General features: G+C 38.9%; 3 protein-coding genes across 7 annotated transcripts in view; 2 read left to right on the top strand and 1 right to left on the bottom strand.

Moving 5' to 3' along the window:
* Positions 1 to 10,389, bottom strand: part of LOC108716204 (calcium-activated potassium channel subunit beta-3) — a 14,511-nt gene extending 4,122 nt beyond the window's left edge. The window contains exon 1 of the mRNA XM_018262328.2: positions 9,308 to 10,389. Within this exon, the coding sequence (XP_018117817.2) occupies positions 9,308 to 9,432 (125 nt within the window). The 5' untranslated portion in view covers positions 9,433 to 10,389. The remainder of the gene's footprint in view (positions 1 to 9,307) is intronic.
* A 21,314-nt stretch (positions 10,390 to 31,703) lies between these two features.
* Positions 31,704 to 40,504, top strand: znf639.L (zinc finger protein 639 L homeolog). The gene is given in 5 exon segments (NM_001092753.1): positions 31,704 to 31,832; positions 33,794 to 33,861; positions 34,887 to 34,982; positions 37,577 to 37,684; positions 39,110 to 40,504. Coding segments are annotated over 3 exon segments (1,290 nt in total). The 5' UTR covers positions 31,704 to 31,832; positions 33,794 to 33,861; positions 34,887 to 34,897; the 3' UTR covers positions 40,207 to 40,504.
* A 2,124-nt stretch (positions 40,505 to 42,628) lies between these two features.
* mfn1.L (mitofusin 1 L homeolog) lies at positions 42,629 to 69,022 on the top strand. 5 transcript variants are annotated; one of them, NM_001092063.1, is given in 19 exon segments: positions 42,938 to 42,953; positions 46,305 to 46,309; positions 47,035 to 47,156; positions 47,808 to 47,943; positions 48,265 to 48,427; positions 49,073 to 49,197; positions 49,705 to 49,813; positions 50,746 to 50,853; positions 51,925 to 52,078; positions 52,406 to 52,473; positions 54,323 to 54,444; positions 57,298 to 57,424; positions 59,665 to 59,769; positions 61,527 to 61,629; positions 61,857 to 62,083; positions 63,028 to 63,180; positions 64,831 to 65,027; positions 65,446 to 65,580; positions 67,007 to 67,412. In NM_001092063.1, coding segments are annotated over 17 exon segments (2,217 nt in total). In that variant the 5' UTR covers positions 42,938 to 42,953; positions 46,305 to 46,309; positions 47,035 to 47,041; the 3' UTR covers positions 67,077 to 67,412.
* Positions 69,023 to 72,089: the final 3,067 nt, after the last annotated feature.

The following is a 72,089-nucleotide window of genomic DNA, read 5'->3' as shown; positions in this document are numbered from 1 at the left end:
CCCTCTAGTTACGTTACTGCTTCTAAATGCGGTATATGAAATTTGATGGCTTGCATTTCAGTAGATGCACATACAAACACATATAAGAGCCATTAATCTGTCTCTATTTTACACAAAAAGCTAATTTTAGCATACAGACAGAAGCAGTCTACTAGCTCAGTACTGTTGGTACAGAGGGAGACAAATAACTTTTGAATAAAGGTTGAAAAGTAGAAGAGAAACAGCAAAGCCACAAAGGAAGGCAGAGAGCAAAGGGAGAAAGAAATAAAGGTAAGGGATAGTGACAATGAAAAAGGAGGTAAAAGAATAATTTTAAATGTAGAAACAGCTCTAGAGAGACACTGGCAACATACAATATCTCAAATTCAGTGAGGGGGCCACAAAGAAATGAATTCTAGAAGATCTTTATTGTTATAAGGCTGTAATAGGCCCTAGGCATAAGGTACTTCATTTTCAGGCACTTGTTCTCCTTTAACATCCTGACTGAGCTGAAAGAGTTATTAATGGTCTTAGAATTATTTATACCCATCTCCAATGTGCCTTTGGATTACTTTGTCCTACAGTTCTTTGAATATTCTTTTATCCTCATGATTGACTCTTTGTTTTGAAACTCAGCAGAGGAACCCTAGGAGAACTGTGTAATTTATCCTGAAATCACATGCATCCTTAAAGTTTAATGGAGATGATGGCAGTTATCTATTAGTGATTTAGAAGGGAGAGGCATTACATGTAAGGGTTTTGAAGACTACTACAAGGGGGGTTGGATGGACCTTGTAAAATAAATGCAGTTGGGATCCGTTATCCTGAAACCCATAATCTAGAAAACTCTAAATTACAGGAAGGCCATCTCCTATAGACTTCATATGTAATTATATATATTTTAAATGATTTCCTTTTTCTATGTAATAATAAAACAGTACCTTGTTTTTCACCCCAGCTACGATATGATTAATCCTTATTGGAGGCAAAACTATTCTATTGAGTTTAATTCTACTAAAAAGTCATTAAATCGTTAATTGAAGTATGAAGAAAGCCCCAGATCCCAGGCTTTCTGGATAACAGGACCCATACCTGTACCAAAAACACACCGTGGTTTGTGTATCAATATAATGGCATTTTAGTACAGTACAATGGTTTGTGCTCATTGTAATACTAGAGCAACTTTAATGCTGTTAGATTGTTCTATTTCTGTAGTTACCATAAATTGTAAAAGTGTACTATAAATTGTAATAAATATATTTTCAGCTAATATAATCATATTACAAATGACATTGTAATACATTGCACCCCCCCTTCCCCAATCACTAACTGACCCGGAGTCCTGAGGCATCACCTCCCTTGGCAACTTCAATTATCCATTAGCTGGAGACAAACAATAGGGTCACTGACCCAGCATATAACATCACAGTGCTAAATATCAAGATATGTTGTAGAGGCTATTTTGGCCCTGTTTTGTATTTTATATAAAGAATTGTAAGTAGTAGTGATGTTCGGGCCGGCCCGATACTCGCGTGTTTACCCATCGGTTGGGCAGGTTCGAGCTGACCTCGCACTCCTCTGCTCTCGCTGCCCACCACGTTGCAGTGCCGGCTTCTGACTACCGGGTTCTTCTTTTATAGACTCTGCGCTTGCTTGCCCCGCCCCTTTTGTGATGTCATCATCGGGTCTATAAAAGGAAGCTGGCAGGCAGGTGCGGGTGGGCGCGGGAAAATACAATTCAGCCAGCACTCACAGGAACTCAAATCTCCCATTTAGTAGTTAGGTGCACGTCATTCGGTGTCCACTCCAACCGACTCTGAAAATCCACAAACACTGTAGCAGAAAGCACCAACAGGAATATCTGTTTAAAAAGCCTTTATTTTGCTTTTCTTAGGCTTAATGATCAACGTTTCAATCCAAACAATGGCCCTTTATCAAGCTTGATAAAGGGCCATTCTTTGGCTTGAAACGTTGTAACTGTCCTGATCATTAAGCCTAAGAAAAGCAAAATAAAGGCTTTTTAAACAGATATTCCTGTTGGTGCTGTCTGCTACAGTGTTTGTGGGTGGGCGCGGGTGCAGGGAGGGCGGTTTCGGGCGGGTGCAGGTCGAGAAAAACCCGACCCACACATCACTAGTGAGTAGGGTTGCCACCGGTATTTCAACCCGGCGACTACACGTCCCTACTTGTGCATGTGCGTGTTAAAGCACAAGCACACATGCGTGGAAGAGCACACGCTGATTTAGGGAAATGGTACCACAGCTGGGGAACACAGGGGTCCAAACTAATGGAATGCACATGCCTCTTCTGCCTACCCCTTGTTCCAGCCCTCCCGGTGAAAATGAAGCTTGATGCCAATGTTATCCATGGGAAAAAAAGAGAAAACATAGGAAGACAAGTATTTTTTTCCAGAAAAGTTGGCAATCCTACTTGGGAGTGCTGGATACATACAAAATCTACAATAGCACTACTTCCTATGCAGTTAGTTTGTTATGGATTTGTACAGGTATGGGACCTGTTATCCAGAATGTTCAGGACTTGGGTTTTCCAGATAAGGAATCTTTCTTTAATTTGGATCTCCATCTCTTAAGTCTACTAAAAAGTAATTTAAACAATAATTAAAACCAATAGAATTGTTTTGTCTCCAATTAGGATTCAATATAGCTTAGATGGAATCAAGTACAAAGAACTATTTTATTATTGCACAGAAAAAGGAAATCATTTTTATACTTTTAACTTAATGCATTAAAATGGAGTCTATGGGGCAAAATCAGAAGTTGCGCCAGCGCCAGCTTCGCCGCACTTCCCCAGGCGTAGTTTCGCCAGCACTATGCAAATTCACTAAAATCCGAAGTTGCGCACAGGGAGGCGAACGGTAGCGAAGTTGCACTAGCGTTAATTCGCCAAGCAAAGCAAAGTTATGCTAGCGATGCCTAATTTGCATACGGCGCCAAGTTAAAGTTGAATGTAGCAGCAAATACATTACACTACACAAGGCTGGGAAAGCTTCATAAAATAAAATAGAGTTGTTATTTTGCCCTATACATGTGCCCACTGTATAGTTTAGGTTCCATATTTTAGGAAATGTAGGGGGAAGGAGGGTGCCCCCAAAAAAATGTACTATCTTTTTCAGCCTATCACCCTTAAAAAAGGGTGTGTTTTTTGGGACTTAGACTGTTTTTTGAAGCAATCCCTATCTACTCTGCTGCACATCGTCTGGTCTGAGGTGGCGAAGGCAAGTCTGGCGCAAGAGGTAACGTTCAGTAAAATGCGCAAGTTAGTGGATTAGCGTAGTTACGTCCCTTCGCCATATCGCAACTTCGCCTGTCGTAAGGGTATGAAGTAGCACTAGAGTAGGTCCACTTCACTAGTAAATTTCGCCAGCGCCCATTAGTAAATCAGCGAAGTAACAAAATGAATTCACGCTGGCGAATTTGCGCTAGCGTTAGCCGATTCGCGCTTTAGTAAATTTGCCCCTATGGGAGATGGCATTGCTGTAATATGGAGCTTTCTGGATAAAGGGTTTCTGGATAACAGATCCCACACCTGTAATTGCAAATGACGTTGTCTATGTGATAGGGAACAGTAGTAAGGTTAGTAAACTGATCACACTCAGATTTGTCTAAACAAAATCTGGGGCCAATCAATAGGTTGCTAATTTGGTCATAGGTGCCTGAGTGGTCCCAGCTTTTTGGTCCATAGTAGTGGACTTCCCAACTGATATCTAATTGGGGCTTTGATGAGGTATCAATAGGACAGGCATTTATAAAGCCCTTGAGGTGGCCATAGATGCACCAATAATATTGTACTAAACAAATTTTCGTAAGATATTCGCTGCGTGTATGGTGGGAGACAATCGAAATATCTGTCAGCTCGTCGATCGGCAGGGTCGGAACTAGGGGTAGGCAGAAGAGGCAGCTGCCTAGGGCGCAACAATTGAGGGGCGCTGCGCAACTACCTCTTCTGCCTACCCCTAGACCAGACTACTACTCGCCAGACTTAACTCAGACTAACTCGAGCGTCGGCGGCATGCAGAGCATACGCTTGTGTAGTCTGTGCACATGCGCGGCACCTCATCAACGCGCTTGCGCGTGACGTCACTGCGCAAGCGACGGGGGAAGTGAGGGCGAGCTGGCCGACTGGGTTGCCTAGGGCGCCCGGCTAACCTGGCCCGCCTCTGTCAATCGGGCTGGCCAGAAAATTTTGATCATCGTCCATTGTGCTGAATCGTCATAAACATGTAGACAGTTCATCTTTACACATGTGTATTAAAATGAACAGAATGTACAATTTTCCTGGAAAGATTCCCTCTTTAGAAGAAAGATCGTAATTGCAGCGTGTATGGGCACCTTTAGTCAATAGGTCTACATGGGCCTCCTATACAAACCAATTAATGGCTTGGGGGCTGCCCAATTTGATCAGATCAGCTTGGCCCACCCACCCGCTTATTTGATGGTCACCTCCACGATTGCTCTCATGGAAGCAGTAAGGTCAGCACCACAGGAAAAAGCCATTTATTTTTCACAGTAGATGTCCCAGTCAAGTATAAAGATAAAAAATGAAGCTTACTATCCTTAATACCTTATCACACAAATAGATTGTGAAGCAATATGTGCTCTCTGTTCTTTAGTGTGTCAAGGAGTGACTTCCTTTGCTGCTCAAAATCTGAACTTGGATAGGAGGATAATCCTGTCAGTCAGAGTTAAACACAGATCCTAGCCTGTCCAAAGAGGACTGCCACCATATCTTTCATATATATATATATATATATATTAATATATATATATATATATATATATATATATATATATATATATATATATATATATATATATATATATATACTTGGTCATACATTCTCTAACTAATTAATACCTTGCCAATTAATACCTTATCACACAAATAGATTGTGAAGCAATATGTGCTCTCTGTTCTTTAGTGTGTCAAGGAGTGACTTCCTTTGCTGCTTAAAATCTGAACTTGGATAGGAGGATGTTCCTGTCAGTCAGAGTTAAACACAGATCCTAGCCTGTCCAAAGAGGACTGCCACCATATCTTTCATATATATACATATATATATATATATATATATATATATATATATATATATATATATATATATATATATATATATATATATATATATATATATATATATATATATATATATATATATATATATATATACAGTGGTGTAACTAGATATTACTGGGCCCCACAGCAAATTATTTTTCAGGTCCCCAAAATGTTTAGAGGTTGACTTGTTTCTCCAATATTTATTGAAATTGTATATGAATTAGGGCCTCATGGGGCCCCGATACCTCCTGGGCCCCCCCAGGGTCTGCTTCCTCTATAGTTACGCCCCTGTATATATATATATATATATATATATATATATATATATATATATATATATATATATATACTTGGTCATACATTCTCTAACTTACCAATACTAGTGGCATAGGGGATGACAAAGGCTTCTGTGTATAGAGACGCTATGTGACTGAGACGCTTTTAATGATAACACAGGATGTCCTTTCACTGTATAGAATGACATTCGCATCTATATTTAATGACACCGGGTGATTGTACACTGAGCAGAACAACTATGAGTCTGTTACAGGTGGGGAGACCAATACACATTCTGATATGTGTGGATATACAGAAAGTTCTGTGTGGTCCACAATTAATTGTGAGCACTGGTGCCATAGCTTGCATATGCATAATCATGAGTGTATGGCTTAGAGGGAACACTGGTACATACCCTGAAATAGTTGCTGCTACAAGGGCAGGATTTAGAGTAGGAGGGACCTGTGACAATGCTGGAAGTCTGCAACCCCAGTCTGAGAAGATAAAAATGCAAATCATCGGTATCCAACCTGCCATATTCCAGTCACTAAATTACAATGCCAACCACCTGCTGACAAATGTTCGCTGTCAGTAAGCGTTGGAGAGTTGTAGTTCAACACCTTTTAGGTTTATAGTATAAATATGTAAGAATTGTAACTTGCACTTTTCCCCAATGGACGGCCCCCTCTTAAACCCTAAACTCCTGGGTACATGGCCCTTCTGCGTTATTTTATATTATGGTAATAGAAAATGCTGCTGTTTATAGAGATACTGAAAGTCAGTGTTCTAAGCAAAGCATTTTCAAATAAGGAAGCTGGGTACTTGGTACACTCAGATGTTGTACAGACTTTGGCACTATGGGAAAATGCACGAGGCACCTACAGATTTAGAAATGCTTTTCAGTATAAGATTCTGCTGTCTTTTTAACGACAGTAAAGGTTCATTAACAAACACAGGTGCTAAACTGTACCAGTGCAGTTGCCAGTAGTAACCAATTAGGCCTTGTGGTAAACTGCTTAAAGCTAATTTCTGATTGGTTCCTACATTGGTGCAATTTAGCACCTATGTTCATAATTCAGCCCCAATTAAAGCATTCTAATTGCAACCAAGCAGCAAGTATCATTTACTAGTCGCCTGCTTAAGGGCTCTTACAGACGAGCGTTTGAAGCTGCGCTCCCCTGCGTTCTGTTTTTATGCGTTCAGCCGCAGGGGAGCGCAGGAGTAGACGCATTCAGTTTTTTTCAATGGGGCTGTACTCACACAGGCGCATGTAGGCGCCGAATGCAGGATGAGACACAACATGCTGCATTTTTCCTGCATTCGGCACCTACATGCGCCTGTGTAAGTACAACCCCATTGAAAAAACTAAATGCGTCTACTCCTGCGCTCCCCTGCGGCTGAACACATAAAAACGGAACGCAGGGGAGCTTAGCTTCAAACGCTTGTCTGTAAGAGCCCTAAAAGCAGACATCTATAGGTTGCTATAGGTTAAAAGGCCTAGTGCAAACGCTGTGACTTTTATTACATTTTCTCCTACAGATTGGTGCAATCATTTAGGGTAGGACTACACAGACGTTTTCGGCGCGATTCGATGCACTCTGCATGCTGTGTCTGCAATCCGAAAGTCGTGTCGCATCAGATCAGCGACGCAACTTCAACCGACATTTCTATCTCTTACCTTGTTTCCATCGGATTGAGTCGAAAACGTCCGTGTAGGCCTACCCTTAGGCTACAAGGACAAGAGAAAAAAAAATAATGTGATGGACAGAGGAATGCCTGAAAAATATGAATATGGAGAGAATCAGTTTTTTGTAGGGATGCACTGAATCCATCATTCTTGGAATATTTAGATATGCAAATCAGTATGTAGCAGAATATGGAACTGAATCTGAATACTAATTTGCATATTCCAGTTTGAGAAAAATATTGTATTGTGACTGTAGAGCATGACGTTAAGGATCTGGTTCAGCCGAAAACTTAGGATACAACTGAATCTGAATCCTGCAAAATCTGATGGGAAATTACCAAATCCAGGATTTCGTTCCTACATCGTTTTTTTTTTTTTTTTTAATTACCCTAACTAATTACCCTAACTGCACCCCCCCCATCAGCCTTTCAAATTTAAACAATGTTTAGTATTGAGCATAAATTTCTTGTATGCTATTTCTTTATAAATCAGTGCCCCCTAAGGGCTGAGATTAACGTGGAGATTGCCTCTTCTTCGGGCGACTAATCTCCCCAAACTGCCTCTCACAAGCTAGAATCAAAATCACCGGAGGGATGGCACTCGGAGCTATTCGTTTTCCAAAGTCGCCCGAAGTTTCCTCGTGAGGCAATTTCGGGCGACTTTGGAAAACAAAGTGCTCCTAGTGCCATCCTGTTGGCGATTTCGATTGTAGCTGGCGAGATGGCAGTTCGTGGAGATTAGAGACCAGAAGAAGAGGCGATTTGTCGCCAGGCGACTAAATCTTCCCGAATCTACACGTTTGTCTCTGCCTTAACTGGCTAGTCTGAATGACACACAATTTAAGGGACTGGCAGGGGGTGAGGGAGGGGTGATCCACACACCAGTGAGAGAGATTCTTAGATGTGTGGTTTAAAGAGCAAGTCAATCCCAATATAAAAATCTGCCTAATAAAAAACCACAGTTCTAAGCAACTTTTCAATATGCAAAATTTTCAGTGCTTTTAAAGTTATTTGTAAAAACAATTGTTATTGAAAGCAGAATTTGCTTAAATAAGTTGTTCACCTTTAAATTAACTTTAAGTATGGTGTAAAGTGTGATATTCTGAGAAAATTTGCAATTGCTTTTCATTCTTTATTTGTGGTGTTTGAGTTTATTGGCTTTTTATTCAGCAGCTCACCAGTTTGCAGTTTCACCAGTCTGGTTGCTAGGGTCCAAAGTACCATAGCAACCATGCACTGATTTGAATAAGAGACTGGAATATGAATAGGAGAGGCCTGAATAGAAAGATGAGTAATAAAAAGTATAAATAACAATAAATGTGTAGCCTTACAGAGCATTTATTTTTAGATGGGGTCAGTGACCCCAAGTTGAAAGATGGAGATAGTCAGAAGAAGAAGGCAAATAATACAAAATATAAAAGAAATCATGAAGATCAATGGAAAAGTTGCTTAGAAATGGCCATTCATACTAAAAGTTAACTGAAAGGTGAAGCACCCCTTTTAACACCCTGTTGTTACTTTTTAAACAATGTTGCAAAAGTCTTAGTTCCCCAGCAAAGAAACGTCTGTTAATCAGCTGCCTTGTCTTACATTGTATCAACAGTCTGAGCCATCAGGGCAGAGAATAGACAGGGACAGACAAAACGCTGCATTCAATAGCAAAATATATATACAAATAACTTAAAAACAAGAAAATTGTTAAATAATGTATATTGCAATATTGCTTAGACTTATGTTTTCTTTTGTTGGGCTAAACATATTTTTTGGGTTGACGTCCCCTTTAAAAAGTCAATGTCACTAATTGGAGGGTAATAAACGCAATATAGTGTATGTACATACTTTTTTTGTTTCCTTCAAAGTGGAGTTGTTTTCTGTCTTAGGTTGATTTACTAACACCGGGTCTAATGTGCACTAGCACAAGTTCCCATAGCAACCAATTAGATGGTTAACAAATTGCAGATTGTTACTATGGGTGACTGCATTCGTGCACCTATCTGATTACATCAGCCCCCATTTTTGTCCTTCGATATACATTGATTTGGGTGAGCATATAAATGATGGGTCATAGCTTCTTGGCAGCCTCTTCTACTATAGTGTTGAGCACAATTTTCCATTTTGCTTTTCATTTGTAGAGAACAATTATAATACAACTACTTCTGGATGTCAAATTGTGGAATTATGTTGACATTGAATATGTAGCCTGTGTGCCATACAGAATAAATATCCTCTGTGCCATAGGCTGCAGCTATTGTATTGGCACCTCAATATTTGTGGACTGTTGCCAACTCACCTGAGCATGAATGGCTTTAGAATTGTGATGCCCAGTAAGAAGAACATGAGCACTGAAAGTCCCATCATAGTGAAGCCCAGCAGCATTGCTCTATCTTCTCCTGCATTGGAGGCTTGTTTTTTCATTTTTTCCGGTGACTTCACCCCATCGCTGCTGCTCTCTTTCCGTTTCGCCTTCGCAGGTACTGCAGCGAAGGCTTCCCTTAAAGAAAAGAGACACCACTGTTAGCCAGGCCCGGATTTGTGGAAAGGCCACCTAGGCCCGGGCCTAGGGCGGCAGGATTTTAGGGCGGCGGCATGCTGCCAACCACACCCTCATTGCTTCAAGAACACTAGGGATGTGCTGGAGATACAATCACTTCTTAAATTCCCAGTACTCCAATCCCCATTACTCTGGTCCCGATGATGAAAATTTGCACGAATAAAGGGGAGGGGACAGGGGAGACGGACAACAGTGGGCCTAGGGGCGCCCACTATATAAATCCGGCCCTGCTGTTAGCTGACCGTTTTTGAAGTTTATTAACAAATATGTTGATTTAAGTGCATGAGTTTGAGTCAAATTAGAAGCATCGCTATTTCATGTTGCAGACAAAAATGCTACAAACTCTCATATATCCCGGCTGAGTATTATTTACCCAATTTGCTGGAAGTCATAAAATAATCCAGTCCTATAATGAAAAAATAGAAGATGCCTCAATTGTACATATGACTTTTCTATGAGTTAAAGGAAAATTTCATCCAAAAACTGTGTTTTGCCAAACGAAGAAAATGCCATTATAAGCAACTTTCCAATATACATCTATTGTGGAACTGCAGCAACTGGAGACCACTTGAGGTGAAAATATAAAGGTTATTTGGCACGAACTCCGTGAATTCTGAACTAACAAAAAGTCAGGACCCCTAACAAAGAAATCACAGAGTTTTTATAAACTTGGGAACATATGACAGAAGAGCTTACAGCATAAAGGAGTGTTACCTTTGCAAGAGCTTAGAGATAGCTTTTCACAGTACAGAAAAAATAACCAAATGAAACAAATTTACTCAAATAACCAATGAAATGGTTCTTCCCCAAGGTCATGGTAGTACTTGAGAATAGAATCCACCCAAGTCAGGAGGGCTCCCAGGGAAATCTGCATACACATCTCTCACATCCATTAAATATTTTCAGGGTTTTTAAAATCAGCAGAAGTCAGTTCCCCTTCAGATTAATCCGCTGGCTTCTGGATACCAGGACCAGGAATACAGAGAAAACTAACAACCAGATACTATCTTAAATAGCAATTACATTTACAAAGAACTTTGAAATGAATGAAAATACCAAAACGATTGGAAAAGCAAACCCCTCGCTGAAGTGGCAAACATGCATCCTATAATGCAGGTCCCTTCACATCTGATCCTATAAAATGTGGATTTGAGTGTTTATATAGATAACTGTATTAACAAATCATCAGGTGCTGGATCTCTAGACTATGTTTAGCTACCAGGGTTGTCAGATTTTGGTTAGGTGATAGTTTACACTACAGTTTTGAAATCATATAATTTCATATAATGATTCATTTTGGGGGATGACAATGCCAGTTCCCTTGATAATGAAAAAATGTAAGACGACTGGGATAGGGTACCTACTTGGCACCCCAAGGAACCCCCATAACTGCAGTGATGGAAAACACACAACACAATCTTGTAAACCTTGGCAACAACATTATCCCCATGGCAGAGAAAACATCCCTAGAACTGAGAATCACCATAGGACCTGCAAATGCATGAGCAGCCTCTAGTGCAAAGGGCTGCACTGGCTCACATTTTGCCCCTGACACAGTTGTTGTTATGTAAACCAATCCCTATAATATACAGCCGTATGAAAAAGTTTGGGAACCCCTCTCAGCCTGTATAATAGTTTACTCCACTTTCAACAAAAAAAATAACAGTGGTATGTCTTTCATTTCCCAGGAACATCTGAGAACTGGGGTGTTTTCTGAACAAAGATTTATAGTGAAGTATTCTGTTGTATGGAATTAAATAAAATTAGAAAAACTAGCTGTTCAAAAATGTGGGTACCTTTGTAATTTTGCTAATTTGAATGCATGTAACTGCTCAATACTGATTACTGGCAACACCAGATTGGTTGGATTAGCTTGTTAAACCTTGAACTTCATAGGCAGGTGTGTCCAATCATGAGAAAAGGTATTTAAGGTGGCCAATTGCAAGTTGTGCTTCTGTTTGACTCTCCTCTGAAGAGTGACAGCATGGGATCCTCAAAGCAACTCTCAAAAGATCTGAAAACAAAGATTATTCAGTATCATGGTTTAGCGGAAGGCTACAAAAACCTATCTCGGAGGTTGAAACTGTCAGTTTCAACTGTAAGGAATGTAATCAGGAAATAGAAGGCCACAGGCACAGTTGCTGTAAAACCCAGGTCTGGCAGACAAAGAAAAATACAGGAGCAGCATATGCGGAGGATTGTGAGAATGGTTACAGACAACCCAAAGATCACCTGCAAGGACCTGCAAGAACATCTTGCTGCAAATGGTGGATCTGTACATCGTTCTACAATTCAGGATTATTCAGCGCAATTTGCACAAAGAACATCTGTATGGCAGGGTGATGAGAAAGAAGCTCTTTCTGCATTCACACCACAAACAGAGTCGCTTTTTGTATGCAAAAGCTCATTTAGACAAGCCACAGTCATTTTGGAGAAAAGTGCTTTGAACTGATGAGACAAAAATGTAGTTATTTGGTCATAACAAAAAGCGATTTGCGTTGGCGGAAGAAGAACACCGCATTCCAAGAAAAACACCTACTACTACTACCTACTGTCAAATTTGGTGGAGGTTCCATCATGCTGTGGGGCTGTGGGGCTAGTTCAGGGACTGGGGCCTTTGTTAAAGTCGAGGGTCGGATGAATTCAACCCAATATCAATATCTTCAGTATAATGTTCAAGTATCAGTCACAAAGTTGAAGTTACGCAGTCAATGACACTACACTTTGAAATCTACAAAGGCATTTATGCAGAGGGAGAAGTACAATATTCTGGAATGGCCGTCACAGTCCCCCGACTTGAATATCATGGAAAAGCTATGGGATGATTTGAAGCAGAGTGTCCATGCTCCGCAGCTATCAAATTTAACTGAACTGGAGAGATTTTGTATGGACGAATGGTCAAAAAAAACGCCATCCAGAATTCAAACACTCATCAAAGGCTATAGGAGGTGTCTAGAGGCTGTTACATTTGCAAAATGAGGCGCAACTAAGTATTGATGTAATATCTCTGTTGGGGTGCCCAAATTTATGCACCTGTCTAATTTTGTTATGATGCATATTGCATATTTTCTGTCAATCCAACAAACTTTATGTCAATGCTGAAATACTACTGTTTCCATAAGTCATGTTATATGTTAAAAAGAAGTTGCTACTTCGAAAGCTCAGCCAATGATAAACGAAACTCCAAAGAATTAAGAGTGGTTCCCAAACTTTTTCATATGACTGTATTGAATATACTGTACACTATGGTTACCGACTCCTGTAGAATATCAGAAACAACTGGCAAATATAGCTAGGTAGGCTGCCTTGATTGCATTTAATTTGGATGCAAGCAGTGCAGCCCAGCAAGCTATAACCTTAATATACTATGTACAATGTATGTGACTAAATTTAATGGTGGTAAATTATGAGCAAACTCCATTTTGAAAATGCAGCATTATATACAGAACACTTCTATGTACAGCTTGATATTGTGCTTGTATATTTTTTATACAGAACACCTTTTTTTCTTCTGGTTTATGTAGGCAGTGGATATGATAAACATACACAAAAATCTTTTTCAGGACCAGAATAGAACAAAACCTAAAAGTGAGGCTCAATACTATTTTGTGCCACTTGTACCATGAAATAGAGGATAATATTACATGTGTAGCATTGCTGAATAAAATCCAGTAATTCTAATGCAAACAGATGCTCTGTGTCAGCTCTGGAATATCGTATGCACCTAATAGGAAGTTATTTTGCCATTATATTTTTAGGTTCTAAATTTGATGCATACCACCCAAAATTGTAAAATAATAACAATTTAGCAGACCCCTCTAATCAGTCTCAAACCATGGCGAGTTGCGACTGTGTGAAGTCAGTAAAAGAAAAACTGGAGCAAATGATTCATTTGAAAGAATTTTACATATAATTTTTTATACCTGATACCCTTTGTTTGTTGGAAGAGCCTGGAGACCTGTAGTTTAACATCGGCTTGCAAGTCACAAATAAATACACGTAACATTTCTGACAATGGTTATAGAATGTGATCTTGCATTTGCACCATTACAAAGAGTATATTTTTCAGATTGAAGAGGCACTTTAATACTCTACTCCATCCTGTCCTCTGCTACAACCAGTTCTGCTTTTCGTTCTCAATATCCACACAGTTTTATTCCTAACTACTAATATTTTTTTATTATTGTTCTTGCTTTAACACTACATTCCAATGAATTACAGCCATTTGCTTCCTTGGAAAGCAAAACACATGTTTTTTTACAGTAACCTGAAACGAAAAGAAAGGTGGAATTGCTACCTTTGCTGTCCCTACACTTCTCGTAACGCAAGAGTCATATTGAAATGAGAAAAGGCCTGTCTCTCACCTCATGTAGCGTCTGCGGCTGCCTTGCAATGTGATCTGGATGGGAACACTGAACGACATCAAGGGTGGAATACACAGGCAGAGAAATCTCCCGCTGTCAAGACCAAACCCCAGCCATCAACACTGAATAATTCCCTCAGCTTCTCCAATTTACAGATTATCGCAGACACATAATTATACTTCTCTTGTACAACACTCTTCCAGATTCATGTCTTTTATTATAATGAGAATAAACTTGCTTGCATAGCCAGGAGTGACTTTCCCACCTATAAACATAACAGGCCTCTAACTAATGCCTGTGATTAGAAGAATATTTTATCTACTGTGTCTTTTGGTTTCAGCAAGTGGCATGTTTCTATAGAAACCTTTACTCCACTGGGATGTTGTTGTGTCTCAAGAGCTCACCGAAGCCCTTAAGGGAAGGTGTTGACTTTTTTTTACAGCTGCCTTCGACATGGAGTCTGCACCAACAAATTCACATTAAAACTAGTAGTATGTATAGATTTATTTTACAGGCATTCATTTACGGACATAGGTACTAAAATGCACAAGTGTAGTTGCCAATAGCAACCCATAAGCAAATCGTTTTGAACCGTTATAAAATGAAAGCAAAGACCAAATTGACACCCATGGTAGTAAATGAGCATTGTTATTGCCATACAGTACTATTAGTGGCATGTACCCCACAAATCTTACTGCAAATAGAAAACTGTCTAAATACACTGAATGGGTTGTTCACCTTTTATGTTGAGAGTAATATTCTAAGAAAATTGCATTTGGCTTTTATTTTTTGGGGTTATTTAGCTTTTTATTCAGCAGCTCTCCAGTTTGCAATTTCAGTAATCTGGTTCCAAGTTACCCAAGCGACCATGCATTGATTTGAATAAGAGACTGGAATAGGAATAGGTAAAGAGCTAGATGGAAAGATGAGTAATAAAAAGTAGCAATAACAAAACGTTTGTAGCCTTGCAGAGCATTTGTTTTTTTTTAGACAGGGTTGGTGACCCGCATTTGAAAGCTGGAAAGAATCAGAAGAAAGCAAATACAATTCAAAAACTATAGAAAAGAAGGTCAATTGAAAAGTTGCTTTGAATTAGCCGTTTTTTAACATACTTAAAGTTAACCTAAAGGTGAACCACGCCTTTAATCGTTTGCCGTTAATACTTCTAGCATCTTTAAAGCAATGGTAAGCTGAATCCAGCAGCACATTTGGACCGAGACTTGTTTAATCCAGTTCCACACGGTTCTTTAGGACAGGTTGAAGCACTTTGCTCAATATTAGTTTCCTTTACAGGCAACAGGTCCAGAGATCATTCTCCAATTCAACGAGTCACTACTCAAATAATATGACCCCCTCAGACTTCTATGTAATTATTTATGTTTTTATTTGCTATTGTTTTTGTTAATTGTTAAGGAAAAAAAATTAAATATGCTGTATGCACATTGTACCATTTCGTAGACCCACCTGTCCATGACCATGTCCAACTTTTGCCTTTTTAGGGTAAACATGTCGCAACTTCTTAGCAGCAATTTGGTCCGATTCTTCTATACAGATTTGCTCCAGGTTATTCAGGTTAGTCGGATAACGATTGTCCACCTCAGTTTCCAAATACTGCCACAGATTCTGGATAGGACAGATTTCGGGATTTGGACTCACCCGTCGAAAGACATCCACTTTCCTGAGCACCGCAGCGTTTTTAGGCCTTCAGTTTGGAAACATTGCCCTGCAGACAGATTTAATGTCAGCCAAGTTTCAGTTTAAGCAGAGTGAAATGGGTTCAGGCAGTATTTGCCTTTTGCACTTCTCATTCTTCCTTCTCTTGTAACAAGATGCCCAGTTCCTGCTGATGAAATGAAGCCCAGGATGATGCTACCACCACCTTACATCACTGTCTGTGAGATGTTTTTTTTATGTGCGGGCAGTATTAGATTTTAGACATATGTACTGCTTTGAACTTTGGCCAAAAAACTGTTATGGGCTCATTTGTTTTGTTTGCTTAAAGTTTATTGCAGCATGCATGCATGCTTTCAGCAAGGGTTCACCCTGCCAGCATTACCTTGTGTGCCAGCATCAATTTGGAAGTGAGATGGCCGATAGCTCCATCACTGTGCACCAGGGAGTTGTTTTTTCTAGGAGGGCCAGGGTGTGCGAGTGCATCCAGTTACTTTTCTCATTTGTTTTGTGCCTTAATCACAACTGGGTCTATCTTGTTTATATGGTTTTAGAATAATTAGAATGATGACCATTTTGTACCTCTCTCCTGTACAGGCTAGTGCTGTGCACGGCTTTTCATATGACCCATGTCTACAAGTATGGTGCTGAAGCTGAAAGCATGAGCGGGCTGCTTATGAACAGCAGGTACTGGCAATTGTGCCAAATTGTACAAGAGAACTTGTTTCAGTCTGCTAAAAAAAGTTCACCTTTCAGCAAGACAAAGATCCCAGGCAGAGATAGAGTGGCTCAACAAAAAAACATGTGCATATTCTGTATTTCTGAACCGCCAAATTGTTTTTTATAAATAATTCATTTCAGCAATTGGAATATGAATTCATAGGTTTTTGTTTCAGATTTCTTGATCTGGAATGCACCATCTTTGTTACAGCTCACTTGGAAAAGATCACAAAGCCACAGGATTCCTGACGTTCTTACCGTGTGACTTTACTGCTGGGCACCAGTGTGGTTTTTTTTCCAGTTCCTTTTCAATTAACGCTATATTAATAAAGCTAAAAATGGCATATTTTATATACTGAATTTATTGCATCCGCCTAACGTTTCAGCTTCTCAATAGCAGCAATGATCCAGGACTTCAATCTTGTCACAGGGGGTCACCATCTTGGAAAGTGTCTGCGACACTCACATGCTCAGTGGGCTCTGAGCAGCTGTTGAGAAGCTAAGCTTAGGGGTTGTCACAAATTATCAAGCAGAAAATGAGGTTGGCCTGTAATATAAGCTACAGGGCTGATTATTAAATTCTGATGCTAGTTGCACTGGTTTCTGTGCTGCCGTGTAGTAATTATCAGTATTAATTACTAATCAGCCTATTGTGACATTTATATACTGTGTACTGTATATTGTGAGTCTGTCCCTAAGCTCAGTGAATGAAAGCAGCACAAAGTATGTGCAGTGAAACAGCAGAAAAGAATATAGGGAGCTACTGGGGCATCTTTGGAGACACAGATCTTCCCTGCTAAACGGCTGTGGTTGCCTTGGGCTGGTACAGAAGCCAAAAACATAATGTACAACATTTCTAGCCTACTACTTTCTTAAGCTTTAGTTTTCCTTTAATCTGAGAAAAACTCCGTAAAATGTGGCCATGCGCAAGGCTTAGTATGATTCTCCCGCACGTGCCTTTGCTCAGGGCAGGGGGTTTTATCTTGACTATGCAATTGCACCACCCCAGCTAGAACTATAAAGTCGCAAAGAGGAAAGGTTACAGGCTCTGTTAACAGCATGTAGCTGCAAAGTGCATTCACATTGCTTGGCACTATTTATAAACTGCTATACACAAACATCACCTGACTAACCTGACTAACCTGGAGCAAACCAGTCATCGATGAAATAGCACAAATTTAGTCCAAAGCAGAGTGTAAAGCTGACACATACATACCCCAAAAGACTTAAAGTTGTTGCTGCTAAAGGTGACTATACAAAAATATCATAAGTGCAGGGATCAAATACTTATGAAAACAGCATATTACAGTTTCTTGAACAATTGTATGTTCTGGATATAAAAATGTCACAGAGAAAAACATTTCAGGTTGATTATTCAGAATTGGTCAAAAGTCTGAATACTTCTGCAAGGCACTGTATGTGACTATTTCTTCTCCTTATTTATAAGAAATCAGTTTGCATGAAATGTTTTGCTCATAACAGTTCCAGGCATATTTACAAAAGAGTGTAACAAAGTGGGAGTTAGAATATACCAAAAATAACTACTTTAATGCCATGATATTTTGTACAAAATCACACCAAGGTAAAAAGTAGTGCAATGAATTTTGGTGACTGTGAAGATGAATGGAAATACAGGTAAAATACACCATGTCAAACCCAGCATGAAGTACTGATTTAAAGGGATACTGTCATGGGAAAAAAATTTTTTTCCAAAATGAATCAGTTAAAAGTGTTGCTCCAGCAGAATTCTTCACTGAAATCCATTTCTCAAAAGAGCAAACAGATTTTTTGATATTCAATTTTGAAATCTGACATGGGGCTAGACATATTGTCAATTTCCCAGCTGCCCCAAGTCATGTGACTTGTGCTCTGATAAACTTAAATCACTCTTTACTGCTGTACTGCAAGTTGGAGTGATATCACCCCTCCCTTTCCACCCCCAGCAGCCAAACAAAAGAACAATGGGAAGGTAACCAGATAGCAGCTCCCTAACACAAGATAACAACTGCCTGGTAGATCTAAGAACAACACTCAAGAGTAAAAACCCATGTCCCACCGAGACTCCTTTAGTTACATTGAGAAGGAAAAACAGCAGCATGCCAGAAAGCATTTCTCTCCTAAAGTGCAGGCACAAGTCACATGACCAGGGGCAACTGGGAAATTGACAAAATGTCTAGCCCCATGTCAGATTTCAAAATTGAATATAAATAAATCTGTTTGCTCTTTTGATAAATGGATTTCAGTGCAGAATTCTGCTGGAGTAGCACTATTAACTGATGCGTTTTAAAAAAAACATTTTTTCTGATGACAGGATCCCTTTAAGCACAGCTTTTTACACATGTTTTCACAGCAGAATTCTTGCTACTTCCTTGGGCTGTGTCAGTTCTAAAGGAGGTTTAAAATAATGACATTTTTAGAGTTACCCTGGATTAAAACAAAAATATCTCATGAATAATGGGGTCATCTGTTTTGTAACAGATTCATTTCCAGAATTCATGGCATTCATTTACCCGTAAGTGGATCACCTTTTATCTCTCCGACACATTTTTTTAGTGTAAACTATACTGCCCACCTTTAAAGCACCAGTAATGCAATAAAGTGAAAAGATCTTCTTTCTTAAATGTTGTCTGTTATTGTTAACCCCGCACCTACAAATAAACTATTTAGTGGCAAACAAACGCCCTATTATACTGTGCAGTTCTGTGAAAGAACCATGAATGACATTTGTTATGTTTAGCTTTCTGTGTGAGAACTTAAATGATTCTGTTCTCTCATCTGCTATGTAAACATGTGCCCTATAGCCCAATTTCAGCTTGAACGCCTGTTCTTATGGCTACACAGAGAGTACATTATATTTACATACATACACAACCCTTTCATTTTTTGGTGCTATCAGTCCTTTGAAACTATACTCTTTAAAATGCTCAAATAACAAAAGTTAATCCAACTGATTCTGAGAACTGATTGGACTTTCTGGAATAATTATTCAACTATGTAACTTATATAGTTATATCATTGTTCAATTACCAAACGTTTGCCAATTTATCTTGAAAACGGTAAGGCCAAGCAACACCAGGCAATGAAAAACCCCTATATAACACTACATATTATTCTTACGCAGTCTGGTCTGTTCTGTAATTCTGCATGATTTTTAGAAAACATGATTTTATTATTTAAAATACCGTCATTTCATTTTGAAGGCCACATTCACAAATTGGTAGGTAAGATTGTTCAATGATCGGATCACAAGGTAGGTGCATCAATCTGTGCCCATACACAAGTCAACAGTGGTTTTTCTACCAGTTCTCCCTGGACCCTCCCAGCACTGCCTCCAATATGCTTTTTCTGGGTGAAAACGTGTTGAACCAGCACTGCCAGGCAGCTTCCAATGAAGTTAATGGGAGGCTGCACAGGTTATTTCTCTGCCAGTAAAGATCCACTGAACACAGTAAAATGACTTTATTAAACAACAGATACATAGCAAACAAACTGTAATATAAAACAGACATTCCACTTTACAGTAGTCACATTTGCCAAGGGGCACATTTACTATGGGTCGAATATCGAGGGTTAATTAACCCTCGATATTCGACCATCGAAGTTAAATCCTTCGACTTCGAATATCGAAGTCGAAGGATTTACCGCAATTCGATCGATCGAACGATTGAAGGAAAAATCGTTCGATCGAACGATTAAATCCTTCGAATCGAACGATTTGAAGGATTTTAATCCATCGATCGAACGATTTTCCTTCGATCAGAAATTGCTAGGAAAGCCTATGGGGACCTTCCCCATAGGCTAACATTGGTGCTCGGTAGGTTTCAGGTGGCGAAGTAGGTGGTTGAATTTTTTTTAAAGAGACAGTACTTTCGAATAGTCGAATAGTAGAAGGATTTTTATTTCGAATCGTTCGCTTCGAAGTCGAAGTAGCCAAAAAAAAAAATTCGAAGTATTTTTTTATTCTAATCCTTCACTCGAGCTTAGTAAATGTGCCCCATAGAGTATAGGCATCAGATCCATTATCTGAAAACCAGTTATCCAGAAAGCTCCAAATTCCGAGAAAGCCACCTCACATAGACTCCATTTTAATCAAATATTTTTTTCCTTTTTCTCTGTAATAATAAGATAGTACCTTGTACTAGATCCCAACTAACATATTACATCATTATTGGAGGCAAAACAATCCTATTGGGTTTAATTAATGTTTACATTATTTTAGCAGGTTAAATAATATTTTAGCAGGTATGGAGATCCAAATTATGGAAAGACCCCTTATCTGGAAAAACCCAGGTCCAGAGAATTCTGGATAACAGGTCCCATACCTGTACAGAAATAACCAATAAGATTTTTTTTTTAGATATTGCTTGTGCTTTAAAATCAATCTTATTTGTCCTGTTAATGTAATAAGTAAACATGGCAGAGCCATGCCTGTATTTTGCCCTTCAGATATGAAGCTGAAAATAATTTGAATTCCGTTTATAACACCAGTGCATAATCACATTATCTAGCATGTGAATCCCATTCAATGTGGTGATAAGCAAAAAAAATGTGTTTGTTTTTTCCAATAAATTGCCTTAAAGAATTGTAAAAGGTTTCATCTTTGTATGATTTAGGTATCACAGGAACTCCTGGAACAGAGGGTGATCAACCCACCACTCTCCAACTCCCAGTGGGATTGTGAGAGTTGTAGTTCACCAATATCTGGTTGCCAACAGGTTGCAAATGCTTGTTAATGAACAAAGTGAAAGTTTAGTCCTCATTATCCATAGAAGAGGATGATCTTCCTCTTTTCAGTTGGACAGGTTATCCCTAACTGGGTGTCAAATCAGACTGTAATCCTCTCTGATCTGTCCTCATCAGCTGCTTCTAAAGTTTAACCCTTGCTGCCAGCACTAAATAAGCAAACTTAAATAATATACTTTACCCGACAATAGAAATAACGTTCTTTCCGGCTCCTTCTCGTTGGGCTCCTGCTTTTTGCTCGTCATCTTTCTTGCACCCTTCATTGATCTTTGCTTAATATCTACTGAAAGAATTTAAAGCTGAGGCTTTTGTATCCTAGAACATGATAACTTGCCGGTGTTTTTTTTCCACATCAGCCCAACTGCCGGTGAATAATTAATGAATATTTTGTTGTCGCTGGCTGAATGGGCTAAAATTGTACATAATCTTTTTGTGTTGAAGAGTAAGGAAGCTGTAGCTACTCGGTGGCTCATGCATATTTTAAAAGGTGGCATCTGGGTTTTCTCTTCTAAGAGGCCACTGAAAACCGTGAGAAAGCAGCAGCAAAACTAGAAATGTGTTTGTATAAAAAAAAAATTGCATGGAAATTTTGTGAAATGCCAAAGACCTCTCATTAGCAATTAATCAACACTGTTGTTAATTCATTGCTTTTAAATAACAATTAACCTCTTTACTGCCTGCAGGACAAGTTATGCTGTTAGCGGTTCAGCAGAGTCTGCCATGCCAGTTTTCTCATAGACATTATACAATGAATGTATCTTTTATTATTGAGTGTTAATATTAAATAACCAGTGATGCTAATATATCTTGGGATGTTTTAAAGCATTGGAAATAAGATTGCATTGCAGGGACCATAACAAATACAGGTATGAGACCTGTTATCCAGAATACTCAGGACCTGTTTTTTTCTGGATAACGGATCTTTCCATAATTTGGATCTTCATACCTTAAGTCTACTAGAAAAAAATGTAAAAATTAGTCCAATAGACTGGTTTTGCTTCCAATAAGGATTAATTATATCTTAGTGTGGATCAAGTACAAGGTACTGTTTTATTATTATTATTATTATTATTATTATTATTATTATTATTATTAATAAAAGGATATCATTTTAAAAAATATGGATTTGGATAAAATGGATTCCATGGAAGACAACCTTACCGTAATTCAGAGATTTCAGCATAATGGGTTTCCGTATAACAGATCCCATACCTGGGATATATTGTGGTATCAAAGCAACAGCACCATGGGCATTTTCAAGCTGAGCTGTGTCTGTGTTTCATTCACAGGGTTTTCCACAAACAATGCTTCCACAATTCTGTCTTATGGAGGCCTATTTATTAAAAAAAAAACATAACCTAAGCTTTTTTTTTTAAACAGAATTTCAAGCAACTTTGCAATACACATGAATTAAAAAATATGCAGACTTTTTCATGATTTTTAATAGTTTGGAACAGTTCCCTAAGCCTAGCCTCCTGCTCTCCTTCTGATCTGTCTGACTACTTTGCTGAGCTGGCTGACTACTGTTACTTTGTATCAACAGCCAGCTGTCCTTAGCCTGCATCCTCCAAACCCCACAATTCCCTGCACACATGATTTCAATAAGGAACAAAACATCACAGTGCATTGTGGTTATGTAGTTCCTGCATGCTGTCTGTAAGATGCGGAGGTGAAGTTGTTACAATTTGTAACATCAGTGTTTAGTCCCTCCTACCCTGCCAGTATTTCAAATGATGCATAAAGAGAAGATCTGTTAAATTTCAGCATAGAAAATGGCATTTATTCATACTTTTTGAAGAAACAGGTAACTGTGATGGATATATTAGGGGTTTCTGGGTTATGTGGGCCTCTTTATCAACTTTTGGTTTGAAGCCAGATTTCCCCTTTAAAGGTGGAAATTTTTGTGATATTACAGCTTTTTAAAACCACGATTATACTCTATTTCTGTAAAACCACGAATGCCATGAAAGATCCAAATATAAAAAGTACAAATGAAAAAAGTGCTGAACAATCTGAAAAAAAAATTGAGTTTTTGGACAATTACAAGAAAAACAAAATCCACTAAAACCACTAAAAGTCTGAATGTCCAAAAAAATGGTCCAATAGGATCATCGCATTGACTTCTACAACCGTAGACCTTGACTGTTTTTACTTTGTGAAGTTTTGTATTACAGTTTTTCATGGTTTTTACACTTCATCAATCTCAAATTTTTGAGATTTTTTTTTTTAAAAAACACGATACAAGGACATCTGAATTTTAATAAATTGGCCCCTTGGCTATTCGTCAGCTCACTCAGCTCCATCCTCACTTACTTACAACCTTCTGTATATATAATTCTGTATATAAAAGCCAGTGGGAACACAATATAAACAGATACTGCCTGCACACCACTCAAGTGATCTAGTAATAATGTAACAACTGTTATAAAACACAAGCAGTTCATTCACAGAAAGAAACAACGCTTGTTTCAATGAGTTATGTGGCAAATGTCATCACTAAGCATTGACTTGCCTTGTGCACCCAGATAAAATGATTTCAAGTGGGAGTCTGCTACCCCTATTGTAAAACCACTACTAAGCACCAACTATAGCCCATGACATAGTTTATACAGCTTAGAGAACATTATTCCACCTTCCTCGCACTGTCACCACTATTATTATTGACAATGTTTTCTATATACGGTTGTTGTCTATAGTAGGAATTTATAATATGCAGGTCACAAAGTTTTTTTTTACTTTTTCCTAGGTCCACTAATACAATTTTGCCGATCGTTTTTTCCATCTTAGACCTCGCATAAACCAATGATAACATTTTTGAAATCCTTTGCTAAATGGACTGAAAATATTTATTGATCCCCCAAACTAATTGCCTCCACTTTCTCACGTTTCTTGAATAAACCTGAAAACTATCTTGCAGAAGAAACAAGCGTAACCTTTGATAAATCTCCCCCTGTATATTACAGTTGTTATATCATTTCATATACTGTATATATAAAGAAAAATTCATATAATTTTGGTGACTAAACCCCTTGGTTGTTTTTAAAGTCCTTCTGATTTATTGTAGTGGTTTCACATCTCATATGTCATTGTGCTTTCTGGGAAATAGAAACAATCCAATACAAATGGAAACAGATACAATTAAAAAGCAGACGGCTAATTACCGATGGCTGTCAGCAAGAGCAAAATCCCTGTTGGGTTTTCTAAGAAAGTAGAATGATGCACAGCAGGGCTCATTATTAAGGTGTCTAAGTGTGCAGTTCCTTGCCATTGCATACACTCCTTCCTCAATAAATGAGCCCCACTGTGCCTTATCCTACTTTTCAGTAATTTTTTTTGTAAGCAAGTTACTGTCTGTCTCTTGGTTTACTTGCTTTGTTTGCCTTCATTAGGAAGCCCTGTAACTACCAATATGTAATATGAATGCTATATTAGCTCAGCATAATCTTGCTTAATGCATACCTCCCAACTGTCTGTTTTTAGAGGGACAGTCCCTCTTTTGACATCTCAACCCGCCGTCCCTCGTTTTACTGGAAAGTCCCGTTTTTCTCTGCACTGAACAGCCAGAAAAAGAAACAAAGTTTCTAACTTAATTGACTTTTGGCAGAGCCCCGAACAGCCACAGCTGCAGATACATTTGTAACAATTTTGAGATAAGCAAATAAGTAATTGTAACAATATAAGATAATCGGTCTCTTGGGAGAAGTTAGACTCACAGCTTAAAGGGCAATTCACCTTCATTAGCAAAACTGTAATAACTAAAAAAAAAAACCACAGAAATATGTTCAAACTTTCATTACCTGCCAAATTTTGTAACATGAACATGGCAATTAGGGGGTGTGGCCACAAAATGGGCGTGGTCAAAAATTGCCTAGCGCAGCTTCTTTTTTGTCTCTCTTTGTATTTCCAAAGTGTTGGGAGGTATGCTTAATGTGTTTATGTTTGACAGGGCTGCCATCAGGGGGCACACATACCGGACCTAAAGGGGGGCCCGGCTGTGCTGCCCTTTTTGAATTAGTCGGGCCCCCTTGACAGTGCCGAACCACTGAAGTCCTGAAGAGCCAAAGTGCCGAAGACCCGAAGCCGCAAACAGAGCTGAATCCGTGAAAAGACCTGAAGTGCCGAAGACCCAAATGGAGCCAAAGTCGCGAAAAGACTAGAGTACTTGTGTGGGGGCCCTGACCACCAATGTTTATGTGGGACCCAGGCTGCCAATGTTTTTTTTTTAACTTTAACTTATATTGGGGTCCTGAACACCAATGGCTTTTGATAACTTGTGTGTGGGGGGGGTTACCGTTTTTAGCGCTGTCTTTGTGGGCTTTTTAACGTGGTAGGGGTGGACTGGGGCCAGGGGGGCCAGAAAATTTGGTTCTACGGGGCCCTGTGATTTCTGATGGTGTATCAACAACTTCGCTTCTGAGCACTGATCCAAAACAGGGGAGGCATTGGTTCTGGATCAGCGCTCAGAAGCGAGTTTGTTGATATGTTGTAGAAGCCGGTAAGGAAGAGACCGGGATCTCACAAGAGTAGCGACCACTGGGGCAACGGCGTACGGGTGAGCTCCGCCATTTACCACGCTAAGATTTTCTATTTCTGATGACGGCCCTGATGGTAGATCACATGGTGTTGTTAACATAAAATTGCATAATTATGGCTGTAAGTGGAGTCTTCTGGACTCTAAAAAAAAAAGACACGAAAAATGTATTATATTGTCATCAGAGTACAAAACAAATATACAGGTAAGGAAAAAGAATGTTCGAGACCTGGGGTTTTCTGAATAATGGATCTTTCCATAATTTGGATCTTAGTAACATAGTAAGTTTGGTTGAAAAAATGACACACGTCCATCAAGTTCAACCTTTTAACTCTATATATGACCTGCCTAACTGCTATCTGTCATACTGCTAGTAAATCATTTAAAAAATAATCCCAACAGGCTGATTTTTTCTTCCAATAAGGATTAATTATATCTTAGTTGGGATCAAGTACAAGCTACTGTTTTATTATTACAGAGAGAAAAAAAATAATTTTTAAACAAAAAGATAAAATGGAATCTATGGGAGATGGCCTTTCCGTAATTCAGAGCTTTCTGGATAATGGATTTCCGGATAACGGATCCTATACCTTGCACAGCCGTTTCCTACAGATATGGAGAATAATTATAGCTTAGAACTTGTAAAATTCCAATCTTTAACAGTTTTCTCCCACACACTTAAGGCACACATTTTGGCTCCCTTGTCATTTCTGTTATCAACGTCTTAATAAAGGTTTTGAGAAAGAGACCAAAATGTTTGCCTATTATACATTTGAGTGAGCTAAATAAAGTATATCTATATAACATTATTAATTTAGTAATTCTTTACTAACAATCATCATTTTGGACAAATAATTTCAGTAAGTGTCTCAGTATGTGCAGTTAAAATTACCATTTGTGTGTGATGCAGACACCTTCATTTCAAGACAGTAAATAAAAGAATAAAATGTAGTGCAGAGGCATGCTTATGCCCAATCATATCCAAATTGAAGAGCTGCATTCCTTATTCATGTGATGTATCAGGGTGCAAAGAAGAGGAAGCATGTTCACAGCAAACTCCCCTGATGACTTTCCTGCTCAGGAATGATGATGTGTTAATACAAAAAAGTTGCATATTATGCCCTAATTTTAATTTCCTGGAAAAAAAGTTCAACGTATGCTTGTTTGTCTCCAGATTTCATACCAAGAAATAACAGCAGTCACTCACTGATCCCACAATCCACTGAAGAAAATGAAATATACACTAGACTGATATTTAAAACACGTTGGATACAGCACATCCTTATGCATTTCGTGCTCAAGGCACATAATTGTATGCTCAAGTTTTCCCTTATAGGCTTCAATAAATATTTTCTGTGATACAACATAAAATTGTTTATTCTTTGCAGTTTTGATGTATTCTTTCAAATCAAGAGGAGTAATATTTTGCCTATGGAGAAGTAATCACAAAACTGTGTTTAGAAAAACCCCCCCACATATAATATAGTGTCATTAGGAGTCTGAGCACTTTTTAAGTGAGGACAAGGCAGGCAGCCTGGAGATAAATTTTCTCAGCAGTCATACATTGTAAGATCAGTAGAAGCAGAATGTGCAAAGCCTTGGAACCACATGACACAGCAGGTGTAATGTTATACCTGTGGGGCTATTGTACAGCCCGTTAGATGACTTACACACAGTGCAGGCACTAGCGATTTGTCTACACATATAATCCCATATAGTCCTATTCAGCAGGAAAATACATGGGAACGGTATGCTATAATACAGAAAATAACACATATCAAATAATACACATGACAACATACTTTAATTGGAGAATGGCCGCAGCAGAATTTATTAATAGATTTTTAAACATACCATGTACTCTCAAAATACATAAACTAGCCAGCCCAATTCCTTCATTGGGTAGCCAATCCCAAATAGTTCCGCCTTTTGATTCTTCCGGTCAGGAAACTACTTATATAACAAAATTACATTTTTCATCCAGCTGCGACAATAGTGTTTTTTTTTTCCTTATTATAAGCTTTATTAACAACATATACTCAATATATTACACAACCAGGTGGGCGGGTGGGTGCAAATCTGGACAGCATGTTGACGATGCTCCTCCTTCACCGATCTTCGCCGACTGACAGGTAAGCTAGCCGCGAACCGGCTTTTATACCCCTTCTTTTAGGTCACGTGATTGCTAACCACCAATCGCCTTTCTTTTCTACCCAGCTGTCGCCCGGGACCTTCAATCAAGCCAGGGACTTCGCTGACTGCAATTTTCTACCTCAGGTAAGCATATACAATTAACTCTTTCTTTTACAGCAACCTTCCCATGCCTGCTATTAAGTGTTAAGCACACTTAAGCTTACATTTCTATGGGTATCATGGTTTGGATAGACCCGCTACTATGAAACGTGGGAGGACTTTAGAAAAATGAATGTATACAAAATATATGATACACAATTTGCAACAAAAAAATATTATATTGTTTATAAACATTTACATACAAATAAATATATCACATTGACTAAAAAAGATCTATATTTGTAGCACTGGTCAAATACAAGAGTCCTCTGCACTCAACCCATTATCAATATATTTAAGACAGAGACATTTTGTGCATACTGCTACTGAAAAATGCCTTACCCTTTAAACAAAACAGGGATTGTTTGTCCATATATTGCAATATATTTAAGATGGCCAACTACGTCAAAGTCATCCCATATCTGGCCAGTCCTATGCTCAATTTTATCTGATTCATTAAGAATTCTATTGCTTCATTATACATTTTACAAAGGGAGTAGGTTTTACCTGCAACTTACTTGCTGCTTTCAAAGTAAACCCCCATACTTGGCTGCCCTTTTATTAGACACCAGTGGGATCACCTGACTATAGCTGGGAAGGGTGGGAGATACAACACGGAGCTGGTCACTGCTCCTGTATAAACTATAACAAACAAGGGAAAGTTGTAGCACTGGGCAGGGTTCCATGCAATAACAGATAGTATGTGATTCACAGTTAAATTGTAGAAAAGCAGGATATGAGCGTATTGTTAGAAAGGACTCCCTGGTGCTTCAGTGCACAGATGGCACATGTTCAACCTTCAAGAGCTCTTGGGAATTCAGCAGGAAGCAAAACACCATAAGGAGCAAAAAGAACAGCCTTCGCAGAAGAAGGCAGTTTCATTTGTTAAGGGAAATAAGCAAAAGGAGAATTCAAAGTTTATCACATTAAAAAGGGCATTTTATTGGTTTTAATAAAACTCTGCCTGCCAGTGTCAGCATTGACCTGTTCTGCTGGGCTTTCCTGACACTGGTTCTCTCAATAAGAATTTCCTAAATTCATACCTAAAGCTGGACATGGACACAAAGATTAAGTCGTACGAATCTTAATTTCGTACGATTTTTGGAGCATGTGTGGATCGTCCTGACATTTTTCAAGCCATGGCAATTGGTCGTTTAGTTGATCGGACAGGTCAGATTTCTGTCAGCTAATGATAATATCTCTGCATATCAATGGGTGACTATCACTACTATTTGTCAGATGTAACTTTCGTATGATTACTGTCTGTGAACTGAAGTAAGGGCCAGAACATTCTTTGATTGCTTCTTTTTACTTCTTTAATCTAAATTGTTAGTGGTAGGTTGCTCGATCGTTCATCGAACAAAAGGATATATCGGCATGTCTATGGCCAGCTTTAGACTTCTCAAAAATGGTCCAAAATGGAAGCATCTTTCTGGAGGTTACATGTAGAACATAGTGTACTAATCTTTGCTTTACATACATGTGCTAGTCTTGGCTTTTTCTGTGTTTTAAAGGAGAAGGAAAGTCGTTTACCACCTGGGGGTGCCAAATGTTAGGCCCCCCAAGTGAATGTATTTACTTGCCTGAAACCCCAGGCCAGTGCTCCTATGAGCAGAAAACTGCACAGGCCCAGGGGTTATTCCAGCGAGCACAACAGAGAGATTCTCTTCCAGCTTCTTCTTTCTTCATCGCGGCTGCGAATGCGCATTAGAGTGAAAAGTGGAACTTTAACTAAAATGTCAGCTTTTTCATTCTACTGCACGTCTGCCCCAGGAAATTTGAAGAAAGAAGAAGCCGGAAGAGAATCCCTCTGTGGTGCTCGCTGGAATAACCCTGGCTGGTGCAGTTTTCTGCTGATTGGAGCACTGGCCTGGGGTTTCAGGTAAGTAAATACATTTACTTGGGGGTGCCTAACATTTAGCACCTCCAGTGGTAAAAGACTTTCCTTCACCTTTAATTATTGAAGCTAGTACTGTGATATTATTTGTCTATAACAAATCTCATGTGCCTGGTATATAGATGTACACACACACACACAATAAAGTGTGCCAACTTCATGGTCAATCATGTCCCAGAACACAGCATTATTATCACAGTGCCAACTTTTTGTTTAATGCCTCCAAAACCTACAGCAGAATAAATGCAGTGCCAGTGTTGTTATGTTTTGGGTAGCTGAGGATGAGTAGAGTATAACAGTGCTTTATTAGCAGAGAAATCTCCCCTTGGTCAGCAGCAATAATGTAATTTTCAAACATACGAATCCAAGCAGTAAAAGGTATGGTAGGCTCACCAGGATTTGGGAGAAAAGGTGCAGGCTGCTGCAGAGGTAGAAGAGCCATCCTTGTCACCATTTGTTATGTTTTTGGTAGCCGAGGATGAGTAGAGTATAACAGTGCTTTATTAGCAGAGTCATACAGGCATTACACAACAGTAACTTTCACTTTTAAGCTACCAGGAAGCATGCACAGTATGTATTGAGCACAGTGACATCTACAGGCCATTTGTATAAACAGCACAAGTGTTATGTTTAATTCCACAAAATACACAGACAAAATAAATGCAGTACCAGCTTTGTGTTAACTGCACCCAGAACACATAGTAGTATAATAAACACGGATGCACCGAATCCTGGGTTTAGTTCGGGATTAGACCGAATCGGAGCCTTTTTTAGGTACAAGTGAAACTGAATCTAACCACAAGACTTGGTCATTTGATTAAGGGAATCAGAAATTTGCAAATGCAAATTAGGGGTTTGATCTATCCTGAAAGATTCAGGGTTTGGCCAAATCTTGAAAATATAGCTTTGGTGCTTCCACAATAAATATGGTTCTAACTTCAAGTTTAACAACCCCAGAAAACATTAGAAAATGAATATAGTGCCGTCTCATTCCAAAGATTACTGAAGCAGCTGAAGATAGCGCCCATGAACTCTGCTGGACAGAATCTGCACTGAGGGGTAAGTAAAACGTATGGGGCATTTGCTCGGGTAACACTTAGGCTGGGGGGAGGAGGGTCTATGTAGGGTAAGGGGTAGGAGTTTTTTAACTTTAGGGTTGAATTCTCCTTTAAAAGTAGAGATGCTCTGAATCCACGAAATCCCAAACCAAATCCTAATTTGCATACGCAGTTAAAAAAATGTTCACTTCCTTGTTTTGTGACAAAAAGTTACAAGATTCGACCAAGCACTAAAATCTAAACCCTTCTGAAAAATCATGCAGAATCCTGGTTTAATCCCTAACCGAACCTTGAATTCGGTACATCCCTAAAAATTGCACTTCAAGTTGGTGAGGGACACTGTCTGTGGGGCTCATTTATAAACCCTGGGCAAATTTGCACCTGGGCAGTAACCCATAGCAACCAATCAAAGGTTTGCTTTCATTGTTCAACCTGCAGGTGGCTGAGAAAAGCAAATCACTGATTGGTTGCTATGGGTCCCTGGCCAGTTGCACATTTGCCCTGGGTGTATAAATGAGCCCCTGTGAGTCCTGTGACTAGCCAATAAGATGTCTAGTAGAAAGAACATTATCCCTAATGTATCCCTCAAAAACCAGAAAGTTACAGTTTCAGTAGCATCTCTAGCAGGGCAAATATAATTTTCAAACACCAGTTGTTCCTTTGTTGACAAAGGAACATTCAGTGGGTTTGTAGGACCCGCCCCGGTGAGCAGTTGTGAGTAAACACGCCGGTGCTGATGGCGCATGCAGACATGTCAGTCCATGTAATTACAGCTGTATTTGCTACTGGAGCCCAGCAGGGGGCGTTGTGACGCTACTTCGTCCCTCGCTACCGCTGCCATTTCCTTTCCATGTCGCCAGTCGTTGGTGTGGGGCCTTGGGGAGGCGTGATCTCCATGTTGGTTTTTTTCCCGGCAGTCAGCGAGAGGAGAACGAGTCTTGGGTTATTCCGACCCATTTGATCGTTGCTTCGTTCCGTTGCACTTTAGGTGAGACTCGAGTTGGAAGCCTTGAATGAGGGGATTGTCTGCGGCACCTTGTGCTGATTCTAGTCAGGCAATTCAACTTGCAGGGGCTCCGGTTTCTTATTTAGCCCTATTTGTCGTTCATTCACGGAGTATCCGTGAGGTTTAGTCATTATTTTACTCGTGAGACGCTTTGGTGCGTGACGCAATCACGTGACGTGTGTGTATAGTCCTGACTGGCCCACAGTGCAGTCAATACTACACCTTCTCCTGTTGTCCTTATAGCCACACAATACACCTTCTATAGGACTGTCTAAGATTAATAGATCCTCCATTTATTGTATATATGTATTTGTTGTTATTGGACTGGCTGCAGTACATCCTGACGTGTATATAGGGAATAAAATACCCCCTACAGTAAAATATAAGGATATTATAAATGAACAAGGCGTTCCATGTGCATATACAAGCAAAGGCTGAGTGTTTTTACACAGGCCATGTAGCTTTCTGCTAGCCTCCTGTATAATACTGGGTGCTCTTCACATAGGGGCCCATTTACTTAGCTCGAGTGAAGGACTAGAGAGAAAAAACTTAGAATTTTGAATGGTTTTTTTGGCTACTTAGACCATCAAATGGGCTACTTTGACTTCAATTCAAACTAAAAATCATTCGACTATTCAACCATTCGATAGTCAAAGTACTGTCTCTTTAAGAAAAAACTTTGACCCACTAGTTCGCCACCTAAAAGCTACTGAATTCAACGTTAGCCTATGAGGAAGGTCCCCATAGGCTTTGAATCGAAGGTTTTAACAATATTCAAAGTCGAAGGATTTAACTTCGACAGTCGAATATCAAGGGTAAATTAACCCTCGATATTCGACCTTAAGTAAATTTGCCCCACAATGTCCTCAATTCTGCATCTTACATGTCTTTTCTAGACCTAAACCTTTCTTTTTGCTTCTAACATACTTTATCTGCTAAAACCAGATACTTCAGCGCACTGCCCAAATTTGAAATGCTGTGATGCTTCTATCCTCTTCCACCTCACCGCTGGTCTGTTAATGTAACCATAAATTGCACATAACAAGAGCGCAATCCAGAAGTAGATTTTCTGCTACAAAGTAATTTATTCCAGACTACAAAACACACAACATGTTTTGAGCCTCACACGCCCTTTATCAAGTGTAACAAAAAAAGGAATCAATTTGACCTTTTAAGCACATCCTACTTGAGTCCCACCCAGGTGAAAGTTCTTGTTATACAGCATTTAGTGCATCCAAAAATTCCCCAATGTGATTGTGCAGTAATGCAGAAAGACAGTAGATTTGACTCCCAAATTGTGGCATACAACATAATACACCAAAAGGTCTCAAAGTAAATGTCCTGCATCATTTAACATAAAGTTATAGCGTATCCAATCCATTCTGTGAAAATAAGTCCCAACCTGTGAATAAAACAATATTTCACTGATACAGCACCTTGGTACTGCACATAAAATGCCTACCTGGCATCTCAAAACACCTTGATAACAGAAGATTGCGCTCCTCATTATCTGCAGTTTATGGTTGTATTTTCATTCTACTCTTTTACTCCAAGCATCTCCTCGCTGCCACTCTCTCAAAGTGACCTGTATGAGGGTAACCAGCTGAGCATAGGATATTGTATAGTTTGGTTACATTTGTGCATGGCCACATAGCTGTTCAGCTAATACCCCCCCCCCTTCACTAGCCAGAAGAGCACAATACACTGACTAAATTGCTTTCATTTCTAAGTTCATTCTGATCTTTAATAGAAAATATTTTGCTCAAAACTGAATTATGCAGCCCCAGGATTTGTTTAATAAACATTGTACATTGTAAGTAGGCTCAGCTTTGATGACATTAGAATATATTTGGGGGCTGTTTTTTTACATTAAACCACTACTCCAAAGATAAGTTGTGTTTCTTTTACAGTTTTGTTTTCATTTTGTTTTCTTTTTCCTGCAGACGTATTGGTCACCCCCAGGCATCAACTCTCCTGTACCTGCGTGGTTTGAATGAATAGGGAATCTGCTGTAAGTACTGTATTAAATACAGTGTATTTGTGTAGCTGTAATGCAATGATCAGAATGCAGGTAATATTGTAATCTGGAACATGTTCTAGAGTCCTGTGTTAATGAATCTTGGGGCAACAGGCACCTCAAATATTTATTCAGAGGTCAACAAGTGCCTCTTCACCCTCTTCTGAATGTGCCTTATGCAAGGGTTGTTTTTCTTGGGAACTTTGTTTAATTTAGGTGTCTGCTTTGTGAGTGCCACTACCATTATCTCTCCCTAAAGGGATACTGATAATGGAAAAATGTATGTACTTCAAAGTACAAGGCAGCATTTCACATGGCCATGCATTTGTAGTGCTAGCACATAGCAGACAACAACTTGCACTTATTTTTTATGGCTACATAGTGGTGTAAAGGAGGTAGAAATGAACACAAATACTATAAGTGTTGATTTTCTGATAAGAGATCCCCCTAAACATATCCTTTTCAGCTGCAAGCTTGTGGCAGTTAGGTCTCATATAAAAACACATTCTCCTTTGCATTCCCCTGTGTTATGCAGTCTTTCAGTCCATGAATGCTGTAGTTGAACAACAATGGGGCGAGTGCAGGGTGAGGTTGTTCTGTTGCATACTCTCTTGCTAACTAGATGTTACTGGGCCTTACAGCCAATTGATTTTAGGACCCAAAACATATGCAGGGTTGTCCTGTTTTACCAATGTTTGTTGAAATATGCCTCCTAGCCCCCCCCCCCCTGCAGCTGCATGGTCGGCTTCCCATGTAGTTACGCCCCTGCATACCACTGAACTGCAAATCATGCCAAAAAGTGGTTTAGGTATGCATTTTCAGTCCTGCTCTATCACATGACAAGCAGCTGCTTCATTTTCTGTTACATTGGTTAAATAAATTGTTTTCTAAAGTTATTTCAATCTGTTCTCGGTAACTGTAAAAATACATTCATATGAGTAGGCTGCTCATTATGATGCATGTAATATTTTTTGCTGCTTAATGCCTTCTGAGTAAGTGTTTCTTTCTTCTGTGCGTAGCTTGCCTCGACATGAATGAACATCCAAAGAAAAGAAAAAGGAAGACTTCTTTCCCATCGCGATATTCTGGTCAGGGTACCACTGTTCCTTCTCCTGGTAAATTTTTTATAGTTTAAAAGTTTTTGTATCTTTCAACTGGCCACTGTATTTTTTAGTTTGTGAGCTCTATCTGCATCAACATTCTGAGGGAGCACTGAATATTTTAAATTATGCATATTTAAATATGTAGTGCATATTCCTTTGGATCATCTCTTGTGCTTAATATCCTATGCTGTAATGACCCTGTCCTGGCCTCCCCCGCAGATGTATATTATTACCGGTTCTCTCTGGTATTTGACCCTTTAATTGCTGGGATCTCTACAGTTATGCTTATTGTGAAGCAATTTTATTTTTTTTAACTATTTTGGTTTGAATTTTCATTTTCATGTCATAGCATATATTCATTCACATTGTACACATTGTGTTTATGTGAGTCATATGGTTAAAGGAAGTTAAAGAATAAAGAAAGATGGAAGCAAAAAACAGCAAGAGGAGAAAGGAGGAAAAAAAAGAGAAAGGGAACCGTTTTAACCATCTGAGCCCGGGGTTTTTTGGGGAGATATCATTTTGTGACATTTCACTATGCTGTCAAGGGGTACATAGAGTTCAATGGAGACCACACTTTCATAAAAATTTGGTAGTTAGCAGCGGTGTAGTGCTGCTAAATATTCCATTGAATATCTTGCATTGCTGACTTTAGTTTGGTGCCCGTTCGGGGCTGTGCCTTTTTCAGTTACAAGCTATTACTCGTTTAGATTCAGTCAAAATGAGAGTGGTTAATTTCTGTACCTGTTTTTTTGAGTTTGGGAAATGGCAATCGTAGCAGGAATGTTTGTGGGTCTAGCTGTAGGTTGAATCCCAATAGGGGTTCTAACAAATATAATATTTCTTTCCAGTAGTATTCTAGGAGAGGGCAGGTCCAAAAAATGCACTCAAGCACTCTGGTGATACTGCTGGGTATATTGAATGTAGCTTGGCGGGTGTCCTATACCATTGCATAATAATTTTTTAATTTATTTTGTTTTGCGTGACACGCATTGAGGCCTTTTTAAGATTTTCCCATAATGATGTCCATTTGGTGAGGTGTATCTACTCCAAGGATTTTTTCCCACGTTTGCATATAATTGTATTTGATGAAAGAAGTTTCAGAATATCCATAGATGTCCGATATAAATCCTTTCCTGCTCCCTCAGTTTGCCATAATTGTATCCAGTGGTGTGTGTTCTGTAGGTATCTGGGGTCCTATTGTTTCAAGAGCAAAGTGTTTGATTTGGAGATGTTGCTATTGCAATGAATTGCTTAAATCATATTTGGCCTGGAGCTCCTGGAAAGTGCACAGTTTGTTAATGGGTTGTAGAGATATTGCGAGGCAATTTTGTGCGCTTTCACATTAGGGTTTTTCTTCCAGGACAAGCTTTCAAAATCTGCTGGAATATTTGTTTAATTTGACTTCTGTAACAATTTATAGACTTCTAAATAGTTAAAAAAAAATATTTTACATGCAAAAATACAACTGATTTGTGAAGTCCAGTGTCTCTCTAATATGCCAGTATTAAATATGTATGATTTAATGGAGACTGTGCGACTTATATATAGATGAAACTCCCAGCATTACACTACTACATTTCCAAAGCACCTCCCAAGATATCAGCATACTTTTGATTTCATGACTGAAAAAAATCTGCCAACTGTAGGTTTACCCTAGGAAACCATATATTTTTGAAAAGAAGATTTTCTGACAAATCCAAAAGTGGATAACTGTCTTCCTGCCCGTCGGGCTGCAATGCTTTTTATATCCGTTTTCTGAATGTGTATGCATAATTTGTATTTTCATTACTGGACCATGTGTTATAATACATATGAATTTTCATGGCTGCACACTGGCTGCTGCAAATAAGCACCCTAAATGCATATTGTCATAAGACCTCCAAACAGTACAAATACCCAAAAAAAAGTACACAGTCTTAATAATCCAAGATGGGTTAGTGACTTCATACTCCAAACTGCAAAGCTTTGCTAAAAACAAGTAGCAAACAAAATGCAGTCTGTACTATAATGCAATAATATTACAATAAAATCAAACTAAAGTTTAAAAAGTTGTTGCCAAAAAAATTTCAAGGAAAGGGCCTTGTTAATGCCACCCCCTACAAATGTAAAACCAAAGCTAGTTCTCTGCTATCCCCACAAAATATTATTGCAGTTCCTTAGTTACTACAGTAAACTCTCTGAGAGCCCTACTTCCTTCCCACTACTCTATCTGATAAACAAATACTACATGCCCTTCTAACCCCTGTATCTGCACCATACTGAGTCACCAGTCATACATGTCATAAAACATTGCTGTTTTATGGTAACACAGCAGATTTCTGCAAACCTGGGAACAATGAGTACCTCGCATAGGGCACCTTTCTAAATTATCAAATTAGATTTTTGTACTTGTGTTCAATATCATTAACATTATATGCAATTTGATTATGTAAGTGTTGTCTTACCTTGTGTGTAGACATATTTCATTGGAGAGGTATCCACAGCGGTAAGCTTATCTAAGATATTGAATATTTGCACTAGACATAAATGTTGTATAGTGTAAATATGCACATGCACGATAATTGGTGAATCTGAATTGAATTGTTTTAACCTTTTGTTTACAGATGTTGCTGGGCCGGTGAAAACTACAGAAAACAATGGAATATTCTTTGATCACTGTTACAGTGTCTGTTCAATTGTACAAGTGGATCCTAAACCTCAAGAAATTGAAGGTATATTCTGGTATTATTAGTCTCAGCTGTTTATTTCTGCTGATTGATAAGAAGACTTTTTTTTTTTTTTTTTTTTTTTTTAAGGGTTTTTATTTAAGCATTTGTAACATAAAAACCATAATAAAACAATACAAAGTGGTTCTGCAAACGTGTTTTATTATGTCTGAGATACAACCAATACATCTGTGTTGATCAGTCTGTGGCTACCTACTCGGAGTGGCATTTCCATCACCTACAAGGGAAAAGGGAGGAACCTGGGGTTCACAGTGAAGGAAGGGGTATGATCTCATAGGGGTGTCCATATAGTGTTCGTCTATAGCCTCAACCCCTTCTCCCCATACCTTATCATATGTCACCCCCTTGCAGTGTTGGTGATTTGTATCAGTGGGAGAAGGGCTCGAAGTAGGTTGAGCCAGTTAGTCAGGGGAGAATGTGCCATCCATTGAAGGATACATTTCCTAGCATAAAACAATAGGGTTTAGAAAAGGATATGTGCTGCAGAGTCAAGACAATATCATCCACAATGCCAAATAGGCATACCTTGGGTGTAAATATTTTAGGCAGGGATTTGTATTCTGGATATAGTCTAGAACCTGTTCCCAGAGGATATATTTTTTTTTTTAGTTTGGCTAGCAAACAGAATGAGATATGCCCTCCCATCTTAAATGGGTACAATCATGATAATAAGTTGCTTAAAGGAGTTGTTCACTTTTAAATTATCTTTTAGTATTGTGTATAGAGTGATATTCTGAGACCATTTGCAATTGGCTTTCATTTTTTATTATTTGTGTTGCTTTCAATTAATTAGCTTTTTATTCAGCAGTCTGCAGTTTAAGCAATCTGGATGCTCAGGTCCAAATTACCCTAGCAACCATGCATTGACCTAGCAACAATGCATTGATTTGAATAAGAGCCTAGAAAATGAATGAGAGGTTTTGAATAGAAAGATTAATTGAGTAATACAAAGTAGCAATAACAATACATTTGTACAATAACAGGGCATTTGTTCTTTTTTAAATAGGGGCCAGTGACCTGCAATTGAAAGCTGGAAAGAGTTAGAAGGGGTGGGCCCCTTTTAATAAATTAGGAAGGTTGTAGTTTAGTCATTTCTGTAAGCCCTGAACAAGGTGAGAAATAACATTGCAGTCTAGTTTGTTTGTAGAGAGCACAAAAGACTGTAAAGTCTTGCTTGTAATCTCGAGCCTCTGCTACCTGACTTTGCATTACAAGTGACTTAGCATAATACAGGTCCCCAGAACAGTAACTGCATTTTTAAGTTAAAATTTTGAAAATGGCAAATATGACTGGAATGCTTTTGTAACTGTGAAAGACAAATATGGTTTATTTTGAAGCAGCATGTATGTTTGCTTACATGACTGGTTTTTGTACGGCATGTTCTTTTATCTTATTCTGTTTGCATTACAGAGGAACCTGGTGCTAATGGAGACAACACAGATGTTTGTGATTCCCCAACGATAATTCCTCAGCCTGTTCATGAAGATGTCATAGTAGAGGTTCTCACAGAAGAGGCAGAAAGTATTCCATCGCCTGCCATTGAAGAGGAAATCAAAGACATCCCACTTCAGATCAGTGAAAGTCCTGAAAACAGTCTGTCTTCGAATCTGACCGCTCAACAAAAGTGGCCCTTACTAAGGGCCAACAGTAGCGGCCTATTTCGATGTGAGCAGTGTGATTATAATAGCAAGTACTTCTCCGATCTAAAGCAGCACATGATTCTGAAACACAAGTGTGCCGAGTCTCACATCTGCAAGGTTTGCAAACAAACCTTCCCAAGTGATGAATTACTACTGGAACACGGGAAGATACACGAGGAGGATCAGCTAGTCTGTAAACACTGCGAATACAAGACCAGTTCCTTTGAAAGCCTTAATCAGCACGTGGCAGATGCTCACTTTAATGACTTCCTATACTGGTGCGAGCAGTGTGACTTGCCATTTTGCACAAGTAGTGAACTATACCTTCACTTTCAAGAGCATAGCTGTGACGAACAGTACTTGTGTCAGTTCTGTGAGCATGAGACCAATGATCCAGAAGATCTGCACAGCCATGTTGTGAATGAACACACGTGCCGGCTAATAGAACTGAGCGACGCCTATAACAATGGAGAACACGGGCAGTTCAGCCTTTTAAACAAAATTAGCTTTGATAAATCCAAAAACTTTTTTGTTTGCCAAGTGTGTGGTTTCAGCAGTCGGCTCCACACTAATGTGAATAGGCATGTAGCGATTGAACACACGCGATTTTATCCACATGTTTGTGATGATTGTGGGAAAGGCTTTTCTGGCATGTTAGAATACAGTCAGCATTTAAATTTGCATTCTTCTGAAGGTGTCTATTTGTGCCAGTATTGTGAATATTCCACGGGTCAACTTGAAGATCTGAAAACTCACTTAGATTTCAGGCATTCGACAGATATGCCCCATAAATGCAGAAAATGCCTACTGAGGTTTGGATCAGAAGAAAAACTTAATATCCATCTACAGTCACATGAAAAAGCTTAATTGTCTGAGAATATGTTCCTTTGATGGACCAGCTGTCCCAAAGTAAATGGTATCTGGAGTCCTCTAATGATGTGTTGTACCTATATTTAAATCTTGAAAACTTTCACTGGTATGCAAGCCGGTGTACATTGTGTATTGTAGTTCAACAAATTGAATGTCATTGTGTTCATTCATCTGACTTCCCCGAGAAGTTTAATGATAAACAGTATCCAGTTGTAAACACTCCTGTCTCTTTAGCTGTTTAAATAGCTGTACGTTTAAGTAAGGTAAGAAAATAAAAAAAAAAAAATGAACATTTTGTGATTGTTTTTATGGATTTCTGTGATAATACTGCTCTTCTTTGTATCATCAGTGAATGAGATTTGCAAACAAATAATTTGTTGATATTGTGTATGATTGCAAGATCTGATAAACAGGTTTTAAAGAATAATCCATGGCTATTTTTTTTTACGTTGTAACAGATTTTTGATTCAAATTTCAGTATTTTATCAAATGAGCAATCTTTTGCAACCTTTTAACAGGTCTTAATTTTTATAGTTTTTGAATTATTTGCCATTCTCTTCTTTACAGCTTTCAAATGGGGGTCACTGACCCCGAAAGCCAAAAAACTGCCATTTCATGGCTACATTTTTTTTTTACTTCTGTTTCTATGCAGGCCCTCTCCAGTCTTACTCACACCACTGCTAGATTAATTTGAAATTTACCAACCATGTGCTGAAATTCCAAACTTTGAGGGCTGCTGAACAAAACGCTAAATAAAAAAAAAAAACATAATTAAATGAAGATAATTTGCAAATTGTCTTAGAATAGCACTCTCTACATCAAGTTAGTTTTAAACGATTGAGTGATTTTGCAGGAGTGTGCCGTATGGAGTGTTTGGGGACTGCTAAAGAACAAGGGGTTAAAGAGAACAGTCCAAAGTGGCTGCAATGAAAGGAAATGGTTTCCTTTTACCTGCCAGTTCAGTAGTGGCTGGAGATGTATCATTTCAGTTGTTGCTGCAGAATCAAAATTGATCATTCAACAAACTTTATAGTTGCAGCTGCTTGGGGAAATGTTGTGCCTGTCATGAAATGCTTTGGGGCCACGCAGATGTAGCCAAGATAATGCACAACCATCGATTTTTGCACTTTGTCAGGTTTTTGTGCTAGTGAATATTAAAATACTGGCTCCTGTTTGAATTTTAATTGTTTAAACATACCCCCCAAATTCAACATTTCTCTGTATCTCTCCCCCTGGTTCATCCCAGTTTTTTGTTATGCCATTCGCACTTCTTGCACCTCTCGTAGTATTCTGCTTGTTTGAGCCTCACTCCTTTTACTTTTATGTTTTACTTCCCACTGCCTCTTCAGTGCCAGATTCCAATACATTTCTTTGCAGAACAATGCTGAATTAAGAACAGCCCCTCTGCCTGCTGAACCTGTTACCATAATGTACAGACTTATACAGCAGCGAATATGGCAAGCTCTCCTGCACAATGTCTGTATCTAAAAGATTGCTCTTCTTTTGGAATGTGCATGCTTTACAGCAGCCCTGCTACTATTTAATGAGATGCAACAGCCCGCAAACGTTTTTTTAATGAGTATTTGAAAGGGGTGGTTCACCTTCAAACAACTAGTTGTTTTCCTATAGATCACCAGAAATACTGACTTTTTCCAATCACTTTCTATGCAATGCCGTTTTTCTTATATTGAAGTGCTAAGTGTCTTCTTTTTTTTCACTTTCTAAAGCAGCCCTGGGAAGGGGGGTCGCTGACCCTGTAAACTGTTCTAAATGGATACATTTAGTTGATACATTTCTTATCTTTGTCCCTGCTAAGCAAAATCTCTGGGTTTCATTACAGACAGCTGTTAGAATTGATACAATAGTTGCTAATACTCCAGAGATGCTGCTGAGAAATGTATCAACTAAATGTTGCAAAATCGTAGTAACAGCTCAGTCTGCACCGGAATTACTGAGCTGACAGACTGAAGCACCAGAGACACGAACCTTAAACTAATATTTAAGAAACACAAAAATAAATAATGGAAAGTAATTTAAAAAAAGTCTTTATTTGCTTCAGGAACTCTAATATAGTTTATATACAAGCTGCCTATTTACATAAACTAGAGTTGTCTTTCCAAAACAAACACAAATTCTACCAACAGGGCAACGGTACATTATATTTTAATTACTTTAAAACGCTCCCCATGGTTTAGTGCATTTGGTACGTCCCTATAGCGCCAGGAACAGTGCAAGAGTAGGGCACAAAAATGGTTGAACACGTCCCTACCCCGTGAACAGTGAACCATCCAAGGCTGCTGCGCTAAACTGTGGGGTGGGGACGCACCACGTAAGTTACAAGCCAGTAGCGCTCAGACGACGCAAGTTCCGTTCGCGCAGGCGTATTTGCAACATGGTGACTCATGAACGCATGAAAGAGACTAACGTTATTACAAATGTGGACGAGGATAAAAGCAAAAAAAAATTTCTCATGACTTCTACGAAAAGTACACACCCACTTTATTTTCACGAAGTGTTCCGCGAAATAAACGCAACTACGCTGCAATGACGTGACTTCCTCCCGGAAGAACAACTCTCTCCAAGGGCAGTCAAGTGGACGGCGTTTCTTATTTTTATGACGGGACGTGACGTCGGGCCCCGCCTCTTCAAACCATTGGCTACCACTGAGTCAGGTTACCGGCGATTGATAACATGTTGGTTTAATTGACGTACTGGGACTGCTGAGGGGATCGTGGATCTCGCTGTATGTGTGTATATCTGTGTATTGCGCGATATTTTGTCTGGTTAGTTGTCCAGCTCGAGATCCTGCAGTGGCTGCATCTGCATGTGTCTGTATGTGTCTGCATGTGTCTGCATGTGTCTGCCTGTATGTGTAAGGAGCAGCTTGGGCCAAGGCTGTGAGTGTGTAGGATTGTTTGCCTTTGCTGTAGAAATACTGGCACATCACTTAGCAATTCGCTTGTCCTATATTCACTGTGTTACCAGAATTTGTACTTGAACCTTATGGACACATTTGTCTTCCCTTCTACTCAATCTCAGCAGTAGGGCTTAGTCATCAGGACTCCCAAATCCAAGTGTCACCCCTTGTGCATTGCAACTTTCTCTGCATTTATCAGCCACCCTAATGCTTATCCCCCACACTTTCCTCAAAGGAGACCTTTGAGTTAACGTTTAGTATGATGCAGACAGTGATATTTTGACACAATTGCAATTGCTTTTCATTTTTTTCTTATTTGTGGTTTTTGAGTTATTTAGCTTTTTATTCTGCAGCTCTCCAGTTTGGAATTTCAGCAATCTAGTTGTTAGGGACCAAATTACCCCAGCAACCAGGCATTTATTTGAATAAGATACTGGAATGTGAATAGGTGAGAGCCAGAATAAAAAAGGAGTAATACAAGTTAGCTATAACAATACATTTGTAGCCTTACACAGCACTTGTTTTTAGATGGGGTCAGTGACCCCTATTTGAAAGCTGGAAAGAGTCAGAAGAAAAAGAAAAATTATTAAAAAACTAAAAAAACATAGTGAAGATCAGTTGAAAAGTTGCTTAGAATTGGCCATTCTATAACATCCTAAAAGACGACTAAAGGTGAAACACCCCTTTAAGGTTACACTTTTAGGGTTTGGAGTACTGGAGAGCATTTGGGTGAGGAGGACTGAGAATGCGTGCAGGAGTGCTGACAGCATATGTAGTTGTGCTGACAGGCTACGACGGTGTGGATAAGGTTCATGTTCCTATAATTGCTGCATGTAGCATAATTCCTAATTATCGCAGTTAATAATTGCAGTTAATTGCTAGACGACAGGCCCAGATTTGCAATCTGTGGGCTCTGGCAAATGTCAGAGGGGCTGCCTTTTGGGCCTCTGTGAAGTTGGAATGCCAGGGCCTATTCTGACTCCCAGTCCAGAGCTGTTGGAAGATGCCTAACGCTAACGTACATTCTGTACTCTGGCTAGCACCTACAATTTCTAGTATTCTCATTAAGCTGCTGGCTGTTACTGGCTGCTTGCAATCATTGGGGTATCTGCACACAGAGTCACTGCAATAGACTGGGTGCAGACATGGAGAGTGGATTTCAGTGCAAAAAAAGTCTTCTCATGGGGGGCTCATTTATCAACACTGGGCAAATTTGCCCATGGTCAGTTACCTATAGCAACCAATCAGTGGTAGATTTTTAGAGCCAGCTGCAAGTAGAACAATGATTGCCACAATTTGATTGGTTGCCATGGGTTACTGCTAGGGTTGCCACCTGGCCAGTGTTTTACCGGCCTGGCTGGTAAAAATGATGGTTGATCCCAATGTCATTAATAGGGAAAAAAATAAAAATAGGAAGGCCGGTATTTTTTTCCAGAAAAGGTGGCAACCCTAGTTACTACACATGGGCAAATGTGTCCAGTGTTGATAAATGACCCCATACTGTTTACATATGAAATCTGCTCCAAGTGTCTGCACCCAGGCCAAGGCAGTGACTTTGGACGCAGTACAGGAGAGCGCGGTGCCCGTGGATTGGCTAAGCCACAGCCTTGTGTGGCATTAGCCATGTATTCTACTCTATTCTACCTTGTCTGCTTTCTCTTGTTCCATTCTCTCATTTTCCTCTTTCCCTTCCATACCTCTATCGTTCAGAGATTAGATTACCAGTGCATAGCTAATCCCCCTGCGTAATGGACTTCTGTTTACAAAGCAGTCACCACAAAGGGGGGAGGCAGAGTTGTAATTAACCTCCCAAGGACAAAACACGGTGCATTCCTTTTAAAAACTTTGTGTTTCAAATGTTATTTTAATATGTAGCTTTGGTAATGCTAAGTGGAGTATGTTATTTTTTATATTAGGGATTTTAAATGATTTCTGCTATCATCATGTTTTGCTATCAATCTGAACATCACTGACCTTTCAATTTCTATACTGTTACTGAAGGCTGAGTCCTGGTGATTACATTTGGACAACATGTTGTATCCATGCCCCTGCATAATGGTTTTGGTACACTTGAAATGGAGAAAGTGGAAATGCATAAAGGCCACACAATTCATATCCTTTATGATCCAGTTGTGTTAAAGGGGGCCTGTCACCCCAAAAAATGATTCCAAATCCTATTTTATCACATTAGTCAAGCAAAATTAACTTCAATTACACTACATAAATTATTTGAATCTTGTTTCCTTCAGTCTGGGAATTCATATTTATAGCAAGCAGGCAGGAGCCATTTTGTAGACACTGTTATTAAGGCAAGTCTTGTATCATCTCAGAATCTTGTTTGTGCGCTGGAATGGGGGACCTGATGTCCATCCCCATGCACTGGCTACACAATTAAATGGTAAAGACAGTGGGGGAATGTGTGGAGAGCAGTGACATCTAGGAAGTGCTGAATGAAAAGTGAAAGTAATTGTCTGCCCCGCCTCTATGCCTAAAGCTGTTTTTCCACACTAATGATCCAGATAACTAATTATTATACCTGTTTGAATCCTGTGTTTATAACAATAAACAGAATAAACAGTTATTAGCCCACTGATTACCTGGGCCTCTGGTAGGAGGTCCTTCCAACAGGTAGAATGGAACCCCCAATGAACAAGAAAAACTGCAGACACATGGCAAACCCCACAGACTTGTCAAGCCCCATCCCTCTGCAACCTGCAAATCACATTTCTATGTCTTCTGCGACCCCCTCTGCTATGAGGTTCCTGACCCCAGTACCCTGTCACCCCCATTGATGGTGGTCCTGCCACATGTCCGTAAAAAAGTGGTCAAGCTATGGTATCAAACAATAGTAGATTTTTAGAAGAACCACAGCTTCAAATACATGTTTTTGGCTCTGCGCACATTTACCTTAGATAATGTATGTAATGTAATGTATGTAAATTTTCCTACCATGTATATAAATTGGGCATATCCTCCCCACCCAAGCCACATCATTTGTACTGCATATACCCCCTCCATTTGCCAGCGCCATCACATTTTCCTAAAACAAATAGCAGCTTCACCCGTTCACCCATTTTCACTCTGACACATGATCAGTAACATTGACATCTGCAAACAGGACATGTATGCTGTTAATTTTATGCAATGCAGAATGCAGGTTTACACAGGCACAGGTTGAACGCTGTAATGTTTAAGCTGAGCTCCGGAGAGCTGGTTAGGAGAAAAAAAATAGGATCAGACAGCTAGAGTTTCTATGGGAACCAGCAATGCTATCTCTTCATTGGCTGTTAGACAGGAGGGTGTGTTTAATAATCTGAGCTGAGAAGAATTGAGCATGCTCATAAGCTGACAGCCAAAGTAAATTGCTGATGGAGGGGGCAGAGGGGGTTAGAAGAGCAGAAGGATTTCTAAGTGATTAAGGGGATGCTGCAGCCTTACTGTTAATATTTTAACAACCAGAGTGGCTGGTATCTAAAGATTTCAAAGAGTCTGTTCAATGATTAATTTTTGTGATGGGGGGTTTACATGTCCTTTAGTAAATACTAACACTTAGGCATTTTAGATACTTTAGACTTGTTTATTTTAACTCATCTATTGAAAATGATTTCTTGTATTAATGTTTTAAATGGTCCCGAATATCTATCTATCTATCTATCTATCTATCTATCTATCTATCTATCTATCTATCTATCTATCTATCTATCTATCTATCTATCTATCTATCTATCTTCCATGCCCCACAGCCCTTTTGCAAAAATAATCTAAGCTGATATCACATGCTCTCATTCCCAGAATGTGACCTAAGGGCAAAGATATTGGTGCAAGGTCTTGCTTGTTAACTATTGCTTTTTACTGTCTGGATGGGTAATTCTCTTGGTACTAAACACCACCATTTTATTTTCACCCAGGTAAGCCATGGAAGAAGCAAGCGTCTCTCCCCTGAAGCACTTTGTGCTAGCCAAGAAGGCCATTACTTCTATCTTTGACCAGTTGGTGGAATATGTCAGTGAAGGAGTAACCTTTGTAGAAGGTATCGTTCATTTAATTTCTGTAGTATAACACTGCACATTCCCAGATTAACAGTTGCATGTATTATAAGGTGCAGTTTTGTTCCAGGTCTAGTAAGAGTTTGATCACTGCTGCCATCTTGTAGAAAACAACAGCGATCAAAACACCACCCGGCCACCATGCTATTACAGCTACTAAATGATAAGCACCATGTGTGAAGCAGACGCATTTGTGACAGATTGACTTTTGCTCAAATAACACTCGCCAGTCACTGGAGGGCAACAGTAGTCAAAATGCCTTTGATTAAAGTATAAACGTGTCTGTACTATAGGCTTTATAGCTGAAATTCTTTCTGTGTTCATAATAACAGCTGGATATTTGACCTAAAGCCAATTATCAACTGATTAGCATCAGCACACATAATATATTCTGCATCTTATTTTATTAAAGCAAAAAATCTATATTTTCCTTTCATCTTCTTAAATTTTTATTGCCCTACCCAAACCCAACTGTCTGGTTTCTTCCAGTATGTCCCTCCTTCTCAATGCAGGGTTTCTCATGTATATGCTCCCTAGAACATTACACTGTGGCAAACTGCACTTGTACAAACAGTAGGTATGGAATGCTGTATTTGCTTCAGCTTTTAACTGCATCTTCCTTTATTTCTGCATAGCAACATTTCAGAATCCAGAGCTAAACAATGTAAGTACAGAGGATGATCTAAAGAAGATTCAGGCATCTAAGACCAAACTAGCTGGCATTGGGGAGGTTCTCGCACGCAGGAATATGAAAGTGGCATTTTTTGGCAGGTAAGAGCCTTCATCATATTTTAAAGATATGTGATTTACAAATAATGCCACTTATAATCTGAGATTTAAGAGCGGACCTTTGCAAAAAATATAATAAAGCATGCCCTCTGGTATCTGAATTACTAAACTGCCTTTCTGTAATGTAAACACTTTATATAAAGGTGAGCAGGATTCAGACGTGATAAAGATTTTCATTTCTGTTTTCTACATAGTTAAATGTAGAACCTTTATAGAATGTGCAATAATTCTTAATGCTTTATGTTGATATCACAGGCTAAATGTAATTTGAATAATCTGTCATGCTTTTGTCTTTCCCCACAGAACAAGTAGTGGCAAGAGCACAGTGATAAATTCTATGCTGTGGGATAAAGTGCTGCCTAGTGGCATTGGACACACTACCAACTGCTTCCTTAGTGTTGAGGGCACAGATGGGGACAAAGCATACCTGATGACCGAGAGTTCAGAGGAGAAGAAAAGTGTAAAGGTATAACTGCAAATGTACGGAACGCATTTTAGGACATCCTGCAGTGAAATACATCTCCTTCATGCGATGTCCTATGCCTTTGGAATGGCGCATCGGTTGCTTTTACCGTCAGTCATAGTGCAAATCTGCAATCATACTAACTCCACCCTCAGCCTTCCGCCCTCAGTCTTTCGCCCTCAGCCCTCCATCCTCCTCCTTCAATCATCTGCCTTCCGCTCTCAGTCCTCTTCCTTCCGCCCTCGCTCACCACTTTAGAAAGTTATGAATATGACTGTCGGCTGAAAAGAGAGATCTGAGGGGGGAGTGCTGAGCAGCGAGGGCGGAAGGAAGAGGACTAAAAGGAAGAGGACTGAGAGCGGAAGGCTGAGGGTGGATGAAAAGGGAGGGTAGAGGACGGAGGTGTGATTGCAGATTTGAACGATGACTGACGGTAAAAGCAACCGATGCGCCATTCCAAAAGGCATAGATGTAGAATGTCCTAAAATGCATTCCGTAGTACAAAAAACATCCATTATGTGCTGCTTATTTAACACATTTCTTTACATCTACTATTCATTAAATGTATTTGTAATACAGGAACGTTCTTCCTCAGGCCTTGTAGCTATTGACGAACTGCATCTTTTTTCTTTGTATTTACCTTTGCAGACTGTTAATCAGCTTGCACATGCACTGCATATGGACAAAGACTTGGGAGCTGGCTGTCTTGTTCATGTGTTCTGGCCAAAAGCAAAATGTGCTCTCCTTCGAGATGACTTGGTCCTTGTAGACAGGTAAAAAAAAAAAAATAATAATCAACCTTCCCTCCTTATTTTGATACTAATAGGGTTACTATTAGGAATGCACAGGATTCGGAAGGATTCAGATTCGGCCGAATCGTTGTGCCTGGCCGAACCGAATCCTAATTGGCATGTGCAAATTAGGGGCAGGAAGGGAAATCAGGTGACTTTTCATCACAAAACTAGGAAGTTAAAAAAAATGTTTCTACTTTTTCCATTCCCACTCCTAATTTGCATTAGGATTCGGTTCGGGATTCGGTCGAATCTTTCACTAAGGATTCGGCCGAATTTTTTACGAAGGATTCGTGGATTCGGCCCAATCCAAAATAGTAGATTTGGTGCATCCCTAGTTACTATACTGCTTCACTGTAACATGTTATGCTGTTACAGTTTTCCAGTAACTAACATAACTAAGCAATATGCTTTCCATCTATGATTTAATAATATTAATAAACAAAAATTGGCAACACACGTAACCATACATACCATTTATTTGTGCAGTCCAGGAACAGATGTGACAACAGAGCTGGACAGCTGGATTGATAAATTTTGCTTGGACGCAGATGTCTTTGTTCTGGTGGCAAATTCAGAATCTACTCTCATGAACACGGTGAGATTATATGTTGATGTGAAATATTTTGTGTACATTTATGCTTTAATGTTATTCTGTTAAAATATTTCATGCTGTGGTTATTTATGTTGCAAATCCATGAGTTTAGGACAAGCTTTAGGAATTTGGTGATCAGCTGGAGTGACTTGGAATCTGGGGGAGTAACACAGTTTGCTAGATAAGCAGCCTGACCGCTAATCTGGTGCAGCTCTTACCTTAGTTTGATGTTTTTTTAATCTCTCTGTTTTTTATTGTAATGTTTTTTGATGACATTTCTGTCACATGACTCACTGAAACTTATAAGTATTATAATAAATAAAGTACTCCCTGTTGCAAAATATGAAGATATTAAGTCACCTCAAAGTTTCACCTTCAGAGTTATCTGAACTCCACCTTCAGAGTTATCGGCCTTGATAACTTTTAATATCCTTATATTTTATAATAGGGGGTACTTTATTCACTATATATATGTTTATATGTCATTGGGCATGGCAACACCATTTCGGAGGAAGTCCTCTGATTAATTCTGTTGCAGACAAAGATCCAAATGCAAGGATGCAGGTTATACATTTAGCACAGGGTTTCTTGTCTGCTATTTATATACAAAATACATTTCTAATCTCATCTCCTTACAGAGATATCAATGTTAATATAAAATTTATTAAAAAAAAAAAAAAAGAGGCATAAAAATCCAACTATGGTTGGCAACATATTTATGTGAGATTAGAGGTCACCACAGAAAAACCCATCCACTTTCTACTCCTCTTTATGGGATTTTTAAAAGCATATTTAACAGTGGGAAAGTTACAGTACATCATTTTACAGTACTTAATCCCACTGGATTTAATAGGGAGTTTTCTGTCGTAAACTCTAATCTCACATTTTGATTTTGAAAATAATTCTGAAAAACCTTTCTCCATCTCTATTTTTAGGAGAAACATTTTTTCCATAAAGTCAACGAGAAACTTTCCAAGCCTAATATATTCATTCTTAACAATCGCTGGGATGCCTCTGCATCTGAACCAGAGTATATGGAAGATGTGAGTATGTACAATAAATAATGCAAGGTGGCTTAGTTGTTACACTGTCCATCCATTCTGAATCTTCTAAAGCGCTCTACAAGTGGATCCAGAGGTAGGCAAATACCTAGATGCTAATTTAAATTATAAACTCCATTGAATTAGATCAGTGTATCAGAAGCAGTGAAATGTACACCTATCAAAAGGGGTATTCTACTATGCTATCCATATATATATATATATATATTATACCATGATATCCTTATATATTCGCTTTCTCTCTGTTGCATTGGTTTCCACTTCTCTAAAGGGGAATTCAGTCTTAAAGAAACAGTAACATCAAAAAATAAGTGTTTTAAAGTAATGAAAATATCATGTAGTGTTCTGCACTAGTAAAACTGGTGTGTTTGCTTCAGAAACACTACTATTGTTTATATTAATAAGCTGCTGTGTAGCAATGGGTGCAGCCATTCAAAGGGGAAAAGGCTCAGATTACACAGCAGATAGCAGATAAGCTCTGTAGAACATAATGGTGTTATATGCTATCCACTATGTATCCTGTGCCATATATAAATAGCCTTTCTTTAATTTCCACCATTGCTACACAGCAGCTTGTTTATATGAACTATAGTAGTGTTTCTGAAGCAAACACGTCAGTTTTACCAGTGCAGAACAACACTACATGATATTTTCGTTAAATTAAAACACTTTCATTTGTTGGTGTTACTGTTCCTTTAAATTTGAGCCTGGTGCTTTTTGTCACTGCAACTTCTTCAGGAGTATACCAGTTTTACTTGTGAGGATATTACAGTAGGCAACAGAACGTGCCACCCATTAGTCCTGTGAGAATCATGTGAAAATGGCAGAAAGCACCACAGAGTCCAGAGATTCATGAGTCTTTTCCCTACATTTCCCTGATGAAGGGAGGTTAAACCCCCCGAAACGTTGATCATACTGGTGATATAACAATAAAAAGAGGGGCCAAGCCCCCTACTGCAGATAATAGTGTGTGTGCGGATCTGTGTATCTACTATCATTTCCCTAGAGAACACAATGATGGATTCAATCTGATCCAGTCTATTTGTGCATTAGGTACGTAAACAACACACGGAACGTTGCCAGTCTTTTCTCGTGGATGAACTGAAAGTGGTGGATTCCTCAGAGGCACAGAAGCGCATCTTTTTTGTTTCAGCCAGGGAAGTCCTGAATGCCAGAATGTACAAGGCACAAGGGATGCCAGAGGCCGGTGGGTATGATCTATGTTTGTTCTGATCTAATCTGTATGGGTGTATTTATCATCCAGTGGTAGACAGAGGAAATTATTTTGTGGTAACCATAAAACCCAGACATGGATATCCCAAAGCTCAACTAGGGTGAGATGATAAACACAACCAGTTAATTTTCCAAAGCTGATCTGACCTTGCTGAGGATCCATAGTAGCAGTAGAAGGGCCTGTGAATTAGAGAGTTGGAGAGACTCAAATAATACAAAGCAAACTTACTGTTCCTTGTGATCCAAAGTGTCTTTATGATCACATGTATCAATACAATAAAGTATCTTGTAATTTGTGCAGGTGCTGCGCTTGCTGAGGGATTTCACACCAGATTCTTGGAATTTCAGAAATTTGAAAAACTGTTTGAGGTAATGTACCAGTTTCTTTTCACTACCCCCCCCCCCATCCTATCCCATTACTGTGTCATTGCATTTTGTTTATGTTCAAATGCCTCTCACTTGGTATGCTGAAATAGTGGGAGTTATGGATATCCATGTGCTGATGTTATTATTGACTTGAGGATTTTAAGGACTGGTCCTGATACAGGCCCCACTGCTTAGTCAGAGACCAAATCTTTAAACTCCAGTTGCTAAATCAGGGGGCGTAATTATGTTAATGTCCAGTGGTAGTAAGATGTTTTATTGTTCCTTGACTGCAATTACTGACTGCTCTCCAGCACAACCACTGGTAGCCCCATGATGCTGTTAAAAGGAATGTGGTCACGGATTCAGAAAAAGTCAGAGGTGAAAGTCTGGCCGTCCTTCCTTCAGCTTGTTTGATGGTGCTTTTTTTTTTTTCACTGATCAGTTTGCCACTCATTACCATTATCTAACACAATTCTGTTAGATGGCAGTAAATGTAAAGCCTCTTATATTAGTAAATCTGACCATTTCTCACTGTTGCTGTATCATTGAAATGCATGTAGTGACATTGAAAGTGTGAATGAATGTTTGCTATTGCTCACACTAACCTCTCTTGCCTGTTTCAGCTCTTTCCTCCTGCAGCCTAGCCAAGCTGTAACAGTGTGTGGCTTCTATGCAACCTCTTGTTCGTCATTGCTGACCTCTAGATTTACTTCTTTGGGGAACAAAACCCTTCGTATTTTTTTTCTTTCTGTATCTAGCGTCATTGTTTGTTTTCCATCATTGTTTTTTTATTTAAAACCCTCCACATCAATCCCTAGGTGCTAGGTTACATGTATAAGCATTTAATACTTCCGTAGAGTCATTTTGTTACTAATTAATGTAGTAATTAGGTCACTGGCAGGTACACACCCTGATTGTGCCTTGTGTTATTGTTCTTATGTGCTACAGTTTGGTGCTCTGTAGTGGGACACAGAGAATGATAGCATACTATAGCTAAACTTTCTTATAGAATGAGATGTCTGGCCCTGTTTTTATATAATGATAATGCACTTTTATTACTAACCAGCGCCTTTGTTAAAGTGGTATCATTTCCTGCAGTGTCACTTCTAGAATTACTAAGCCATGTTCTAGGAGAAGAATGCAGAGCACATACACACATTCTATGGTTTAAATCCACAATAAAAAAAATAGTATAAAAAGAATCCAGCCCTGCTACTGCAATATCCGTTACCATTTCTACTGAGATGCCATAAGTAATGTATAATGTCATATGCTGTAATCGTATTGTCATTTTCAGCTATATTGTTTTTTTTCTATTGCAATGCATTTGAGTCGTCAGTTCCTGCACCAGTAGCATTAGCTTTGGCCCTGTAGAGCTCACAGAGTGTAGCCGTAGGCATTCTTGCAATTATGTAGATATTAATCTAAGGTCCGTGGACCCAACATCATGACATTCTCATTCCATGAGTCAGTGAACTGGGCTGCTAACTTTATTCACTTTTGTTTTTTACCCATTAGGATACATTATATAGCTTTATTTAAATTTATTTATTTACAAATATTTTTTTTTTCTTTTTCCTTACACTATTTGATTTCTTTTGATGAGAGTTTCACATTACTGCGGTAAAGAAAATGGGGTACAAGAGACACATCCCTGCTGCTTCCTCGTCTCATATGTTTTTGTTTTGTTTTGTTTTATTTATGATCATATTTTCGGCTTCTATTCACTATGTGGTTTTTTTGGCAGCAGCAAGTGTTTCTTTTGGGCACTGTTTGGTGCCACCTGCCTCTTGTAATTCCTGACTGGCTTTGTATGGAATCACAGTAATGTGTTGTGACTTGGGCCCCACAGGAATGTATCTCGCAGTCAGCAGTGAAAACAAAGTTTGAGCAGCACACTATCACAGCTAAACAAATTACTGACACCGTGAAAGCTATTATGGATGCTATAAACATCAAGGCAGCAGACAAAAGGTAGGACCGTACAGCTGATGATTGCTTCAGTTTTCCATTCCATCTTGAATACTTAGTCTAATAATGTTTGTGCAGTGGTAAGTGTAGAAAGCTTATATCTCATGTATAGACCTTAAAGGGGCTGTTCACCTTTGAGTAACTTTTAGGGGGTTATTTACTAAACTCTGAATACCAAAACCCGAAAAAATTGTGGTTTTTTTTACTATAAGATCTGAATTTTTAGTGGGAAAAAAACACAAATTTTTCAGGATTTATTATAACCCGAGGATGGAAAAAGTCAGAATCCGAAAATCCTGCATCTCAGACCTGCCGAGGTTGCATATAAGTCAGTGGGAAACGTCTAGGGATTCAGTCGAATCCTTCTGCCTGGCTGAAGGGAATCCGAATCCTAATTTGCATATGCAAATTAGGGGCAGGGAGGGAAATCATATGACTTTTTGTCACAAAACAAAGAAGTAAAAAAAGTTTTTCCCTTCCTACCCTCGGGGCTCGGTATTCGGGCAAATCTTTTGCGAAGGATTCGGGGGTTCGGCCGAATCCAAAATAATGGATTCGTTGCATCCCTAGAAAAGGCCCAAAGATATTTTGATCTGCGCTGAGTTTCGCGCAATAATCTGAAGATTCGGTGGTTTTCGGGCAAAAATCTGAAAAAACCTGAGTTTTCGATCATACGATTCATTTTTTTTTCAATTTTTCGAGAAAGTGTATTAAAGGGGTGGTTCACCTTTAGGATAACTTTTAGTATGTTATAAAATGCCCAAATCTAAGCAACTTTTAAATTGGTCTTCATTATTTGTTTGTTATAGTTTTTTTAACGATTTGTCTTTTTCTTCTGACTCTGCAGTTTTCAAAAGTGGGTCACTGAACCCATCTAAATACAAATGCTCTGTAAAGCTACAAAATGTTCCGTTATTGCTACTTTTTTTTTACTCTTTCTATTCAGGCCTCTCCTAATCATATTCCAGTATCTTATTTAATTCAATGCATGGTTACTATGGAAATTTGGACCCTAGCAACCAGATTACTATACATTGCAAACTGGAGGGCTGCCAAATATAAAGCTAAATAACTAAAAAAACACAAATAATACAATATGAAAACCAATTAGAAATTGTCTCAGAATTTGTAACTCTCTTTATCATACTAAGAGGCCCATTTATAAAAGTCGGAATTTATCTCAATATATTTTCTGAAAAGAAATCGGCACAAGTTTTTTCTCCTTATTTATTAAAGGGGTTGTTCACCTTCCAAACACTTTTCAGTTCAGTTGTTTTCAGATTGTTCCCAGAAATAAACATTTTTTTCAATTACTTTCCATTATTTATTTTTTACTGTTTTTCCAAAATCGAAGTTTAAAGTTGAATGTTCGTGTCTCTGGCAGCTCAGTAATTCAGATGCAAACTCTGAACTGTTACAATTTTGCAACATTTAGTTGATACTTTTCTCAGCAGCATCTCTGGAGTATTAGCAACTATTGTATCAATTCTAACAGCTGCCTGTAATGAAACTCAGGGATTCTGCTCAGCAGGGACAAAGATAAGAAATGTATCAACTAAATGTATCCGTTTAGAACAGAGCTGCTTCAGAAGGTGAAAAAAGACACTTTACACTTGAATATTAGAAAAATGGTCACACATAGAAAGTGTTTTGAAAAAGTAGTTATTTCTTGTGATCTATCGGAAAACAACTAGTTGTTTGAAGGTGAACAACCCCTTTAAATAAAAAGTATCAATAACAATACTTTGTAGCCTTACAGAGCATTTGTTTTTTAGATGGGGTCAGTGACCCCCAATTGAAAGCTGGAAAGAGTCAGCAGAAGAAGGCAAATAATTCAAAAACTATATAAAAAAATGAAGGCCAGTTGAAAAGTTGCTTAGATACTAAAAGTATACTAAAAGTTAACTGAAAGGTAAACCACCACTTTAAAGGAGAACTAAAGCTTAACTAAAGAAGTAGCTATAAATTTTGCACATTTTGTTTTGGGTTTCTGTACCAGCCAAAGGCAACCACAACCCTTTAGCAGTAAAGATCCGTGTCTCCAAAGATGCCCCTGTAGCTGCCCATCTTCTTTTCTGCTGATTCACTGCACATGCTCTGTGCTGCTGTCACTTCCTGAGCTTAGGGACCCACTCACAATATACAGTACATAGAGAATAGAAATGTCATAATATAAGGCTGATTAGTAATTAATACAGATAATTACTAATTACATGGCAGCACAGAAACCAGTGCAACTAGAATCAGAATTTAATAATCAGCCCTGTAGCATCAGCTTATATTACAGACAAACCTCATTTTCTGCTTGATAATTTGTGACAACCCCTAAGTGTAGCAGCTGCCCAGAGCCCACTGAGCATGTGAGTGTCGCAGATGGTGACCCCCTGTGACAAGTTTGAAGTCCTGGATCATTGTTGCTATTGAGAAGCTGAAAATTTAGACTGGTGCAATAAGTTCAGCATATAAAATATGGCATTTTTAGCCATTTTTAGGGTTTATTTCTCCTTTAAGGTTTAGTTTAATGTACAACAAGACCCTTTCCTTCAGCTGCAGCGTTAGTGATGTCATCATGGATCTACAATAATTCAGCAGAAGTAATATTTAAGTATATTTCATCTTTATACACATAAGATTCAGACACTGTATGTGCCACAATGCTTATAATAAACACCCATGCTATTATGGACTGTGTGCCAGGACTGAGACACCTTCTGCAGCTCTCATCATTTAATAATAATAATGATGATGATGAGTGGAATATCCATGTGTTGTGGTACACCTTATCAACGTTATAAAGGAGGGGAACAATCCAAGGCCTTTAGATTTAATGTAAACCATGCATGTGGATAATTTCAGGGTTCGCTGTATGGTAGAAAGAGAGAATCAGAATGACAGGCTTGAGTATGTGCAGACACAATTGCTGATCCTAACAGAAGAAATTGAGAGAAGAATTCTGCATATCACAAAGGAAGTCAATGAACAGGTTAGCTCACTGTCTAAAATGTGTTATGTGTGAATTACATCAGTTTTCTTTGCTGGTCTAATTAAACAATAATACACTTCTCCGCAATACCAATCCCTGTCTAATCAAAGGCTTAATTTATCTATTTAATATCTCGCTCTTAACTGGAATCTTTCCTTCTCAACTAAAACATGCTCATGTCACCCCCATTCTGAAAAAACCCTCTCTTGATCCCTCCAATCTTGATATCCTCCGGCCTACCTCTCTGCTACCTTTCATCTCTAAACTACTTGAGCGCCTAGTCTAACCTAGTACAGCTGACTAACCTCATTCCTCTCTGACAACAACCTGCTGGACCCCATACAATCTGTTTTTAAGAAACAACTCTCCACTGAAACTGCCCTAACCTGACTAACTAATGAGCTTTTAACCATTAAAGCCAACAATCACTTCTCACTACTAATACTGCTTAATCTCTCTGCTGCATTTGACACTGTGGACCATTCTCCTCTTCTTCTTCACTCCCTCCATTCACTTGGTCTCCGTGACACGGCCCTGTCCTGGTTCTCTTTTTGTATATAAATCAAAGACATGCACAGCGTCTCGCTTAAAACATTTATTTGTGCAATTCAAACAAACTACAATTCACATAAGTCTTCCATGACATTTCAACATTACACACCACAATGCTGTGTCTCCCCCCAGTCTGCCTACCTTATGTTCAGCCACTCCCTCCTGATGCGTTTCACGCTATTGGGTGCTTCCTCCTGATGAAGCTCCCAATAGCGCGAAACGTGTCACTGGCTTCTGCTGCCTTTCAGAATAAAAACATCTCTGAACTCATTTCTATATACTCACCCAACGCTTACTACGCTCCTCTACTGACCTGCTACTCAACTCATCTCTCATTACCTCCTCACATGCTCGCATTCAAGACTTTCCAAGGGCTGCACCCCTCCTCTAGAATTCTCTCCCACGGTCTGTCTGACTTTCTCCAAACCTTTCTGCTTACAAAAGATAATTTAAAACGCACTTCTTTAGAGAAGCCTACCCTCATTCTGCGTAACTACCAAATGCAATACCACATACAGTACCACATTTCTCACCCACTTAATTCTGATCCTGCCCACTCCCACACCTTGTGTCTTATTCCCTTCCCTTTAGATTGTAAGCTCCTTTGCACAGGGCCTTCCTCACCTTTTGTACCGGTATTGGTTGTGAGGTATATAACTCCATATGTTCTATGTATGTAATTAATGTGATTTAAAATATGCTGGCACTATATAAATAAATAATAATAATAATAATAAATCCCTCATGAAAAGTAAATACACAAATATCATCCATTCAGGCTGTTGCACATGCAGCATTTCTTACTGGTACTATTGGCGCTGGTCAAAATGCCAGGTCCCACATTATGCCAATGATAACCAGCAACTCAATGTATGTGAATAGGAAATGATCCAAATTCATTGCCAGCACAGGTATCGGTGCATATACCATTGTCCTTAAACAAGATGTCTCCTGACTAGAATTGGAAAGCAGTTTTTTTTTCTTTTACACTTCATGTAGCTGAATACAGTGAATGTGTAACAGGAACACCCTCTGCTGTTCTGTTTGGGCAGTGGCACGTGTACCGTTAATATGAATTCATTTAGTTACATTTTCCCACCATTCTGACCACGAAGTAGTCAAGGAAGTTGTCAGGAGAAAAACAGGCTGCTCTGATGTTCTTTTGCTTAGGAAAATATTTGAAAAAGGTTTCTAATTTTTTTTCCTAAGCAGAAGAACATCAGAGCAGCCTGTTTTTCTCCTGACAACTTCCTTGACTACTTGGTGGTCAGAATGGTGGGAAACTCACCAGCAGGTGGCGCTGTTGTAACAAAATTCTATCATATTAACAAAATATGTATCCCTTAATATCTTGGAATTAAAACAAAATAAATAATGAATGTACATTGCAAAAGTGCTTAGAATAGCACCCTCATGAATTTTCCATTTACTTATTTTAAAGGTTTACTTATCCTTTAATTCACTGATTCAGGAAGCATATCTTGATGGCAGTGGGTTGGACATTCTACATTTTCTGTTTATCAGGATGGGCTAGCAGGCTTTGAGCATTTACCATGGCCCCTTCTAACTCCATCCATGCTTCAACATCCAATAAATATTACGTTTCAACAGCCCCGATACCAATTCTGTGACAGCATTAATCCAAGTACAATGTCTTTATTGTCACTTCTGTGTGTGTGTGTATACAGGTCTCCAATGCCATGACAGATGAGATACACCATCTTTCTCTTCTGGTTGACAAGTTTGATGGCGAGTTCCACCCATCTTTATCCGTTTTGAAGCTTTACAAGAATGTAAGCGCTGCTTTATTTCTTAGTTTCAAGTTCTAACATTCACAACATGCATTTATGTGACAAAGCCAAGGACAATTATTTGTACAGAAGGTCAAATAGATTTTAGAAGCTGCAACAGTGACTGTAAATAGAATGTTCTACACAGTCATTCTCCTTACTGTATATAGTAGATCTGAATTTCCTAAATGAGTGTTACTTAATGGTCATAACATACAGGTATGGGCTCTATTATCCTGCAAGCCAATATCTAGCAAGATCCGAAATATGGGAATGACATATTCCATAAAATCTTAGATAAATTAACCCCAATGGTCATCAGCAGGAAAGCCAAGTCTATAGCTAGTCAGGCTGCCCCTAATCGGTTAAACAGAAAAGTACATGGCTAGATTTAAAAGTTTTTTTTTCCCTGTAAAAGCTGTGTAGTTTGTAAAAATAATAATAAAAAGTAACCGAGTTCAGTGATAAAGCAAAGAGTCAAGAGTTTAAAATAGGGAAAACGATAACTTGTCTTACAAAATATGTGGTGTATGTGGTGCAATGCCAATGTGGCGCCTTATACGTTGGCCGCACGATAAGACAATTACCGGTCAAATTGGGGGAACACTTGAGAGGTATTGAGAATAAAGATAATGATAACCCAATATTTAGACATTTTAAGGCGGTTCATGGAGGATCCACTCAAAAATTTAAAATCTTTGGCATTGATGGCATTTATGAAAACAGTGGGGTAATTTAACTACTAAATTATTAAGACTAGAATCAAACTGGATTTTTAAATTAGGGACAATTATACCTTACGGAATGAACAGTCACTTTGAATTAAAACCATTTCTTACATCATTATGGAGCTAATAATATTGTTTTTAATGTCTTTATTTGAAAAAAGTCCGGTTTATATTTATGAATTTGATTGTACACTGGCATTTTATAATGTAGTGTAAAAGTGGGAGTTATTTATGTAATTTATGGCACTCAAGCACTTTATTATCATGATTTGTTCAATGGAAATATTGAAATATGGTTTATGGTTATGTTCCCTATCCCGGTAATGATAATTTTTAAAAATGTATTATTGGGAATTGTAGAGGCCAGCCAGCTTAGAATAGAACAGACTATGTTACTAATTAGGTAATGAGGGTTAACAAAGATAGCTATATGGGCAGCCCTGCAACCTGTATAAAATAAGCCCACGGGACATGACCGGTACCAGCCACACTCCTCTGATGAAGCACCCAATAGCGCGAAACGCATCAGGAGGGAGTGGCTAACACAAGATAGGCAGACCGGGGGGGGGGAGACACTGCACTGTGGTGTGTTTTTGAATGTATTAATATGAATATTTGCTGTTTTTAAAATGCACTCATAAATGTTTTAAGTAAGACGCTGTGCATGTTTCTAATTTATATGTAGTATTTTAAAGTGGACCTGTGCACAGTCCTTACTATAAAGATAGCATATGCCCCAAAATTCATTAATTAAATCTTAGTTAAGCAAATAATTATAATTTTTTTAAAATGATTTATCTTGTACTTGATGGTAACTAGCTGCATGAATCCACATTGGTGGCAAAACAATCCTATTGGTTTTATTTCATGTTTAAATGATTTTCTGCAGACTTATGGTGATCTAAATTATGTAAAGATTCCTTGGCCAGAAAAGTCCAGGATATGCTCATAACTGCTTTTATGGTGAATACAGGAAGCAGAACTGCTTTACTGTTTACAAGTCTCACTGAATGGAGTGTTCTTTAATACCAGGAACTGAATACGCACATAGAAAATGGCATGGGAAGAAAACTGGCCAATCGCTGTTCTGATGCAGTGAACTCATCCATCCAGAGAGCACAAGAAGACATCATAGGTATAAAATAAATTCTCATTTTTCTTCTGTACCCCCAAATGGAACAGAGGGGAGGTTTTCGTAATACTTCATGCTAGTGTAGCGCTAACCTTTTAGTGCTGTGGGATATGATCACATTGTATTGGCTACTAAAATTATTCAGGAGTTTCCTTCTCACCAAAAGGATCCGAGGTTTTGTGTTTTTATTTGTGTATTTCATTTTGTCTGCTTTATCAAAACTCTAACAGAGAAGCTGCTGCCTTTGCTGCCGCCTTCTGTCCAAGATCAGACCGTTGTGTCTCTCCCGTGTAAAACGTTCGACCTCAGCTACAACATCAACTGTGAAAATCTCTGCTGTGATTTCCAAGAAGACATTGAGTTTCGCTTTTCTTTTGGTTTAATGGCACTTGCTAATCGCTTCCTTGGCTGTAAAAACAGTCACCTTTTAATGGGCTTTGCAAAACCAATCTTTCAGGTATGATAATGCACTAATCATTCACACCATTTAAAAGGGATACTGTCATGGGAAAAATTATTTTTTTTGAAACGCATCAGTTAATAGTGCTGCTCCAGCAGAATTCTGCACTGAAATCCATTTCTCAAAAGAGCAAACCGTTTTTTTAATATTTAATAAATCTGACATGGGGCTAGACATATTATCAGTTTCCCAGCTGCCCCCAGTCATGTGACTTGTGCTCTGATAAACTTCAATCACTCTTTACTGCGGTACTGCAAGTTGGAGTAATATCACCCCCTCCCTTTCCCCCCCAGCAGCCAAACAAAAGAACAATGGGAAGGTAACCAGATAACAACCCCTTAATACAAGATAACAGCTGCCTGGTAGATCTAAGAACAGAACTCAATAGTAAAATCCAGGTCCCACTGAGACACATCTGTTACACTGAGTAGGAGAAACAATAGCCTGCCAGAAAGCAGTTCCATCCTAAAGTGCTGGCTCTTTCTGAAAGCACATGACCAGGCAAATTGACCTGAGATGGCGCCTACACACCAATATTACAACTAAAACAAATACACTTGCTGGTTCAGGAATGAAATGTTATATTGTAGAGTGAATTATTTGCAGTGCAAACAGTTTAATTTACAAATAAAAACGACATCATAAAAATTATGACAGAATCCCTTTAAGGAAAAACTACGGTTTGATTTAGCACAGCAGGAGGCATTTTATTTCCAACTAAAAATGATTTGGGCTAAGTTGCTAAATGGTAGGGTAACATTTAATATATCATTGACTGCATTATTGGGGAGTACAGTGGCTTGCATTGTATCATCCTTATTCAGGCAGTAATTTGTGTCTAGCAACATTATACATTGTCCCTGTATGTATTGACATTTGTTCATGTTGTAATGTGGCCTAAAAACTGTGGTAAGTGGTTCTTTTATAAATGTTTTTTTCAGATTCCCCAGCCTGTAACTACCCCTTCAGCAACCGTGAACCCAGTTTTACCCCCTCAGCCTGCAACTCCAGAGGAACTCATGCTTTCTGTCGTCTCAGGACTGGCATCTCTAACATCAAGGGGTTCAATGGGTGTCCTCATAGTTGGTGGAGTTGTGAGTATCTTCTGATAAGTGGTTTACTTCCATATACTGTATGTATTACATTCTAGTTGAATTTGTCCTTGAACTTTGTACTTGGACAGGGAACCTCATAGTACCTCCTCCATGTCAATTTATATATAATGACCTTGAGGTTCACATTCTCAGCAGGGCTTTCGTTTTCTGAAGATTCTTAAAGGATAAGGAAAGGCTTGTTGCACTTTGAGATGCCAAATGTTAGGCACCCCAAAAGTGTTTGTATTGACTTACCTGAAACCCCAGGCCGGTGCTACTATCAGCAGAAAACTGCACCAACCTGGGGTTATACCAGTGAGCACTATGGAGTGATCCTCTTCTGTCTTCCTCCTTCTTCAGGCGACTGCGCAGTAAAACAAAAAGCCAAACTTAAACTAAAAAGTCATCTATTTAGTTCTACTGCGTTTGCCTCAGGAAATTTTAAGAAAGAAGAAGCCAGAAGAGGATCGCTCTGTGGTGCTCATTGGTATAACCCCGGGCCGGTGCAGTTTTCTGCTGATAGGAGCACCGGCCTGGGGTTTCAGGTAAGTCAATATATTCACTTGGGGGTGCCTAAAATTTGGCGTCCCCAAGTGCAACAAGTCTTTCTTTCTCCTTTAACAGAGAATATGCTACATGCAATCTGTGCTTGACATTTCTACTTTACACAGGGACTTAAAGGAATTGATCAGTATAAAAATAAAAACGGGGTAAATAGATATCCTGTGCAAAATAAATAATGTTTCTAAAATAGTTAGTTAGTAAGAAATGTAATGTGTAAAGGCTGGAGTGATTTGATGTGTAACATAATAGCCAGAACACTACTTCCTGCTTTTCAGCTCTATTGGTTTCCACTGACTGATTACCAGGCATTAACCAATGAGTGACTTTAGGGGCACATGGGTCATAACTTGCTTTTGAATCTGAACTGAATGCTGAGGATCAATTGCAAACTCACTAAACAGATATGTTTCATGTGGCCCCCCTTAAAGTCACTGACTAACTCAGAGTTAGAGAGCTGCAAAGCAGGAAGTAGTGTTCTGTGAGACATCCAGTCACTCCAGCCTTTATACATTACATTTTTGCCTAACTAACTATATTAGAAACATTTTTTTATTTTGCACAGCCTATTTATTTACCCAGTTTTTATTTTTATACTGATCTGTTCCTTTAAATACATTAGGGGCAGCAAATTGGCAAAGGAGAGGAGAGTGATGATAAATGCAAAGTTATGCAATAATGAATGCTAATTATACACTAAATGGGATTGTGTTGGGGGGCTCCTATGTTTGAGAAGAAACTGGGGTATTTATTCAGGTGTTTTGGGGACTACTAGAAAAATGTGATGCACTGATGTGCTGCTCAGTCAGAGGCTGCATGCGAGGTCTTTAAAATCATGAATGCTGCCAATCGCTATATGAAACCCATGGGCTGAATCAAGCCTTAGCCAATAGCACTGTATGTTTATTAGGCAAGAGACCTTGGAGGTCCGCGATTTGACTTTCTGATAATTGTATGGCTGTGCAGATGGATTGAAAATTTCACTTAACACAGTTTAAAACTGTTCATTTATATATGTATTGTATTCAGCCAGCGAGACCATGGTAAGTAATTCCAATACTTCTTTTTAATGTGTTTGTTTTGTTTCAGGTCTGGAGGACTGTGGGGTGGAGGTTAATCACTGGAATGTTGTTGACCTATGGCAGTTTATACGTTTATGAACGTCTGACATGGACAACAAGAGCCAAAGAGAGAACGTTCAAAAGGCAGTTTGTGAATTACGCGGCTCAGAAACTCAAGATGATCGTCAGCTTCACCAGTGCCAACTGCAGTCAGCAGGTTAATAAGTGAGTCATGGGAAGAAAATGTCATTCTAAGCAAATATCCAATGTACATGGTTTTTAAAGTTTCTTTTGTACAGGTATGGAATCTTTTATCCAGAAAGCTCTGATTACAGGAAGACCATCTTCCATAGAGTCAATGTTAATCTAATAAATAATAATAAAACTGTTCCCTGTTCATCAGGCTGTCCTTTTGCCAGGACCGTTAATCACAGAACATGCACTGCATTGTGGGAATTAGAGGAGGAGAGCTGCTGCCTATAGTAAAGTGATGTTTGTTCACCCTCTAGATGGGCATGAGCATATCCTATCTACTCCTTACACTTCCAATTGTTTCTGTCATTTTTCAATAATAATTTTTCTGTATCTTGGAATAGAGCAGGATAAAATATACGTTTTCCATGTGTCTTTTATTTTTCACTAGGGAGCTGGACAACACTTTTAAACGATTACATCAACAAGTAGAAGTGACGGTGAGAGACCTAACAGAATCAATAGACAAACTGTCTGAAGAAATCCATCAGCTGGAGCAAATTCAGAGTAACTCCAAAGTACTCAGGTACTGCAGAGACTTTAGTAAAAGCCCCTTTCCCAAATACAATCAACAATGACCTTATAGTGAAGGTTACTGATGCTTCTATAGCTTTATTAAAGGACCAGTAACATACTAATGGATTTTTTTTAAAAAATATTTTGATACCATGAAAAAAAACCACCAAGACTAATTAAACTTTAAAAAAATAAGAAATAACTAACTGAAGCTCCACTTGTGCTACTCTTCAGAACAGCGACGATCCATCGTGCGGCGCTTGATTTCTCCTCCCTATAAGGAAGGCAGGGAGAAGAAATCGAGCTACGCATGATGGATCGCCGGATCACCCTTTCTAAAGAGGAGCGCAAGCGGAGTTTCGTTAAGTTATTTCTTAATAAAGGCTGTGCGATTTTAAAGTTTAATTAGTCTTGGTGTTTTTTTTTCGTGGTATACTAATGGATTTTTTTTTTTAAAAAAAAAAATGTTGATGTTACTGGTCCTTTAAATTTAAAGACTCTCCATATTGTCTACCAGCAATGTCTGTATTGATGTCACATATTTTTAAAGCACCAACATATTCTGCAGCGCTTTACAATAAGTTAGTATATACAAGGAATTTACAGATTTACATACAAAGCAGTGAATACAAGAGAAATTTTGAGAAATGGATTTCAATGTGGAATTCTGCTGGATCAGCACTATTAACTGATGCATTTGGGGAAAATAAATTCCCATGACAGTATCCCTTTAAGGTATTTGTGTGTTTGTTTTTTTTTAATGGATTTACAGCTTGAAATTAAAGGCCCAAGCTCTGGTGAGGTGATGCTCTAATCTAAAAAAAAAGAAAATGTAAAATTGCTCAATGTTCTTGGATTATTTATTCAATAAAAAGAATGTAACTGTACAGTCAAACATATGCCGCCAGAAGGAAACCAGAAGTGTTCTGATGTTGATCTGCTCATGAAGGAGATGGGAAAGGGCATCTAAGGCCTCTGATCTCTTGCAACATTAGACTTCTCTGTTTTCTACTGAACGTACTTGTTTTTGACTTACAGGAACTGACATGTCCGTCTTCTGCTTCAAGTCTAATACAAGACAATATATTTGTTATGAGGCCAATGAATTAGTATCACATGGAGCACAATGATTCCATCTGCCCAGTCTTTAGCACAGACCTGCACTCCTTTTATGAGTTCCTTTAAAAACACTGATACTCAAATCATATAAATACTCTGTTGCCTTGGAGTGAAGAGATCATTTAGTATCGGCTGCCAGTGCCTAAACATTGTGTACATGTTGCTGGTACTATAGATATCTGTCCTGCTTTGTGTGACGTCTCTCTAGCTTGTATCTCCTCACATGTATTAATTTTCCCCACGTTTTAGGCAATGGTCTAAAATGACTTCAGATATATGTTGTGTAAATTTTGTTCTGTTTATTGTGTGTCTTACAGAAACCGAGCATCACGGATTGAAGGGGAATTGAGAAGTTTCTCTAAGAGCTTTCTACCTCACAATATTTAGTGCCGGCAGATCCTTGTAGTGAAGATGGAAACCACTGAACATAACCTGCCTTCTGCAAGGAGTGGATACTGTACAGACTTGCACACTCGGCTCTCATTCATGGAAAAGAGGAATATATATATATATTTATATTTTGGCAAATAAAAAAATGTATTTTTGTGTATGGGCAACAGAGAAACCGTGCTGTTTAAGCAAATATGCCATTTTATAGGCAAAAGTGAAATCTTTATAAAAGTAAAGTATTTGGATTATTATTATCTGTGCCACTGCCTGTGAAGCTGGCGTTCTCTTATGAATTGTGTGCCATCTTCTGACATTGCCAGGGGCTGCTATTTTCTACATGGACTCTGGTAACATACGTTATAATGTTCAACTACAGATCTCTTCCTTGTTGCCTGGTCTTTGATTCTTGCACTTCTAGTTCGGCAAGAGACAGCTACAGGTTGGCCATTATTATTATTATTATTATTATAGGGGCCCCAACACTGCACTTGGTTTTGTAGCCATTTGTGTAACAGGACTAAAGGTGGCCATACACGGGCAGATTAAAGCTGCTGATATTGGTCCTTTAGACAGATTCGGCAGCTTATTTGCCCATGTGTGGAGGCTCCCGACGTGTCCTCTCGATTGATATCAGGCCAAAAAATTGGGCAGATATTGATCGGTCCAGTTTTTTGTACAATCCAGGACCACATCGGCTAGTCGGTGAGGTCCTGTGACCCGTCGGAGCCCATTCGTAGTCCTGCCCCAGGGCCGAACATTTGGATCCATCCGATATCGCCCAGCTGTTAGTGGTCATATCAGGTTAAGATCCGCTCGTTTGGCGACCTTGCCAAACGAGCGGATCTTATAGTGTATGGTCACCTTAAATTTTCATTACACTACACTCAAATGTGTACCAGATATCTAACATTAACCCACCCCACTAGTAAGGAGAATAGATACCGTGTTTAAATGGCTACTGTATTCTATTTATCACTGAATTGTTTGGCTTTCTTGCAGCTGAGAGCTTCTAGCGGATAGTCCTGTCTATAGAACAAGCTGCAGTCTTCTTGGCTCATCAATTAGTGGGAAAATACAGTCCGGTCCATTGGGCATTCCTGAAGGTTGTGGGAGGTGTGGAGCAACTATAGGGGGCCAGGCAAAGCCTTCATCCACCTCCCCTTTCAGGATGGAGTTGCATTACAATGACTAGGGCAGCCTGTGAGCCACATTCAAATGTAGAAAGAGTTGGGGAGCAGCTCAAGCATGAAAATGTTCCTAGGGGTGTGTCTAGGAACTAAGTTCTGTGATTGGCTATTATGGTAGCTCATATGTGGACTGCAAGTCTATAGGAGGATCTATTTGACATTACACCGCTAGTTTGTGGCCACTGGAAGGAACATGCTGCTCATAAGCCAATGGTTGGGGATCACTAATCTAAAGGGCGGGGAAATGGCAAACAAACTGATGGGCTTTTATTGGCTTTTTTTCTGCCATTGGCACACATTATATCACCGATACCTCACCAAGCAACCTCTCCTGTGGTACAATGAAGGGCACAAAGAGCTGAATCTGTCTGTTTAGCAAAATATATGATTCAGTATTTATTAGTGGCTGTCCAACAGGAATGAAGGATCGGTGGGGAATATATATAGTTCAGCAGGTTGCAGAGAAGTTATGTGTGATATTAGTTGCAGTCAGTGTTTCTACAAAGTCCTCTTTCCTGGGCAACAGACTGCACAGAACCCATTATACTCTTAAAGCTTTCTGTATGGTGAGGAGTTCTCTCCTGCATATTTAATAAGCAGACTCTGCATGGACACCTGAATGATGACTGGCATGTAAGACTGAGCTTATTATTTATATGGCACTGACTTATTCCATCAGTTCTTACATAAATTGTTCCTATTTGTAATAATGAATTGAGCACGCTTGGAAATGGTTAATAAAGCTCATTTTCTATATATATTGTCAGATTCACTGTGTGATGATAGTTCTGCTTTGGTCGGGAATGGAAGTTCATTCAAGGGTTAAAAAATGTAGGGAAATTGGTAGCACAACTATACTACAACAATTCTTCCAGTAATGGGTCTTAATAGGGATGTAAAAGGGAATTATAATTGCAAACACTATATACATTTACTACAGGTTCATCAGGGAGATAGCAATGTAAAGGCAAATCTCTCTGCACATTACAGTTCTCTACACTCGTGCTTCTGACTTTTAAAGCCGTATAACTGAAGCCAGCTGATTAACTCACTTGTCTTGGCTAATACATTCAAGAACCAGAACCTGGAGTGCAATAAGGCATAGACAAAGTCTGCTTTTCGTTGCATTTATCTTAGGGATGCACCAAATCCATTATTCTGGATTCGGCCAAACCCCTGAATCTTTCTCTAAAAAATCGGCCGAATCCGAATTTGCATACGCAAATTAGTGGTGGGAAGGGGGAAACATTTTTTACTTACTTCTTTTGTGACAAAGTCATGCGATTTCCCTCCCCATCCCTAATTTGCAGATTCAGTTCAGCCAGGCTGATGGATTCGACCAAATCAGAATCCTGCTGAAAAAGGGCAAATCCCAAACCCTGGATTTAGTGCATCCCTAATTTATGAACTATCAGACCACTGAATATTTGTACTGAATGGAAAGTTACTCGTTTTGGGTTTACATCCTAAAGTAAAAGGTATAAACAAAGGACTTACTTCTAGCAACAAACAGTCTTATGCACAAGGATTAACCTAGACTCTTATTACTGGTATGGGATCAGTAATCCAGAAAGCAACGAATTACAGAAAGGCCGTCTCCCACAGACTCCATTTGATGAAAATATTTTTAAAAATGGTTTCCTTTTTCTTTGTAATAATAACAGTACCTTGTACTTGATCCAAACTAAGATATAATGAATCCTTATTGGAAGTAAAATCGGCCTATCGGGTTTATTTAAAGTTTAAATGATTTTGTAGTAGACTTAAGATATGAAGATCCAAATTACGGAAAGATCCATAATCTGGAAAACCCCAGGTCTGGAGCATTCTAGATAACCAGTCATATACATGCACAGCCAATTAGATGGGTACTCTCTAACTAAAGTAGCCCTTACTATCCCCTAGTGACCCCACTGTAGCATCAGACAAACCCCCCATTAGATTTAGTCATGTGCAGTTCTATAAAGCTCTGGAAACTTGTAAGTGGAATGTGAGTGAGTCTGTGGCACCTGATCATTTAGGAATGAATCATTCCTAAATGATTAATCTAGCATTAATCTACTCTGGCCACCATTCCATTTATTTACAGTGCAGCAAGACCCCTTGGATACCCCATAATAATTCATTATTAATACTATTCGCTTTTTAGCTTCTGGCTACAGCTGGGATCACACGTTGCCTTGAAATGTGCACTCCCCATAAAATCGAACAAAAATCTGGAAAAGTAAAATGTCTGACACCTGGAACTCTAAATGGTTAGTGCCAACAACAGATTGTGCAGTGCTGGCGGGGAAAGGATAATAAGTATAAAGCATCAGTGTATATAAGGGTATCATGCAATCAATGCTCCATATCGTTGGAGAATATCACTGTACATCAGGCTAAAGGCAAACAAATCCTATTAAAAGTCACACTTTTTGTAGTCGTTGTGTTGATCCAGTGCTCTGGCACCAATTGTTCACTGTAAAGGGACATATCAAGTTTATTAGAACACTTACCTTTTACTGTATATATAGTGAGTGTACAAAGCAAAATGAAAGACTTCCAACTGAGTATTCTGTAGTCACCACACAGACACTGCTGGACTCTCAGCTGACACTTCACTTGCTTCTTGTGTCTCAGCCATGTTTCCCGGCACACTGCAGACTCCACACTCTCAGCGATAAACAAGTTCTTTGGAGATTTTATTTATTTATTATGTTGAGAAGAGCACGAGGCACCACATACACAGGAATAGCACAGAATGAAACTTTATTACATATAAGAAGTTCTCAGTTCAACCACTGCTTTCCTTCCTCAGCAGCCATGTTTGGCTTTTGGACAGCAGCTTACTGCATGGTTGCTAGGATCCAAATTACCCTAGCAACCATGCATTGCTTTGAACGAGAGACCGGAAAAACGAGTAATAGAAAGTAGCAATAACCATAAGGGGGTTATTTATCAAAGGTAGAGTCGTTTTTCACCCGAAAAATTCAAGTTTTTCATTTAAAACTCATTTTACTAATTTTTCAAGATTTATTACACCTCAAAGCTGGAAATAGCTTGATTCCGAAAATACTCCAGCTAAAACCTGTCGAGGTCATGTAGACGTCAATGGCAGAGGTCCCTGGAACCATTTGAAGATGTTAATAAACCATGATTTTCAGGGGGTTTTTGCTCAAATAAAGAGTTTTTTTTCCCCACTGAAAACTCCATTAATTCTTCACCCTAAATTCACCGAGTTTTTTCTTAAATCAGAAAACATTCAAGGTATAAAAAAAAACTAGATATGCACTGAATCCACTATTTTGGATTCAGCTGAACCCCCGAATTCTTCGCAAAAGATTCGCTGAATACCGAACTGAATCCGCATATGAAACTAGGGGCATTAAGGGGAAAACATTTTTTACTTCCTTGTTTTGTAACAAAAAAATCATGCGATTTCCCTCCCTGCCCCTAATTAGCATATGCAAGTTAGGTTTCGGATTTGATTCAGCCGGGCAGAAGGAATCGGCTGAATCCAAATCCTGCTGAAAAAGGCCCAATCCTGGATTCGGTGCATCCCTATAAAAAAACCCCACAAGACTCAAACTCAACGGTTGATAAATAACCCCTTAACTGCGTAGTCTTACACAGCATTTATTTTTAGATCAAATCAGTGACCCCCATGGAAAGAGTCAGAAGAAGACAACTAATGCAAAAATGATTAAAAAAAGTTTAAAAAAAAAAAAAAAAATGAAGGCCAATTGAAAAGTTGCTTAGTCATTCTAGAACATACTAAAAGTAACCTTAAAGGTAAACCACCCCTGAAAGTGGAAGTAGAACCCCTTGTCCAATATGAGTG

The sequence above is a fragment of the Xenopus laevis genome, chromosome 5L (assembly GCF_017654675.1).
Source record: "Xenopus laevis strain J_2021 chromosome 5L, Xenopus_laevis_v10.1, whole genome shotgun sequence".
Classification (NCBI taxonomy): Eukaryota; Metazoa; Chordata; class Amphibia; order Anura; family Pipidae; genus Xenopus; species Xenopus laevis.
Note: the sequence above shows the minus strand (reverse complement) of the source record. Positions and strands in the feature narration are given on the sequence as shown.

Excerpts from the sequence above, each read along its gene's own strand:
- mfn1.L (XM_018261882.2), top strand. The coding sequence starts at position 47,042 with ATGGAAGAAGCAAGCGTCTCTCCCCTGAAGCACTTTGTGCTAGCCAAG. Across the intron at positions 49,814-50,745 it reads AATCTACTCTCATGAACACG|GAGAAACATTTTTTCCATAA; the intron begins GTGAGATTATAT and ends CTCTATTTTTAG. Across the intron at positions 52,474-54,322 it reads AATTTGAAAAACTGTTTGAG|GAATGTATCTCGCAGTCAGC; the intron begins GTAATGTACCAG and ends TGGGCCCCACAG.